This window comes from Stegodyphus dumicola, chromosome 1 (genome assembly GCF_044657685.1).
Source record: "Stegodyphus dumicola isolate Sdum_Otavi_A_Nest chromosome 1, ASM4465768v1".
NCBI classification, from domain to species: domain Eukaryota; kingdom Metazoa; phylum Arthropoda; class Arachnida; order Araneae; family Eresidae; genus Stegodyphus; species Stegodyphus dumicola.
Genome location: NC_140768.1, coordinates 198,482,856 through 198,554,944, shown reverse-complemented (window position 1 = coordinate 198,554,944; position 72,089 = coordinate 198,482,856). Strand labels below are relative to the sequence as shown.

Below are 72,089 nucleotides of genomic sequence, written 5' to 3'. Positions count from 1 at the left end.
AGAATAAACTCTTTTCGTAATACTTACTTTCTTCTTAGATGTATTATCTTCGTCTATTTTTCGTTTGCCATTAGTGTTCCGCGAGATGGGTGTTTCTTTAGACTTCTCATGGTGTGGTTCTGAATTACAATCAGAATCTGCGGCACATCCACGTTGAGAGGCTCGTTCTCGAACTGTTGTTCCAAATCCATCTGAAAAATATAAATTTAAACTATAAAGGTAATGCAACAAATGCAGATTTTCGTACTCAAATTAAATAGTAATATCAAATATACGACCACGAAAAAGATATATGATTAAAAACGTATCTTCAAAATATCAAGACGTCTTGATTCAAACAGGAAGGGCGGGAGCAGGAGCGAAGCATACAGCACGAACAAAAATGATATGAAAGGGTCCAGCGTCTGTCTCTCTTTATAGGTTTTGGTCAGGATCCACGAGATCTAATCAAAAAGCGCTATGGATAAGACTACTGCCCTCTAGCGGTCGTTGCTGAACGAAATAGAATGTTCTAGAAATTCTAACATGCTGCAGTCAGGTTGCGGATTTAGTATGAGCAGCGGGGAGTTCTACGTCAATCAATAGACGTGTAGATGAAACAGGATGAAATATGTGGCTGACGTAGCAATAGCAAGACGGTGACAATGTGTGATGACGTCACGAACAGGATGCAACGCGTCCGTAGTTGATGACGTACTCCTCCGTAAATTCCCTCCTCCCTCAGCGAATCAGGAGGCTCCGCCCTCTGGGATCCTTCGGATCCCTGATCCCTGTGGCTCCAAACTCTCATATCCTATCTACTGGAGTCTATATACTTAAAGGCCATTGTCAAGACATATGTCGAAAATAGCAGCAAGGGAAACTGGCAGTATGATGAAATATATCCTTGCCAATAGTAGCACAGATGTAAAAGTTTTTTAAAAAAATGTATTTGGTGCCGATTCTGTCTGAATACTATTGACTAAGTCGAATTTCATGCAAAAAATGTTTAATTTCGGGAGGGAACAGACTTAAGCGCAGAACCTTTGTAAGAGATTATATTAATAAGTCCAATGAATTCGGAAATTGAAAACAAGTTCTGCGTATTTGGCATTAAAATATGCCGACTCCTCCCCCCTCCAAAAAAAAAAAAAACTGAGATAAAGTTAAAAAAAAAAAAAAGAAAGAAAGAAAGAAAGAAAGAAAAGAAATAAAGAAAATCTGATGCCGGTTATTAAACATATTGAAAGTGCCAAAATGGTTTTGAGCATATGATGAAAAACAAAAGGGATTATTTAAAAATTTTAAAGAGAGAGCAGAGTTTTCAGAAGCTTAGGGTAGCAATGGTTATTTTCCAGTGAACTACCGCTAAATTTGCGAAATTCTAGATGCGATAAAATGTGCTGAGACAATTGCATATATCTCTTTAGTTATTTTTTGGGGGGTTAGTCCCTGAAGGACTGTTGTTTTCGTTTTACGATTTTGCGTTGGTTCACTATTAATGTCCGTTTCCCTTTTCAAACTGTTGCCACCAAATGTTAGAGTCCTGCATTATATTTAAAGAAATTAAATAATGAAGAATTAAAAACGAAATTAAATTAAATTTCAATTAAAAACGAAAATATCCTTAACAACATTACTTAAATTTAGCAATAAAAAAGACACGAATAATAAAAATATACAGCACGCAATCAACGTAATAAGAAGTCTTCGCTTGCAGTGTCCACACAATGCAGTGCGAAGGGTGAAAGACGACTTACTTGACGTCAAATCACGTGATTCTGCAGCTGACCAGGCCATCTAATCTCGAAGGCCACGGGCCAACCCGCGCTAAAAGTGAAGCACTGCTTTGAAGCTTGGGTCACCAGATGGGGTGTTCTTTGTTTACATTCAGAAGCTCGTTTGACAAGATTCTGATAGTATTTCGACACACGACAGTTCCATAGAAATCGAAAAAGGGACACTCTCGCATGAAAGAAACATTCATAGTGTAATGGATAATAGCAATTTGTATAGTTTAGTGACATTTACGCAAAAATCACATCTTGGTTATTTTTCGATAACTAACAACAGCGATTTTGATTATGAATTTGTTTTATAAAATCATAAGCTGTTGCACTACAAAAATATAGATTTTAAGAAAAATGTTATGCTTGAAGAATGAAAAATTCCTTACGGTACATTTAAAATTGTATACGCCTTTCGATACCCTTGATAGAGTATTCGCTACTTTTATTTTATTTTCCAAACGTCAAAATGTTTTAAATAAAACAAATTTTTTTCACATCCATATATTATTGTAACATGTACCTTTTAAAATTTTTTAGAGGAGAGGCTTTACTGCTGCTCATTTTAAACCCATCGCTTTAATTTTATATATCTGAAAAATAATCACTTTGGGCTTACACGTTTTATAAATATAAAATTATGCATGTTAAAATATTTGTAATTAGGCACATAGGTCAGATTAAGGTTTTATTAAATAGAGTAACGCATGCAAGGGCTATCTGCCTAAAGAGAGAGATGCCATCATGGAGGAATTTTGAAGTAAAACTGACCTTTTAGTGTGTATTAAAAATAATACTTATAATTTTCATTAAAATTTTCATTCATATATATTTTTTATGTAAAACTTTCGGGTGTATGCTAAATTAGTGTAAATTACTTTACACGAAAAATATAGTGAATGCACAGAAATTAAAGATTTGCACATGCCGGAAATGAAAAATAGGAAATATGTATGGGTATTTATGCATGTGCTTGCAAAAAGCATGTATTTGCCTTTGACAAAATACTTAAATATTCATTAAATTATTTATAAATGTATTTGAAATGAAGAATTTATTCACTTATAAACAACTGTGAAAGTACTGTGAAGAAATCTAATTATTAAATGTATCTAATTTATAATGATTACAAATGTTATCTAAATATATAATAACCTTAATATTGAATTGTAAACATAAATTGAAATCCTGTTGACAAATACGTTATAAAACTATTTAAGCAAGAATTGTTCGTATTGGAAAGCAATCTGTTAAAAGGTATTGTAAAGCAAATGCGCACTTAAGAACTTAATAAAGAGTTTTGGAATATGTATTGTTGAAATGAAAGGTAAAAAAAATCTGATAAGTATAATTAAAAGAATTATTCCCCTTACATTTTATAGTAACTCAGTTATAAGTTTTAAATAACACTTAAAAAAAAAAACTTATTTTATTCCCTTTCAGAAATGTTCAGAGAAAGTCAAGTAAGTACTATTTAATACCTATTTAATTATTAGAAATTAGCGAAATACTTATTTAAAGTATTTCGCTAATTCCTAATAATTCTCTAATTTAAAATGAACCGAATAGAGCATTAATTATAAATTGACTTACATTTTTCGATTTAAAAGATGCTTCAGAAGCCAAAAAATCATGTCATATTTAAGAAAGTATTTTAGGAAGAAGCTTTATAAATAGAAAAGAAATAATGCATAATTTTAATATTAATAATACAATAAACTTTGATCTTAATTTTTGTACGTTAACCGAATAAAATCGAATTATCTTAATTTTTTTTCTAATGTAATTAACGAAAAATTTTGTGAAAATATTTCATTCAAATTAAACCATTCTGAGAAAACTTTCCTGGGAAAAGTATAGCATTTAATTCCGTTCAGAATGAAATGTTGTTTAAAAATATCTTGTTTTCACATACTTAGGACTCTGAAATGTTGTAGAAAAAATAAATATATACATTTATATGTATATTTACGACGTAATTACAAAATATTTACATCCGAACGCGTCAAATCCCATAGAACTCAATGGTAAATGACCCAATGTTTTGGTCACCAAGTAGGGATCGCCGGTGCTTCAGAGCAGGGTACGGGAGAAACCTGTTTAGGGCGACTCCATCTTACTTCCTACCTCCATGAAAGAATCTCTAAGGAGAAGAATGAAAGCTTCCATAGACGCAATGTAAACCTGTTTCGCCTCTGCTCCGCTGTACCGAAGAGCCACGGCTATGCAGTGAAACACCAGCGCAGGGTGAAATTTAAACAGCGCAGTTCGAAGAGATAGTAAATTTTTTACTTTGAAATAACTCAAGATTCCCTCCTTAGAGATTCTTTGGTATGACGTCGCTAAGGTTTAAGAACAGTCGAATTTTTAGAAGGTAGTGTTTTTTCCCCCCTCTGTCCCGGAATTTATAGTTTGATTATGTATTTATGGGATCTACCAAACTATGGAAGTGATGCAATTCGTTTCTTACGACAGAATAATAGTATATTGTCGAGTAACTGTCAATGTTTCACTTCGCACGAAAGGAAGTTTTATTGGAGTTAATCGAAGAACAGAAGGTAAATGTTCAAAATACATGGAATGGGGGAGGGGTGCTAGTCGGCAACTTGTTTGAAGCAATAGATTGCCATTTGTTACTGCTATCAGATTCATATACTGCTGTGTTTTTTTTGTCATGAAGAACTCAACATGTCCTGCAACAATGTTTTAAGAGAAATATGCGTCTGCGAGACGCAAATTCGTCAAAATGAAAAGTAGGTGGTGAAGGCTTAATCGTACAGATTGATGAAAACCTGTTCTTAAAACGAAAAAATAGAGTTGACCCCCCTGGATGGATTTTCGGCGGTATTTGTCGGGACACGAAAGAAACATATTTTTAGCGTGCCCGAGCAAAAAGCCAGGACATGTTAAATTCAATGAAAGAAAATATCCAAAAAAGAACGATCTTCGTTTCGACTTCCGGGCCGCCTATAAAACAATTCTAAAATGCCATTTTCGAGCTTTTCAAAGCGAATAACATACTCAAATTTGTGAACCCATATTCCGGAGTTCATACGCAAAATATCGAGCAGGTATGGGGTTCTTCAAAATGGCGAAGCAAAAAACATAGGGGTATAGCAAAACACCATTTTAAGTCCTACTTTAGCAGAGTTCATTCGGAAGCAGCTCAAGGTAACAGCCGATTTAATATTGTGAACCCACATACCGGAGTTCATACGCAAAATATTGAGCAGTGTGGAGTTCTTCAAAATGGCGAAACAAATAAACATAGGGACACAGTAAGATACCATCTGAAGTGGTACATAGCGGAGTTCATTTAGAAGTAGCTCAAGATAAAAAAAAACCATCGAAGCTATTTTAGAAGCGATTGTCAAAACATTTTCCGCCCGAAATAAAATTTTTTTTAAAAAAACTAGTACTATCAAATTCCTGCCAAAGTCAGCCAATCTTTCTCCATTTACACCTAAGTACCAGCACATTAGGGCTTCTGCCTAATGGGAACAATGTTTTCGTAGAGGACTTTAAAGAAATTAGCTCATATCCATGTTAAATATGGAAAAATAATGAAAACAATCATGCAGCCAAGCCTGTAGGCAAGGATTTGAATCCGGATCGAAATTCTAGTGTTCTGCTGTCTTACCAATTGGTCACGTGCGGGCCCAAATTTGGTGTAGAATATAAGTCTAACTCTTTTCAAAAAACGTTCGATTTATCGAAATTTAATATTAATCGAGTTAAGGGAACTTATACACCTTAAAACCCATAAGATCTTCGAATATGTGATTGTTGTAAGAATTGGGATAACTTATTTATTTCAACAGTAATTACTTCCAACTTTTTACAGCTGACTACATAATATAGCTTCTTTTTGCAATAGTAATCAGAAAGTTTGTGTTGCCATAAATATTTTTATAATTTAATCTGCTTTGTGACAACATTTTTCGTTATGTTTCCAACTTGCGCGCACAGTTTAAAACATTCTGTTTCACAATTTAATTCCATATTTAATATATAGCTTTTATAACATTTGGAAACTACTGTGAACCTAAAATTCTAAAAATTTCATGTTAAGTTTTTATTTTATTTTGAGTTGAGTTTATAAAATGTATTTTATTAAAAAAATTTGTAATGTTTTCGTCCATAAAATTTTCATTATTAAAATATTCATCAGATTGTTGGTTCAGTTAGAAAATAGTGCCCATATAAAGAATTCCGTCAAATTTCAAAAATGTACTATTAGCCATTTTTAAAATATCATACGCGCAAAGTGAAAACATGACGAAACAGTTTGTCACAAAGCGGATTCAATTACAAAAATATTTGTGGCAACACAAACTTTCTGGTTACTAGTTTCCAAAGCAGCTATATTTTGTAGTCCGCTGTAAAACGTTGGTAGTAATTGCTTTTAAAATAAATAAAATATCCCAATTCTTGCAACAGTCACATATTCGAAGATCATAAGGGGTTTAAGGTGTATGAGCCCCCTTAAAGAAATTATATGATTCAGAGAATTTTATTTTTAAAACATTTGGTCAAAGTGAAACACTTATATCGACTTTTCGAAAATTACGAACTGTCGTTGGAAATTTGAATAACTAAAGTTCTACTATTCCAAGAATGCCCTATTTTTGGATGTCCCAGTTTTCTGTGCAAAATAATTCTGATGACTTGTAGCAAAGGAAACACTTATAGCAAAGAATCATTTGAGAAATATTCCGTATGATTTTACATGATATTAACCATATTGTCATGCATTCAGATCTATTTCTACAAAGAACTCTTTTACAGAATTTTGATTTAATTGAGTTTGGTTTCAAAAAAATTATAGTTTTCTTCTTAGATTATTCATTTTTCTCTCTCGTTATTCAGAAGACGCCATTCTAAGAATACCCACCTGAATTTATTTCTTTAAAAAATATATATATGGAAAACAATTCTTAAAATTCACATTTGCAATAAAGAGAACGTTTATTTTCAAGTGTTGAAAGTAGCTTTGAATTCGGAAACAACATTTTTAAAGCCTAAAAATAAAAATTGCACTAACATATTTTCTATATTTTAATCCGCAAAATGAGCAAGTCTGTTTGAATATGGAAAAGCACATGAAAGCTATCTGCCTAAGAGAAGAGATATCTTTATTGGGACTTTTTTAGACAAAAAGGTAGTTAATAGATACCTAACCAGCTAGATAAGCTGCTGCTTAGCCGCTATCTAGCTCAAGCTAAGTAGATAAGATACAGCTAGATAAGCTGCATGTTGGTTTGTTTTGTTTACTTATGGTAAAGCGTATCTAAGGAAAAACATGCCTTCTTAGAGAACTTTCCGAGGAAAATTGGCTGAATTCCACCTTACACACTAGGAAAAGCACAAAAACCTCCGTGAAACCAGCTCGTTCGCCTGCAGTCAGACTCAAATCGAAATACTCACTGTTCAGCTATTTTACTGTTTTGCTAGTAGGCAACCAGTTGTAGGAAACAAAACTAATTAATGAATGCGAAGTCTTGGAAGCTTTTCATTTCGCAAGGCGTGTTATTTGATTTTTTGTTGATTGTATATTAAATTGCAAACATAAATTATGATGAAATTTTCAAAATTTAAATTCTTCTTTCGAACAAAACCGTACATTTCTGCCTTTAGGGACCTTCGTTTAATTGTGTGTGTGTGATTATAGCAAAGCCTCGAAGGCTATCTGCCTAAGGGAAGGAATGCCTTTGTGGAGGACTTTCTGAAGGAAACTGGCTCGTATACATGTTACACATGGAAAAAACCACGAAAACACTCATGCAGCCAGCCCGTTTGTGGGATTCGAACCTCGGACCGAACTACCAGTGTTCAGCGGCTTTACCGCTCGGCCGCTGGTGGGCACCCTTCGTTTAATTGAAAAATCAATCAGCAAAATTAGCACCTTTTGGGTTGAAAAACTCATACTCTTCCGTTTTTTACTTATTTTGAAACATTATTATTATTTTCTTTTTGCAAGTTATATATTTAGTCTTTAAATGTCGGAACTTTTTTTTAATTCAAACGACAGGTAGGATTACAACTTTTGGCAAGCTTTAGACAATCCTATTTTAATGTGATTTACCTTTTATACACTTTTCAAATGTTAAGAAACAAACGGAAAACTGGCGATAACTCAAAAAGCATGCAGCAACTTGGACGAAACTCTGAGATAATTTTAATTATAACGCTTGTAACTTAAAAATCCAAGAAAATATTACACATATTATTTGCATTTTATATCAAAAGGAGCAAAAAATATCCTAGTCTCAAACATAAATACAAAATTTCTCAGTGATGAGTATGATTCACCTCGAACAGCTATACGGGCCTGACAGCTATGTTTCACGCTGCTTATTATGTCGTCAGAGAGTTGCATGGGTAGCAATACCCATCCAGTAAAGCAGTTTCAAGCCCATCTGGGGTTTGGGGAAGATGTTGAAGGCTCGTAACGTGCTCTCCGAGAGCATCCCACATTGGGTTATGGGATTCAGGTTATCGACAGGTGTGCTGGCCATTTCATATAAACTTGTTCCATATCGTTTCTTCTTCAAGAAATTGGTGCACAAGGCAAGCAGTATGAGAGCGAACATTATCTGCTGCAGCAGCATTGAGAGTTCCATATGGCAGTGCATACAAAAGTCTGTGCTCCCGCCTAAAGATACTTCTCTATACAAGAACACTACTTCTGTTAGGTATCTCTTTCCCATATGTTAGATAGAAGACAGCGAGTATTTGAGTCTCTTTCACATGTAAACTCGCCAAGAAGCACTCTGTAAAGCGGTATTCATCAGTGAACGAAATAGACCTCCATTGATTTTCAGTCCAATTTGTATGTCCCATTCAAACATTCCCTCCGCTGGCAGGAAGTAAGTAGGATACATAGTACCAGTCGCCTAGCATACAAACCTCTTTCATGCATCTTTCTGCATAGCTGCCCTACTTGTAGCACAAACAAACTTGGTTCTAAGATGAAATGGAGATGTAGTCCAGTTGCAAAGTGCACTAAATCGCAAATACCTGTCAACTGCAGAAGTGGTAACTTTTGGCCCGCCTTCGGCAAGTCTTCAAGAGGCTGGACGAGTAATTATCTTGAAACTGGTTCAACAACCAGCTTACCACGAAATGGTCAACATTTAGTAAGCTTGCAACGTCAGACTGTTGTTGATCTGCCTCTAATCAGCTTATGGCTCTATAGTGCTGCCAAATGTCTTTCGAACTTATTTTTACACTTTGACTATCTCGAAACTGTTTAAGATACATTCGTTCATTGAACAGTAATTCCTTCTAACTAGCTGGTTTTAAGCTGTATCATATTTACGTAAAGCGATGGCAGAGCCACCCATTGCTTGATGCATCTTTCTTTTATTTGTAACATATCCAAATTTCAAGACTTTTGAATTACTTCTAGCGATTGATCGTGATTTTTAGATATGCTGCTTAACTTTTGGAAATAAGTATAAAAGTTAAGCTAACGATCAAATTAATAGGAAGCATAATTTGAAATTCAAGAGGATCCTCAATAAAACAACTAACTATAGCTCAAAATAGTTTTAGTTTTTCTGTAGAGGTAGACGTTTTACACAGATCCTGTTTATTTACGTGATCAAAAACACTAGACAGATTTAGAGATCAGTATTTCTGACCGCATAAGTTTGCATGAGCTGATCACCAAGAGAGTGCTGTAGTTTCGAAAGAAGAATAAATGATTCGGTACGTATAGATCTGGATCCCAAACGAATTATTAGAATTCAACGGTCTTATCCACTCGACAGTTGATGGATCCAGAGAATTTTCTTCTTTCATGGAGGTGGTCATCTTAAAAAGGGTACTGCTCAATACTGATGTTGTTTATACTCTTTAAAATGCTGCTTACTTACGGAGGTGGTTGCTTCAAACAAGTGATTGCCACGAGAGGATTCTCTGTAATTTTGTATAGGTTTTTATTTTGTAATATACCAAGTTAGGGCACATATTTTTCAATAGCCCATCAGTAGCCGAATGGAAAGATCGCTGAAATGATAGTTTGTCTCAGAGTCTTTTCCTTTCGAACTGACTCATTGAGTGAAATTTCTGTGCTTAGGATTTGGACTCAAGTCAGATTATCTCAGAGGTCTTATCTACTCGGTGAATGATGAGCCTTCAAAGATCATGGTTACAAAGAGCTGTCAAGCAACAAATTTCACGAAAATTGGTTTGTGATAAAATTTTTGCCGCTCATGATATCACTGTGATGGACAATGAGTCATTAATAGCATTGCAAGACGTCTAATTGGTTAACTAATTTGGGCAAAGCACGTGAGAGTTATCTGCCTCAGAAGGAACTCTTTCATGGAGAATTCTTTAAAAGAAACTGGTTCCTACATGGAGTACAGTTGGGGAGAATAAAGAATAAAGGCAAGTCCTTTTTCGAATTCTACGACCATAATTTGGATATCTATAACCAATAAACTCGAGAGAGTTTCTTTAACGTATTACTCAAAAGATATTCATTGGTTTAGACAATATTTCATACAAAATGTAATTAAGACAGGTTTATTTTCTGAATACTGTATTCCTGGTCTTGACAAGCGACCATACCCTGGACCGTCACAGTTCACTGAACTGGAACTAATGGCTTTACAGAATGTTTTGAAAAATACTGCTGATGTACAACTATGCTTCATGTAAACCCTAGGGGTCATTTATTGCATTGTCTGATATTTGTACTATCACATTCTCAGCTCTGGCGGCATTACATATTTGGCGGCATAACAAACATGTTTTACATCGAATTCCTAATTGTCGTCTCCTTAGGCGGGTAACATGACTGACCAATCTTTCTATGGCCAAGTTCAGATATTTTCATACTCTAAAGAAGCATTCACCCTAGGGTTTATCTGAACTAACATCTGGTACAGACGACACTGTGAAAAAGTGTGTCGGGAAAAGAAAAAAAAAAAAAAAAAGTTTTTCTTCAGTTGAAAAATCTGAACTTCACGTATAAAGGAACAGATAAACTCCAGTGTGAACAGCTGTTAAGAGCTGCGTTAAGACGGCCACCATTAGAGAATCCTTTCATGAAGGGTATTAAAGTTAGATATTTTCCATTCCTTAGTGGTGAATACCCCTTTGAAACACTCTGCTTCTTTTGCTGTATACGAAGAAGCTGCCAGTGGTCCTAGACGTTCGGAACAGGATGAAAAGAAAATATTATTATATACTTCATGCAATAAGACAAGTGGATAGTCAATTCCAATTACTTGGACTTTCGTAGCTACAGAGTTTGAGCTAATCACTTCAGAGGAACTTTAAACGTCCCGACAATAACTCACGCGGGAAAGGCATCGAAGGCACGTCATTTTTCTTTACATTCAATGTCCATAGCTTTAACATGGTATTACCAATAACGATAGCAGTGAACTTTAAAAAAAAAAAAAAAAAAAAAAAAAAAAAAAACATTTTAATAGAATAAAACTTGGTTTAGGGAATATGCTATATATTGGATTTAATTTTTTAAAAAACTTTCCCAACAAGCCAGAAACCTCTGTCAGAAGAAATATTGTCGATGATACATTTTCACAGGGAAATTATGAATACATCAAACAGGAAATGAAGCTTCTAGGCTTTTTTTTTTTCAACCCTAATACTTCCCTCTTGATGAGAGCTCGCTGTTGTACTGAGTAATGGGGGTGGGGACATCTTAATCTATGTCAGCGACATATTTAACGGGAAGATGTCATTTCCGCCCCTCATCTACGAAAACTAAAGCTTGAAATTATTTCGCTATTCGCTGGAAATACTTTTAACTATATTTTGTTTGCGTAGCAGTATTCCGTAATGTTGTTAAATATGTTATTTGCGAAATAGATTATATTCTAGTAAAAAAAAAACTATTTTGTGGTCATTGTAAATGCTCTCTCAGACGACTACCTGCGGTTCCAGATTATTTTGTTTTTCAGCACAGATGTCCATCTTAGAGAATTGTAGCTCAATATCAATGCTTATTTATGTTCTCAGAAATAAAATGCGTGTTCTGTACGATTCACGTGGGTTTTGTATAATCACGGTTCTTTGTAGAGCCGGTCGTATTAGAGAGATCACGTTCATATCGGGGTTTATTTAGAAACGCTAGTTATCTTAGGAAGATGTCTGCCACAACAGGGCTCGATGTATATGTTTCCGGAAAAGTCTTTATTAATTACAACATTAGTGAAAATATCCATTAAATTTATCAGTTGATTATACCAAAAATGTTATCATTAGACGTACGGTAAATTTCCTCTTAAGCGATCATCCATGATTCCACTTTATAGAACTCTTTCATAGAAGCAATAACGTTGCAGGGGGAAACTTATATATTCTTTAGGAAATATTAATCATCTTCAGAGGAGGTCGCCTTAAGGAAGCGACCGCAACAAAAACTTTTACTACATTGTTTAAAATATAAATACATATTGTTGCGTTTTTCTTTCTTCTGACACCAGTTGTTACGTTATTTTCTGCCTTCACGTTTGTACGGGGTTCGAAGATTTGGAGTGAATAACGACGACACTTGATGAAGTATCGACAGACACTTCGTTTACCAGTATTTATCAAGACATCTCCAAAACACTTTTACAGTCGTCGAAGATCTACTATAAACACGCTGGAGCAATCAGAGACACAGCCTTCACACTGTCAGGCAATAACGGTGGAGATAGTTTCACTGCAAAGCATCAGAATACAGCTCCCGACTCTGCTCGGTCGTTCTCGGAACTCCACGTACAGTAAGACCCCGCTTAACGCGGGGGATACGTTCCATCAAAGTAGAGCGTAATGCGAAAAAGCGCTAAACGAGGCTATCTTTACATGTAAATATTGGGGTTAGGGGAAGATGGCTAGGAAATTGGTTAGGTATTAAATTTAAAAAGTATGTTTTTTTAATAAAAATAAAACCAAACATTTATTTCTTAAAGCCCAAATTAATACCACATTATTATTTCTTGCAAAAATAAAAACAAAATATAAATAACAAAACGAATATTCTTAAAAAAAAAACAAATAAAATTCTAAGTCAGTCATATTTAGTTAGCCTTCCGCGTTTTCAGTGTTCTGCCTTTTTGTGACAAAAGCATCTAATGTTGTTTGCCTTTTTCTTTTGCGTTGTTCTCTTAAAAGTTCTTCATAAACGGATAGAGCATCTCTAACACCACGCCTTACTTTCGAGCTCCTGTCGAAATTCGGATCATTTTCAATGAATTGATCCATTATTTCAGTTATGGTAGACAAACTCCTTTTTACAAACGCCATCGAAAGTTCTTTTTGCTCTTCTTCTGAATCACTGCTGTCAACATTTTTGTTTTCTTCTTGTTCAGTTAATTCCTTGAGCTCATCATTAGAAAGACTAGCCGCTGCTTCTTGAATTGAATGTTTCCAATAATAAAAATATGTCTGTACAATACCGCATACCGCACCAAACAAGAAATACAAGTACACTCTTTCGGATTATGTATTTGAAACCTATCGCTGTATAATATTTCGGGGAATCCCCGTATGCTGCGAGCGATTTCGTGGAATCCCCGGGTTGAAATAAAAGAGCGCTAAACCGAAACAGCGCTAAACGAAACAGCGTTAAGTGGGGTCTTACTGTACTCTCGAGACTCTCCAGGCTACAACTCGCGATGCACTCGACGACACACAGATCACAGCTCCCGACTCTTCGGTTCAGTCGTTCCCGGAGCTCAACACTCTCTCTCGACGATGCACTAACCGCGATACACTAAGAGGCACTTCGAGGCACTCGACGACCCACTTGGCACTAGCTGGCCGGCTGTCAGCTCGATCTTCTCCGCACGGACTAACTAGATGAGACACTAATTCGATACTAACTAACTTGCACTCTTGACGAGACACACTCTCTATCAGTTCGCTAGTCAAGACACTCACTAACTGACTGCGGACCAGCAGGATTTGTATAACTTTCGGCTTGTGTTCGAGAACATTCTGGGCTAAACCGGTAAGAATTCGTTCCAGAAGGTTCTCCATCCGTCCATGACATATCGCCAATTTTGTTGCCAAATATCGCCAAATGTGGCAAACCTGCCTTATCTTGCCCTTTTATGGCAACCCTAAAACAGTTTTGCGAGGAAGCTATCTCACCGAGCCTAGACATTTCGTAACAATACAAATTGCAATGAAGCCTGTCATGGTAACTATTTTCCATTCCAATGCCGTTGTCAACCCTGAGCCAGTACCTTAAAATAATGATTTAATCGAATTCTTTCCTTCTTGATTATATGCAGCTGCTGAAGAAGCCTTGTCGATTGTTTGCCTGTTTGGAACCTACGTCGTGTCGAAGTTATGTCTATTTCGACTATGCAACACCGATCTGTGCATTATTCGTTTTACTTACAGTTACACCATTATCAAAATTTCATTTATACTGTATCGATAACGGATGTTGGTAATATCTCATGTCATTTCTGTACCAGAATTCATTCTACGAAATGGCAACACACACGACGCTGTTGATTTTACGCAAAGTCAATCGTATGAATGTACAGGGAATGAAGTACTCAGAATTTAAATGATATTGTAGATTAGTTCGCAGCAATAATTAATCATTTATTTGTAATTCAATTTCATTTAAAATTTAATTAACTTTGAATTTGCTTTTTACGAATAGAGAATGTTTGGTAAATTCAAATCTCATTCCTTGCAGCAATGGCGCAAGAGAATTATTTAAATTTAAGTTTACTATATTTTGAAACAATTTTATCATAACTTTATGCATTCAGAAAATTAATACTTGTCATAAATTTAGTGAAAAAAACTTTAAATGGAAACTTCAGAATTTCAGAATTTAAATGGAAGTTGCAGAAAAAATTAATGTAAGCGAAAAATAAAACTTTTTGATAAACAGCAGATAATACTGAAATAATATAAATAGTAGTACAATTAGTATAAAAAATTTTATATTACTATTTCATCTCTGCTGAACACCAGTATACTACTCAAAGTATCAAAGTACAGTACAACTCAAATTGTCTGAACTCCGACTATCCGATGAAGACAGTCAAACAGCTTACTTTGACCGAGATGTTCAGCAAGCAATAGCTTTCAGCACTTCTAAGTACTGTTACGAAATGCACAGGCGCGGTAAGATGGCTTCCCCGCAAAGCAGTTTTAGGGTTGCCATAAAACGGCAAGGGAAAGCAGGGTTGTCACATTTGGCGAGAAATCACCCATTTAGCGACAAAATTGGCGATGTGTCATGGACGGAGAACTTTCTGGAACGAATTCTTACCGGTTTAGCCCAGAATGTTCTCGAACACAAGCCGAAAGCTATATAAACCCTGCTGGTCAGCAGTCAGTTAGTGTGTGTGCCTCGTCTATCGAGCTGATAGTCAGTCATTGAGCGAGTGTCTCGAAGTCTAGCGCCGAGGTGGTCGTCGAGTGCATCGAGAGATTCTTTTAGTGCATCGTCGAGTTTTGTCTTAGACTGTGCTGAGTCGAGAGCTATACTCTTGTATATCGTCGAGTGCATCGCGTGGAGAGTCTCGAGAGTACGTGGAGTTTCGAGAACGACCAAGCAGATTTGGGAGCTGTACTCGGGTGATTTGCGGTGAAGCTGTCTCCACCGTTATTGCCTGACAGTGTGAAGGCTGTGTCGCTGAACGTGTCAGCTTGTTTATAACAGTTCGACGATTGTAAAAGTGATTTTGGAGCTGTCCTGATTAATATTGGCTAAATAAAGTGTGTTTCGATACTTCATCAAGTCTCGTCGTTATTCACTCCAAATCTACGAACCCCGTACGAACGTAAAGGAAGAAAATAACGTAGCAACTGGTGTCAGAAAAGAAAGAAAAACGTAACAGTACTCTACAGTATGCTACATAACATGTATACGATAAAGTGTTGCCGTTTCATTTTAATTAAGTAAAACCACTTTTTCTTAAAAAATAGCTTTTTGCTCCTATTTTAAACATACAGTACATTCAGTAATTAATTAAAGTGTACCTAGTTCTTTCTTCGGAAAAAATCCAATTAACCGAATTTATGATTATTCGAATGGGGTCCGGTCCCAATTGATTCGGATAACTGGAGTTCTACCGTATTAATACGAAAATTTTGTATTTCATTTTTCTTTCTATTAAAAGAAATAAAGTCAACAGCATTTTTTTAAATATACTTGATTATTTAAATACGATTAAATATGATACGCTTGCTTATTTAAATTTATTATATTTTATGCAATGATATCTGAAAGTTTTTTTTGTGGGGTGGAAAAGCATATTTTGCATTTTTTTTTTTTTTTTTTTTTTTTTTTTTAAAGTTTCCTGAAGCTTTTTTCACTCTAACAGTAGTGACTAGCAACTTTAAAAATATTCTTAACGAAGTTTTCGAGTTCGATTATGATTGAACTAAACTGCATTTCTGAATAATATTTAAAAGATCTTATTTTGCCTTAGCGACCAGTATTACTGAATTAGCGTGGTTCCTATAACTAAATATTTCCGATGTAATATCTGAAACATTTTTGTCATCTGAGCATAAGTTCAAAATTAAATGCCAATCCAATTTTAAAACAATTAAATCCAATTTCAATCATTTTTACCTGTTAGGAACAGAAAAATCAGAAGCTATCTTGTTTAAACTTTTATATCTCCATTTTAGTTAGGAAATTAAAATATCGATGATATATCGTTAGATCTCTTTTCTTTCACTTATATTATGTAAATATATTTTTCTAATAAAATTAGTTCTTTTATTGACAATCTGGTTAACCATTTTTTACTTCCCTTCATATTCTATTGATATATTCATCTTTCAGGATAAATTTTCGCATTTCTTAAGAATATTTTCTCTCATTTTCCGATTTAAAAAACAAAATTCTAATGTGGACACCACATGACTTCTTTGTACGACCTATAAATTATACGTATTTTTTACTGCACTTCATTCAAACGTATTCTAACTTAACGAAGCGATCTCTCAAAGCAAGTTGAAAACGACATCAAAAATTACAAATATTGAAATATCCCGGTCAGTTTTCGCTGTGCGGGAGTCAAACTTCTCATAATTTTACTTTTTTATAACTTTACCATATATAAGTATAGGATCCGGAAAACCACACTGAAAATTAGCTTTCGTTATTTGTCGAAAATATTTTTTTTAGCAGCTGATTGTTTTTTAGAGTTATGCGAGATGTATACGTGCGTGCGTACGTATGTATGTACAGATGCCACGAAAGAAATCTTTTTTGAATCCATTTTAGATCAATTTTACAATCCGTTTCGAAAAAATAGTCTAACGGTCCTCACGCAAAGAAATCGTTCAGATGGATTCGAGAACGGCCGAAATGAATATTTTCCCTGAAATACGGCACCCAAAATTTTTCGCGATTACAATACTTCCTTCACTTCATACAAGGAATTAAAAAGAGATAGTCCTTCTATTATATTTGTTGGTTTTATTTCAATAGGCAAAGCATACGAAAACTATTGCTTAAGGAGAAGGATACCTTTATGGTGAACTTTCTAACAGAAACTAACTGATAATTACGTTGCACATGGGGAAAAAACTATGAAGTCACCCTTGCAGCCAATCCATTCGTCGTGATTCGATATTATAGTAATCCCTCTGTTAAGCGTTCAGGTTTTGTAGCTTTAAAATTTCTTAATTTAAATTCTTAAAGCGATTACTGATTTCAGTCTATTGCAATGACTTATCATTTGGTGTTTTATAAAAATTTGGTATAAATATAAAACGAAGTATAAATATAAATTACAAATAACCGAGCTGAAAATTATGTAAAGTACATGATACTGATTTTTATATCTCATTTTAATTATTTAATTGTTAACAGTTAATTAAATTTCTAATTTGGTTAGGTTAATTGATTACAGAAAAGCATGTGAATGTTGAAGTGCTGAAGAAATAGAGCCCTTTTTATTGATTTAAATGTGCCATTTCAAAACTCTACTTCTCGATCCTTTTCAAAATTGAAAGGCAACAACCATTATTTATTTTTTAAATGTATTTCTAACATTTTCTAATCAATTTTGTGTTTTTCTCAACCCTTCACCTGATGATATATCAATAGAATAGAGTCACTTGCATCCCCCTTCTCCTGATTTGAAGGTAAGGTTGTAGAGACATTAAGTATTTTTTTGGAAGCAGGAAAGATGAAAAATGAGCAACGCCTTCGCCGGGAATCGAACCACGGACCTCTGGAATACGCACCCAGCGTGCAGACTACTACACCACAAAGGCAGGAGAAATACCTTACACGATGCCCTGCATCATAAAGTTAAGCAAATACTTTTCGTCCCCATTGATGTTTTCATGCTGTTTATTGGGTTGGCCACTACTAAAGCCACTTTGAAGCGGCGGTCTCTTTATTATGGAAACACCTAATAGGTGGGCCATAATCGCCTTCTATAAAGGGGGGGGAGAACAAATTACATCCATGAGTTTTCCGGGATTCGAACCATTTTTAGCAGCTTAATGCGAGAAAATACTAGGCATATTTATAATTTTGTTTTTAAAAGAAATTGTTTTGTAATTATATATATATATATATATATATATATAAACATTTATTTTAAGGGCCCAAAATGTCTAGCTAAGCCACTGACACAGGTGCAGATATGATTGGGCGGGACACCAGAATTGCACCTTTGCTTTCCAGGTAGAGGCCCACTGCACTATCGAAGCAGCTCAACCTCGATTTTGAGGAAGAACTCCACACGGGACTGTCTGACGATCTCGCACCTGTCTTCCACTACTAAAAAAAAAAAAAAAAAAAAAAAAAAAAAAAAACTCGAGATGTCTTTCGGCTTGCCATTATTTCAAGTGCTCCTATGCCTTGCAGACTATATACAGTTACAAACATCTATGCAAGACGAAATCGATCTTTGTGTATATTCCCAGAAATACTGGCCATTTTAGGATGTGATCGTTTCAGGACTCGTTTTGGGTAAAAATTATCGTTCTGGGGATTGGCACGAGATTACTTGGCTCCCACAGTTCTTTTTTTCTTTTTAACGAGAAAATGCATTCAAAACTACAGTTTGAATTCCTTACGTGTCTTACTTTTTGTCTCACTGCTATTGTATCTGCAAAATTATTTCCAAAGCGAATTTGAAATAAATATAGAAAAATCTGATCGAAATGACCATCTCGCTTAGAATTATAACCCATATTTTTTAGACTATAAATAAACATCGGTACTGAACTTAACCTCCCTAAGGCAACCTCTTAGATCAAATCGACTGACACCATGGTTGTTTCTCTTAAGGAATATTTACTGCATTAACTACTAATATCTGAAATAATGCGTTCCACGACGTCATTCCAGATATTAAATGAATGTTGAATACATTCGGTGGTCTCCTGTGATGTGGCTGATAGTTTAGTAAAGGAAATTGAGTAAAATAAATACGTTATATTTTGTACGTTAGAGTGTATATCTTTTATTGTTAAAGGTAATGAATAGTATATGTATCTTTATTAGTATACAGATAAGTATACTAATTACAAAACAATTCTTTTGAAAAATGTTCCTCCCCCCCCTTGATGAAGTAGCATTGAAGTTTATTGAATTCCTCTTCTGTTTTTGTTCATTTTTCTTTAAATTTTATAACTTTTTTAAATGGGGTTTTGCTTGTTTAAAGTGTTTTGGTTTTATTGTTGCAATTATTTGAAATTTATTAATTACGAATTTCAATTTTTGCTCTTTGTCAAATATGTTCTTACTTTATGTCTTTAATGATAAGTATACTAATATATAGTATACGGATAAAACCGAAACTTCTAATATTTCAACATAAAAAGTTTATCACTGTTTTGATTTTTTGTTTCTCCAGATAACCGCGATAGGCCTAAGGACATTACCATCCGCAGATGCGGTACCACTCGGACATTAAGAGCGAATGGTGTGTGTTGCCAAAGGATGCGGAATCTCTCCAATCAAAGGACAATGTGTTAATTCAGAGTTTAGGAACTTAGTATTCATTTCTGACAGTTGGTGGTGCGTCCGTTTCTGTTTCTAAATTTGGTCAAAAAATTTCCAAAAGCCAAAAAATAATCTCTTAATTTTCACGTGTTCGAGATCGTGTACGAACACGCGCAAACGATCGACCGCCTGAGCATCGCCGAGATGCAGCCTCTACGTGCTGGGACAACACCACCTTCTGTAAGGAGGTGTTGGCTGGGAGGGCATGGAGCGTCCTTGGCAAAGTTCTGTGGCTTCTTCCCAGGAGGAAATGCCACTCCTCTCACCTCTCTTTTCCCGCGAAGATGCTTCGGAAAGATCGCTTAGATCACGACCCACATATCTGGCCCATCGTTCGGACATCCGGTTCATCTCGGAATCTGAGGAAAGAGAAATTTTTATGAAAGAATTTGATTCCGTTAAAGATGCCTTCTTCCTTAACTACTCTTGCAGAAACTTATCCTTAAAAATATTAAGCTCGTTTTCCTCACATATTGGTTTTCAGACACTGTCTAGTTTTCAATCGAGGTTAGTCGAGTTTGGGAAAGTTAAGCATCCAAAGCAGTTTTTCAAGGTTATCTTTCGCCTCGTTGTTTTTTATTGTGTTTCATTGAAGGTGTTATTCTTTTATTGCACTGCTTTGAGCTGAACCTGTTGTCTTGTTGTGGTGGAAGTCAAGTGGGAAGCTGACTATTTTTTGTATTTCGTCTGTATAATTTCTTATTACTAGAGCGGGCTCAATGTCTTTAGGTGAACTCTTAAGTTTCAGATTATTTTGGTCTTTTCTAGATATGCCGCTTAAAGAGAAGATATATAATATCGTTACTCGTTCATTCTCTCAGAAATACTTTCAGAAAATGGTCCTCATGAGAGATTTTCCCGATTTTAGTGACTAAGACTTTTATTCTATATAGTAAAAAAAAATTATCACGAAGTAATTTTTCGAAAGCATTTTCTGTAATTCTCAGTACAGGTTGATTCATACAAAACCGATCCAAAGATTTGACTTGGATCAGAAAGTGTCAACAGCTTCTAGAAACCTTGATGTGTCTCATGTGAAATACATATGTATCACATCATGTGCTACAACTGATTTTCTTTTCTATGAAGGTTTATAAGGTATTTCTCCCTCCTTCTTAGCATGCTTTCGTAATGTAGTGGTCAGCACGTTCGGTAAAACAACTAAAATGTGCATAATTACAGGCACATGATACGACATAATTTAACACTCGATCAACAGAATCGAGAAATTTTTCAATAACAAGCACACTATCTAAGCATATGTGACACTAATAGTCAAGTCATCTGTCGGGGAGGAGAATGTTTTCATAACAGTCACCTTTCTGTTGTTCCATATCTTGTAACAAGCTATGGATACTCAGAAATTTAAGTGAATATTATCGATAGAACAGAAACCTTGATGCTGCATCAACTAATCAAAACTATGCATTGGTGTGTTAGCATGTACTGACCTGTTGCGGTGAAAGAGACAAATCATTCCCAATACATTATATGATAAATACGTATTCGCGATCACACAATTTAAATTTAAGAAAACAATATTAATAAAGTACATAATACAAAAACCTTCTCTCTCCAGAAGTTATCAGCAATTTCTGACCTTTCACCCCTGATCAATGCGAAAGTCTATCTGTTTATATGCAAATCGCTTATAGCAAAGGTCGCCAAAACATGTATAGTGAGGATTCCTGACAAGATAAAGAAACATCGGTGTTACGTATTAACTCTGTAAGGCGACCACTTCCACACCTGATTAAAAATATTTGCAACGGTAAATGGTCGTCTTAGAAAGAGTTCAATATATGTTGTAATGCTGAGTACCAAAGTATGGGAAATGAGGAAAATATTTTGAGGAGTTCAGCAAATAACTAAACATTAAAAATTTAATAAACTAACTAACTAAATATTTTAAGATAGTTTTATTTCTGAATTTTTAACTTTTCATTTATAGGAAAATTTATGTACTTGTTCATCGTTACATAAAGCAATGTACACTCAAAATTTGGTCCACACGAATGCAAGTCTTCTTAGAGTTGATGATCACGATAGCTGTTGAGGATCTAGATTCTGAATCTATTCGTAAGTCTTTGTTTTAATATGACACCAAAGGAAGGAATCCTTGTGGGTATATCCATTCGTCGTAGAGGCCAAGGAACGGATCCATTCTGTGCAATCACTGTTTTAGAAGCGATCGTACGTAATGATGCAATTAAATTTTTCACTAACTATTCCACTGCACTCTGGTAAAAGATGTAGAAATCAAATTTTCAGTGTGCAATCCACTGTCTTCGAAAATTCGCAGTCCGCTTTTTAAAATATCTCGCGGATCTCTGCAATGAGTCGTAGTGCCCCAGGCTGATGTGCCGTCAATGGACTACAGGTGTGCTGTCAATGGACTAGAGGACCTAGGCTAGTTTCCTAACATTTCAGACATTAACACTTCAAATATATTTTTACTTAAAATTCAAAAACATTACAAAGACTATAATTTCACCTCTTTTGAAACCGCACACCTTTCGAGTGTAATTGGTTTTTCGCGGGAATGCGTTAGCTTGGGTTTCGCTAGTTCTATTCATGGAGGTAGGTTATGTCCTACCTCCATGGTTCTATTCCAGTGTAAGTCTTAAGCTATTTTATCGACCACCACGAAGTTCTGAGGAAAAGAATGACTGCCTCGAAAGTTCCCACGGACAGAGTATTTCTCAACGAATTCTCGGAAAGATGAAGTGACCAGCAGTCACAAAACAATCTCAGGTTTTTGTTCCTCTTATAGTTGTTCGAAGGGAAGCATTGTTTCGTTCCCTTTCATCAGTTTATAGGTTCAGTGTCTCAGACCACCCGGTTTGAGTCCCCAGTTGGATTTGGAAAGTTCTCCCGGACTTTTTCCCAGGCTGTCTTCATCATATACAGTTTTTAATCAAAGTACTTTCGCCAATCAAGAGGCGTTTCTAAAAATTACGGACAAATGAGGATCCTGGAAGTTTTTTCGACACGCCCAGGACAACTTGAACAAAATCATGGAACGCAGTTCCAAAAAGAGAGCGAGTGAGAGTTAGTTGCATGCAGTAAGTAGAGAGAGAAACCTTCTCCCGGTTTTTCCAGCTCGGCCACGAGCAAATTTTTGCTTCGCTCTGCGTAGAGTAATATTAATATCTTTGCTAAGAGATTTACAGCAAGGTAGCCGGGTTCGTCGCTACCTTACGAGGAGCATCCTGCTCAGACACAGCTCAGTCCGGCAACTACCGGCTTAGAGAGTCGATTAATTCTAAATAGCCTAATCTTGAGCTTACCCTCATCTTGAACTATTTCCAAACAAGAACTTTCATCTTGGCTGAGTTCTAAACAGAAACTTTATTCACACCGTCTGGAACTGGTTATATTTCTTTTTCCTTCACCCTACTGTGAGAACAATATTTTATTAGTTTATTTATTTATTTATTTATTTATTTATTTTTTTTGCATATAGCCTAGAAAGAATCTAAATAAATTTATTTACGCTACCTCTTGTCTTTCGAATTCCTCACACCAGGAAGGATTACCTTATTCCTTTAACTTACTCCAAAAATAGAATACTCTATAATTTGGAATTGATTCGTGATATGCGAAATAAGAAGCAATCTGTGTTGTTGGTCTTGTGCTCTTTATAAGATAACATACTTTTAACTAGTTATTTACTTTTATAATATCGATCAGATTAAAATTAATATTTATTTTTTATTGGAAGGTCATTTTGGCTTCCCCTCTTTATCCAGTTTTCATTTAAAGTCTCAGAGAATCTTAACCATTAATGTAGTCTTCAAATTATATCATTATCCTTTGTATAAAAAGAACAATAAATTCTGTCTTGACGGCTACCTCTTTAAGATGATACTTCTGAAAGTGATCAGTATTTCTGCGAATATAAATAAACAATAGTACTGAATTTAACCTATAAGCCAACCGCCATCGAAGTCCGTGTTGAGTCGACTTAGAGAGGTTGTAGAGTCCAGGTGGGTTAACTTCTAGCTGTATACTAGAGTAGCAGGAAACTACACAGGAGAAGGGTTCACGTACCCTTTATCAACTCTTTAAAATTTACAATGCGTCAACTCGACGCTAACAAACTTCGCCTCTACTCGGGCGGTAACTGAAAGTCAAATAAGTTGCAATATTAACAAGTGATAAAACTAAATTTATTTACTAAAAGAACTAAAAGAACGCCCGAACTAAAAGGATGTTGGATGAGGCTTCTCCGCACCCAGGATTGGCGATTGGGTCCCTTAAAACCCGAGTCGCCCTTTAAAATGGGGGAGTATATAAGGTATTTCTCCCGCCTTCTTAGTGTAGTGGTCAGCATGCTGGGCGCGTATTCCAGAAGTCCGTGGTTCGATTTCCGGCGGAGACGTTGCTCATTTTTCATCTTTTCTGCCCCCCCCAAAAAAATAAAATCCTTATGTCTCTACAGGTTATAAGGTATTTCTCCCGCCTTCTTAGTACAAGGGGTGATCAAATGAAAAGGTACGAAACGACGTAAAAACGTAACAGTTAAATATTTGCATATTCTGCCATGGGAGAACGTAGCGAGACATTTTGGGATGCGCTTGGAATCTTTGACTGGGATCGGAGCATGCGCGGGCGAGAGCAGAGCTTTTATCAAAAGCGGCGTCCAAATGATGCGGCAGTCCGTATGAGGCCAGGATGGCGTTCGCGTTGCAAAATTCGACAACTGAGGAGCAGCGAGGTGTTATCCGATTTCTGACAGCGGAAGGTGAGAAACCGGCAGCTATTCATCGCCGGATGGTGACAGTTTACAGGTAGAAATAAGTCTCTGACAAGTCTGTCAGAAAATGGAGTGCCCGTTTTCGTGCAGGCCGTGAGAGTGTGGGTGATGACCCGAGACCAGACCAGGCAAATACTGTCATCACGAGCGATCCCGACAAGGTGGACGACCTAATGAGAAGTGATCGGCGTGTCACATTGCGAATGGTGAAGGTGGATGTCAGCTATGGAACCGTGTGGACAATTGTTCACGACAGGTTACGATATCGGAAGGTGTGTGCCGCTTGGCTTCCGAAACAGCTCACCGACCAGCAAAAAGAAATGCCTATGGGGCTAGCACTGCAACATTTGTTTGGGTATCAGGAAGACCCCGCTTTCATGGAGCGGATCGTCACAGGTGATGAGACCTGGTGGCATCACTACGAGCCAGAGACAAAGCGGGACAGCATGCAGTGGAAGCATGCGTCGTCACTTCCCCCTAAAAAGTTCAAAGCCGTGCCGTCAGCAGGTAAAGTGTACCTCACCGTCTTTTTCGACGTTCAAGGTCCGCTACTTGTGAAATTCCTCGAGTACAGAAAAACCATTAACTCCGATGTGTACTGTGAGACACTTCGATGCCTACGCAGGTCCGTCAAGAACAAAATACCGGGGCTGCTCACGGAAGGTTTGGTTCTGCTCCGTGATAACGCAGGTCCACACGTCTCCAGAGTGGTAGCCAAGTTCAAGTGGAAGACTTTGGACCATCCGCCCTACAGTTCGGACATGTCGCCCTGCGATTTCCATGTGTTTGGTCCACTGAAAAAACACCTGAAAGGGAAATGTTTCAACTCGGACGACGTACTCAACGACGCTGTGAAGGACTGGGTCTCGTCACGGCCAAAGGAAATTTGAGAACAAGGAATTCTGCGGCTTGTTCATCAGTGGGATCGTTGTGCTCAGACCTATGGTGTATATTTTGAATATAGTCCACATTTTTACCCACCGTGTCGTTTCGTACCTTTTCATTTGATCACCCCTTGTATGTCTTGACTGGGGTTTAGTGTAGTGGTCTGCACGCTGAGCGCGTATTCCAGAGGTCCGTGGTTCGATTCCCGTCTAGGGCGTTTCTCATTTTTCATGACTTCTGCTTTCAAAAATTACCTAATGTCTCTACAAAGTTCATAATTTTTCTTCACATCTAAACCCTCTTCGGTAAAAATGACGGCTCGCCACTGTGGTGTGCTTAATAAAGCCATAAAAATTTTTATTTTTATATTAAGCACATAGAATAATAAGCATTTTCTCTCGTAACTTACCATAAAAATGCACACACTGCATTCCAGCTATTTTGCAGGATATGTGTTAAATATTCATTTTCCAAGACACTTGAAAGAAATGGTTCAATTCCTTAATCCCAAGTAACCTAAAACCCTTTTCCAAAGGAGTTCGTCTTTTAAGATCATTTCAAAACATTGTTTTACAGTGAAAAGATTCAGAAGCTTGACCATTGAAAGTAGTGCAGTTTCGGACATTCTTCCTCAAATTTACTCAAAAGCTGTGTTTTTGAATAATGCTGCTCTTTGAAAGCTACTCAGGCGCCATTAATATCCTGCTATTAAAAGGCACTGTAATGCTTCACTGTATAAGGTATTTCTCCCGCCTTCTTAGCATGCTTTCGTGGTGCGGTGGTCTGCACGCTGGGCGCGTATTCCAGAGGTCCATGGCTCGATTCCCGGCGAAGGCGTTGCTCATTTTTCATCTCTCCTGTTCCCAAAAAAATACCTAATGTCTCTACAACTGTAAATACAATAAAAATAATTCAACACATATATTTTGTATAAAGCCTCACCATATTATTTCGAACAGTTGTGTATAACCAACATAATGATAAAAATATAGTCGAGAAATATTTTTGATATTTTCCAACTGATTTCCTAATAAAACACAAACAATTAAATAGATTATGAAATGCACTGCTTATGACAAATATCCCTAGTGGAAAAATTTCTTAGCTTTAAATTTCGTCCTTGTAAATTTTTTATATTTTAAAACTTCTTTTCAAAAGTAGCTGCCGTCTTAAAATTAAAAATAGAGTGGAATCTCACTAAAATAACAATTTACAAATCCAGGCAACTTTTACTTTCTATCAAGCCAGTCGTCTTGAAAAAGTGATGTTCGATACCTGTACTTGTTTAGAGTCTCTGAAATATAGCGAGACTTTTCCTGGTCACCATTTTTGAAAGTGACCAGCATTTATTAAAAGGTAAACTAAACAACAGTACTAAGAATCATTTTTCTAAGCAGAATATATATCTAAAGAATCTAAAGTACGAGTTTTAGAAAGTTACTTTAATTACTTTCAGAGGTGGATTTTCGGAGGCTACACTAAGCGGTTTCACTATGAAACTTTAATTACCTCATTTGCATGATAGTAATGCGATGGATCGTTTCGTAGTGATCACTTTCTTAAAGTAACTGAAAGTGAACAGCATTTCTAAAAACCTATGTAAACAAGGGTAGAAATGTGAGGAGGACCGAAATACCCTCATATGCGGTCAGGTCATAAATTTAGAACCCCTTTTTTCACAGGGGGGCTGAAAAGTAGGGTATAATCTTGCTCGTGGTCTTGGGGGTCGTTTAAACATCTAACTTCTCTACATTCAGTTTTATACAGAGGAAAATACAAATTGAATTCTTCGAATGAATGCAATTTTGTACAATGAAAATGTATTACTTAATGATAAACTGTAAGATAAATAACATCTTTTTTTAAAGCCATAGGTGTAGAAAGACAGATATTTGTTACACGGATGAATTTGTAGTTAATATTGAGTTTTCATTTCAAATGCTATGTTCCATGTATGCGAAATAGCTGAGTATGTGAGATAATAGTCATAACCGAATGGCTTTCAACCTTTTCACGGCTAAGGACTGTTTCTCAATTACATTGTGGTCGCTGCTTTTTCGTCAATTTTCTAATGACATATAAACAATAGTTGTTCAGAAGTAAAACAACAAAAATCAGCGTTATATTCACAAAATTTTCACAGAACTAGTTTCGCTGGTTTTACCGAACCATCATCTTCAGCTGCAAAACCGCAAATGAACCAGATAGGAAATAATGATTAGATAAGATAAGAAAGCCTGGACAAGAATAAGCAAGTGGCGCCATCTGTTGGCGAAACCAGAACTAAAACATAATTTCTCTAAAAGCCGAAGGCAAATTTGGATTGGAATTAGGATCGTTAACTAGAACAGAAAGATTTTTATGAATGTGAAATGCCTCTAGAAAATCCAGTTCTCCAATGGAAGATGTTTTTTGAATAATTTTGGCACCAGAAAAATTGAAAGTGTGATTTTCGAACCAACAATGTTGAGCAATAGAAGACTTCTGTGTTTCCTTTTTTCTAACATGTGCCTCATGTTCTTTGACGCGAAATTTTAAGGCTCTTAGTTTGACCAATGTAAATTAAACCACACTGGCAAGGAATCCTATAAATACCCCAGGAATTCATATCCGGAATGGGGTCCTTGAGTATAGAAGTTAGAATTTTATTGATGGGAGAATAAACAACCCGAAAGTTAAATTTCTGCAAAATATGTGCAACTTTATAGCTAATTGATGGAAAGAAGGGAATGACAACAGAATTTTTATAATCTCCTAAAATAAGAGTGTGGCTTTTAGTGTGTTGAGATGACAATTTTTTAACTGCTTGATTAATAATGTTGGGTGAAAAGCCCCTGTCAATAGCTATTGCTTTTAAATAATTTAGTTCTTCATCAAGGGCTAGTTTGGAGGAGCAAACTTGAAGAGCACGGAAAACATAGGAATAAAATGAAGCTAACTTTTGTTTAGTCGGATGACATGATTTAAAGTGTGGTGGAAGGCAAACCGATGAAGGTTTACGGTAAACTGTAGTACTGAAGTTGGATGTGTTACGTGTGACCAGAATATCGAGAAACGAAAGAGAATTGCAAGTCTCAAGTTCAAAAGTGAACTGAATAGCAGGATCAATAGAATTCATTGTTGAAAGAACTTTATTTAAATCATCTTTATTACCTTCAAACATTCATTGCTCCTCCAAACTAGCCCTTGATGAAGAACGAAATTATTTAAAAGCAATAGCTATTGACAGGGGCTTTTCACCCAACATTATTAATCAAGCAGTTAAAAAATTGTCATCTCAACACACTAAAAGCCACACTCTTATTTTAGGAGATTATAAAAATTCTGTTGTCATTCCCTTCTTTCCATCAATTAGCTATAAAGTTGCACATATTTTGCAGAAATTTAACTTTCGGGTTGTTTATTCTCCCATCAATAAAATTCCAACTTCTATACTCAAGGACCCCATTCCGGATATGAATTCCTGGGGTATTTATAGGATTCCTTGCCAGTGTGGTTTAATTTACATTGGTCAAACTAAGAGAGCCTTAAAATTTCGCGTCAAAGAACATGAGGCATATGTTAGAAAAAAGGAAACACAGAAGTCTTCTGTTGCTCAACATTGTTGGTCCGAAAATCACACTTTCAATTTTTCTGGTGCCAAAATTATTCAAAAAACATCTTCCATTGGAGAACTGGATTTTCTAGAGGCATTTCACATTCATAAAAATCTTTCTGTTCTAGTTAACGATCCTAATTCCAATCCAAATTTGCCTTCGGCTTTTAGAGAAATTATGTTTTAGTTCTGGTTTCGCCAACAGATGGCGCCACTTGCTTATTCTTGTCCAGGCTTTCTTATCTTATCTAATCATTATTTCCTATCTTGTTCATTTGCGGTTTTGCAGCTGAAGATGATGGTTCGGTAAAACCATCGAAACTAGTTCTGTGAAAATTTTGTGAATATAACGCTGATTTTTGTTGTTTGACTTCTGAATTAGTATTTATTCGGCGTGTTATTGTGTCTTAATTAAACAATAGTTGTTTTTATTTGAGACTTATGAAAGAATAACGCAAACTAGACTGCAGAAAATTCTTAAGAATGAAGTTAAATAATACTGAAAAATACATTATTGATGCACTTTTGTGTTTTATATGTAGTAGTATTAACTACTACTATAATCCTTAAATGGAATCCTTAAATTATATATATCTATGTATAGGTATATATAAATGGAACCAAATATAGAACAAGATATAAAATATCTTTATTATACAATGTTCATTACCATACGTATATTTACGTAATATCAATATAAATAGTTAGTTAGGTTTCGTACATATATAATTTATTTTTATATTTTGTATTTTTTGTATTAGATTCAGTATTGTATACGTATCTGAAGTTTAATTTGTTCTCTTTTTGGGTTACCACTTTAAGTGAGAAAGAATTGTTAGGGCCTTCATAGGGATTACATTATATACAATCAGTTAGGAACAGACTTTTTCTTTCTTTTAATCATTATATATATTGAAATACTACTTGATAAGTATACGTAAAATATAGCAGTTTTTTAAGCTACTTATTTATATATCTGTTATTTGGTCTGGTTTGTTTGATTATAGCAAAGCATTATTTGATTAAGGGTAAGGGTTCCTTGTGGAGAACTTTCTAAGCAAAACTGACTCTTATGCACGTTGCACGTTTGGAAAACCTCGAAAACGCCAATACAGCCATCCCCGTCGATCCGGATTCGAACCCCGGATCGACCTGCCAGAGTTCAACGACTTTACAGCTCAGCCGCTAATGAGCCACACACACACACATCCACACATATACATTAAGTAGTATTTACATGTCGTTTATAAAGTATAATTGAGTGCAATTTAATCATAAAGAGTTAGAAAATATTCTACGGAATTACTTCACTTCGTAGACTTTTTGTTAAGCTTTACCATATTTCTTAAAGAGAATCGCAACGCTGATTCTATTTCCTAGCCCTTTATGTATCTTATTTTTTTCTACACTGAATTATATTTAGAAAATTATTTCACTTAATTATAGCTGAAAATGCAGTTTTTTTATTGAAGAATTTAAGGGTAAGAAGAGAATTATGCCCTTTTCTAATTATTTTTGAAGCATTTAATTTTTTTTTTTTAAAGCGCACATTAATACGGATCACTGAACTAAAGTGCTCGATACAGGACAGATTAATTAGCTACTAAATTTTGATTTTTGTTGAGTAAAAATGAATTCATCTGCATTCTATAAAAAAGTAAATATTCAAGAAATGTTTTTTTTTTTTTCCTATTCTCGCAGTCATAATATTTTTCTTAAATATTCAGCTAATTCATATTCAAATATTCCAATCCATTACAATAAGTAATAAATCGATACAGTAAATAAATAATTAAAATCAATTAAATGGAATTTAAATTGATTTTAAATGCCATTTTCCCTCTGATAAACCCCTCTTTAGAGTTCAATAGCAGTCGATCAGCTTTTGTTGGGGGTTCATTTTCTTTATGGCATGCTTACGTTATATATGTATGTATTATGCATTGCTCATACTCGTCAATGGCAGCTTTTAATATTTTTTGGAAAAAAATCAATATGAGAATCCAGAAAATGATTCTTAGCGACGATAAAATTTATTACTAGGCACTCTCATGCCACAGTGTTTAAAAAAAATCCCATTGTTTAAAGGTAGATTCTATGCTCATATTTTAGTCTAAAATTAAAAGCTGAAAGTCAAAATTAAGGGGGTTGCTCTTAGAAAGCCTCAATTAGAAGTAGTTATAGGAAATGTTAATCAATACTTATAATCTTACGGATTAAACACTTATTCCCTGTTTGATCACGTGTATGGCAAACAGATATTTCATTCATAAAGAAAAGAAAGGTGAATCAAAATGAGCTATATTCTTGTTTTTCCAACTGCAAAAACATCTTAAGATACTATCGGATTTAATCTTTAAATTATTCCAGTAATAATCAGAACAATGGGGGCCATTATTCTTAACTATAATTTACTAATGCAAATCCTATTTTGGTTTCAAATAGCTTTCATTAATTACGTTAATGATATACTGATATACTGATACTGAATGAGACCTAAAAACACTTTTTTTTAAATATATCTCCCCTTATGATCCCTGACACAGCCGTTTACTTTCCCCTTCCGTAATTAACGTCAGTCTCCTGCTCTTGACCGCATTTGCCAAGACACGAGGAGGACCCGACCCTCCTGGTTCCTTCGATCTTTTGATCATTTATGGGCCTCCTCATTCAGAAAACAAACGACGGCATCCAGTGTCCCGGCTGCATTTCCATATGCAACGGTGTAAATTAAAAGTTCTTAAGTTCAGAAAAACCAAAGTGCGAGCTCAAGTAACCAAAGAGTTAGTAAAAAGCACTAAAGGACCTTATAAACAAGGGTATTGAAGATCATCTATCTACAAAACTTTCCAAGCAGTCGTTTCAAACAAGATTTACCACACATATATTGAACTTTCCTGAAGATAACCGTTCACGTTTCCAAACTCTTGGCCTCTACAATCGGTGATATTCAGCATAGATATCTGTTTATAGTTTCAGAAATACTGGTACTTTTAGAGGTGGACGTCTCAGGGAAGTGGTTGCTGAGAGATGACACTCAGCGTCTGGCCTGAAAGAAAAGCCATAATCTAATTATACAATTTTTTCGAAAGTCTGGACCGTCCTAGGTAGTCATGGATTTATTCTGTATAGGGATATTCATTTTATACTATTGAAAGTTGATATCCAGTCACATTTACGGTTATAAAATGTATCTTCTTCCTCGATTGCTATAATAACTGCCTTCCGGAACTCTATCTAGAGTATTTATTTATGGTGGTAAAGCTCTTCTTCTCGGAGATAAGTGGAGGTGAGAAGGCATTGAAACTTCATTTTAACCACTTTATCATCCATGTCGTAATGCGAGGATTATCTAGATAAAAGTGTCGTAGGATTACCGAGGAGTAGTGCAAAGATAACAGTAAAAGAAAGCTTCTGTCTTTCTCCCACGCTCCGAAAAAAAACTTCAGCATAATTCACAGACTTGAAAAGAAAAAAAAGAGGAAATTACACTAATCCGGAGATACCAGTATAGAGGAAGCAAACCAACAAAAAAATGCAAGTTGAAAAAAAAAAAAAAAAGAATTCCAAATTCAGACTGCTTATCAGAGGTAAACACAGATTCTTCTGCTTGGATATTTATAAAGAAATTACAATGCTTTATAAGCTTACCATAATTTGCTAGCGATGTGTAGTAATCGGAAAACAAGAATTGAGAAGCTTTTAATACTTTTAAACACGACCTCCCTCTAATGTTGAACCTCAAACAGTATTCAGTAGGAAAATGAATGGCGAACATTAAACACCAGTAAGGTTAACCATGAACAATCAATCGTCTTGATGCAAGACAAACGTTCAACTACCAGTAATGTTCATCACGAACATGAATGTAAACCACAAACAGTAAACATACCTGCCATTGGCAATGCGGCTATCTTGTTAACGGCTTCGGTCTTTAACACCGGGACCTTAGTTTTCAGATTCCTCCTAACCATCTTGTAAACCTGTTTTCGCCAAATAAAAATGAGAAATGTAAATTCTGGAGGCCTGTGAAAGAATCCTGGGTCTAGGCTCCCAAGAAGTGGGCTCTGCTTTCAACATGCCCATGACTCCATCTTGCATCGTAAACGTAAGCATCAGCGGCGAATGTTCGACATGAGTTCCATTTGTGCCCATACAACTAGTTTCCTACCTCAAAATATTTCTAATATCATTAGCGATTACTTTCAAAAGTCGGAAATCTCAACAATTTGTTCGATTATGAATTCTCCAGAATTTTTGTTCTTTAAAACATCGATAAAAAAAAAAAAAAAAAAAAAAAAAAAAAAACCTTTGAAACTACCAAGAAAAATACGGAATTAAATATCCACAATATTTTTTCATTTAAAATTACAGGTTTTTAAATTATGATTTATAATAACTTTTTTTAACATTTCCAAAATTAATCAGGTCAGCATATATAAGGACAAATCAAATGAAAATGGAAACCAGTGTTCAGAAAATGGTTTGAACCATGTTTATTTAAACGTAATCACCATGGTTACAAAGGCACGTGTTCCATTGCTTCACCAAATGTTCAATTCCTTTGAAATGAATTTCAAATGAGAATTTCTTTGTTTGGGACCTGAACCAGCTGTGAACAGTGTCGATGGCCTCTTAGTTTGACTAGAATCGACCTTGCAAGTTTCTCTTTTCTTCCCAGTGGATCCATAACGTAAAGTCGCACGGCGACAAGTCGAGACACTAAAAGCAGATGTTTTAATACTGTCCACCCAAACTGTGCCGACGCGGCCTGGGTCTTAAGTGGTCGTGATGTAAGAGCACAGCCCCAGAAAACAGGAGAGTGAGTCTTTTCAGTCTGATTGCATTTCGTAAACGCTTCAGACTTCTACAGTAACGATGATTGCACCAGGGGCATGGAATCAGTCAGCAGTGGTCCTTGATGATCGAAAGCTTGTCATCCTGTTTTTCTTGGGTGGTGGGGAGTCTTGATGTTTCCATTTTTGCCATCGTCTTTTGCTTTACGGTCGTAAATGATAAGCAGTAAACCATAAATCACAGCAAGATTATCATTTAAGTTGTTAATCTTCACGCGCCCGTTTTTATGGATATCTGGTCAACTCGTTGAATCAGCTCATCTGTGATGACGACGTGCGCTTGTTCAGGTCGCTCTTCATCCTATAGTGATTCCCATTCTTCACGAAAACGTTTGTGCCACTCCTGCACACGGGTCAGTGACACAGCATGCTGTCCATACACTTAGTCATTCATCGATGTACTTCATAAGTACCAACGTTCTCGGACACTTTATGTTTCCAAAGGGTTTCTAGTGTCCGAGAATCACTGATGAGCATGATATTTCATGAAGGATATCGAAACAAGACATTATCAGCCCTACTTCATAACCACACTGAACTTTATACAAGATATATTTCGATGTCTACAACTCCGGCTGTTCTGTTTTCATTTGATTCACCTTATACACGTAAATATCGCAGATACGACCTATCAAAGATATGACTTTTTCACATTTGAAAGACAGTGAATTTTTTTATACTGCATGATTATTTAATCGAGAAAAAAATTATTGCATTAATTTGCGTTTCGAGAGCATTTGGGCTAAAACTATTTAAAAACAGCACATCTTAAGAATTCCGATAGACAGTCTCGCGCGCTGGAGATAAAAATATTTTTTTATTTCGTGCAGTATGTTGCCATTGCTTAGTTTGAATTCGTTGAGTTTCTTAATAAAAATTCATTAAAGTTTTACAAAATATGAAATAAATGATAAAACAAATTTTGAAATCTAAAATCTGGTTTGCAGATACCCATATTCAGGTGGAGGGCTACGTTAATTAAAATTTGTTGGCCTAGGTATCTGTTTTTTCACAGTGCGAGAAACATGCAGATTCTTCATTATTTAATATCTTTAAATGTAATATAAGCCGATAATATTTGGTGGCAACAATTTAAAAAGTAATACAGCTGTTTATAGTGAATCAACGCAAAATGCCGTTTCGACAATAATAGCCCTTCTGCGCTAACGCCCTTTTCGGCCATAAAAAATAATAAATAAATAATAATAATAATAATAATAATAATAATAAATAAATAAAATTAAAAAAAAAAATCTGGAAGGTTTCAGGTTTTAAATTACGTCCAAAGGGGCGTTTTTTTAACATTTTGTGTGTTACATTTCTTTATTAAATATCACGTTCTTCGCACTTAAACAAAAATTCAGTTCAACAGCAATATCGCAAAACAGTTTTAAAATGAACATATCCTTTAGAATTTCCGATACAGACTTTCGCGCGCTGGAGATAAAAATGTTTTCTCTGTACAGCGTTGGCATGGCTCGCTTTGAAATCCTTGAGTTTGTTAATCAAAATTTCGTTAAAGTTTTTCAAAATAGGAAATCGATAATAAAACAAATTCCAAATTTGGGCTTCCACATGCCCATATTCGTAGGGAGATAAAGTCATTCAAAATTCGATGCCTCTATGTACCGTTGTTTTATCACAATGCGAGAAATATACATATATTTATGCAGACTTTTCATAATTTCTTCAAATATAATGCAGGACTCTAACATTGGGTTTCAAAAGTGAAATGGATATTTATAGTGAACCAACGCAAAACGAAAACAATAGTCTTTCAGAAACAAAGCCATTTTAGACTTGGAAAAAAAAAAAAAAAAAAAAAAAAAAAAAATCTGAAATATTTCAGATTTTAAATTACGTCCAAAGGGGCGTTTTTTTAACATTTTGTGTGTTACCTTTCTTTATTAAATATCATGTTCCTCGCACTTAAACCATAAGATCCAGTGCAACAGCAATATCGCAAAATAGTTTTAAAACGAGCATATCTTTAGAATTTCCGATACAGAGACTCACGCGCTGGAGATAAAAATGTTTTTTCTGCACAACGTTGCCATTGCTCGCTTTGAAATCCTTGAGTTTGTTAATCAAAAATTCGTCAAAGTTTTAAAAAATAGGAAATCGATCATAAAACAAATTTCAAATTTGGTCTTCCACATGCTCATATTCGTTGGAGGATTACGTTATTCAAAATTCGATGACTCTATGTACCGTTATTTTATGACAATGTGAGAAATATACATACATTTACGCAGATTTTCATTATTTAATTTCTTCAAATATAATGCAGGACTCTAACATTTTATGGCAACAGTTTGAAAAGTGAACCGACATTTATCCGTCCGACGCAAAATGCCAAAACGAAACTAATAGTCCTTCGGTATTCAAATCTCTTTGGACTAAAAAAGATTTGAAAAGTGTTACAAAGTCATTCGACGCAAAATGCCATTAGACATTATAACGTCTTTGCGTTGCTACGCTACCAACACAATATCAGTGAGAAATGTAAAGAAAGCTCGCGCATAAGATATCCGTGCGCGAAGATGCACGCGATGTTAATGTTAAATGGAATGCTTTGAAATCATTGCGTTTGTTAATCAAAAATTCGTTAAAAATTTACGAAATATAAAATAGATAATAAAATTAACTCCAGATTCCAAATTTGGGCTTTCAGATGCCCATATTCGAATGGAGGACCACGCTATTCAAAATTTGGTGTCTCTAGGTACCGTTGTTTTTTCACAGTGCGAGAAACATACACACATTGCTGCAGATTCTTCATTATTTAATTTCTTTAAATACGATGCAGGGCTCTAATATTTGGTGGCAACAATTTGAAAAGGGAAGCGCCGCTTTATAGTGAAACAACGGAAAATGCCAAAACAAAATTAATAGCCCTTCTAGGCTAACACCCTATGGGCTAAAAAAAATATATTAACTACTTTTGGGTGTAATTTTATGCTTTAAACTTTTAATATCAGCCCAGTGAACTTTCTTACGGCAACCAGTACTAAAAAGTTCCTAGTATTTTGGAGAAAATTAATTCACATTAAACATTATCCTTCTAAGACAACTTCCGCAGAATTTCCATCGGAAACAGTGGGAAAATCTATTGGAAACAATGGCTGGTTGTCTTAGAATGGGGTTCATTGTATATTATTTCAAATTCCTCAACAGGAGAAATTATTTTTCTAAAGCATCATGCGTTGTCTCTTCAAATCGCACTTTTAAAGATACGTCTAGGAAATGAACGTCTACAAATAATTAATTCTATTGCGATAAATTTCGATATTTGTTTTTTTGTATAATATTTTAGATTTCAAATTTAAAAATGAAACTTTTACTCAATTTATACAGCCTGCAGGTAAAGGCTATCTGATATCACAATATTCCATTTTATTGGCAGAGAAGTTAACTTGTTTGTCAATAGATGGCATTGCTCGTCTTTTTCAAGAACCCGCCGAATAGCTGTCATGGACGTAAGATGGCGCTGTAGTTACCTCTTCGATCGTTTGTTGATAAACGTTCTATGAAAATGTGGCTCGGGCAATTTTTTGGAGCGCGAAATTTTAATCTTAGTATCAAATTATTCATATTCATACTATTTTCGCTAATATAATAAATTGAAAAAATGGAATATTTTTTATTATCATATTTATCGGAGCCTGTTTATTTTAAACCTTATACTTAACGATCACATGCTTTTGATTTGTTCTTAAAATAGTTTTCTAATTATGTGGTGTATATCACTTATCTATTGCTTTTATTTGGAGGCAGCGGATGTTATAATTTGAATGTAGTAAAAAAAAATGCTGCACTTAAACAGCATATTTAGGCCTATTAAAAAACAAAACTAAAGAATTAGATATATATACATATAAATGTATGTATGGCAAAAACTGGCATCATTCTATATAAAATCAATACTTATAATATGGCAGAATCTACAAGTTGTTAAGAAACTATACATACATAATTCAGAAAACTAGAAAAATAAATTTAAATCCATGTTTAATAAAGTTAGCACAAACTGCTGCTAAAAAGGATGTACATAAGGAAACAATTATACAAATAAAAAAATTACAAATATAAATGGGAGATGTAAAAAAAAAGAATGATTACATAATTGGGAGTTTTTGTTTTAAATTATTTATTTTCTTCCCTTTCATGATCTACCTATGTTTAATTTTAACAAACTTGATACACTTGCTTTCTTAAATATAAATACTTCTGAAGGCTTCACTTTGCACTTTAAAAAACAGCATTCTTAAATTATTTTGGGTGTTATGATGGCAATCTTAAAACATTTTAGTACAGAAAGATTTCCCAAATGAATTTCATAAAACTTTAGTTTTCATTCAAAGGATAAAATATCTGAGATATCCAAGTTACAATTTCAAAATTTGTGACTTAAGTTTAATATCAGCCATCTGGTATTCCTGTTCTGCTCTTTTGAAAATTTTGATTTTAATCCCTTCTAGTACTTATCTTTACACAAACAATGGCATTTATAGTACCAAAAGAAAAACAAATACACACATACTGTCTTATGTTTATTTTTTTAGTTCAGTTAGAGAGAATTGCTGCGTTTTATACTTAATCTTAAATTAATACCTTATAAAGCTAGAACTTTTAGGAGGGAAAAAAATTTGGAATACTGACACTTATAATTCATATAATTACAACCATTTACGAAGTTATCTATGATTCAAATTCAAAAAACATTATTTCTAGAAAGTCAAACTTTTAATTGAAAAATTTTCACGTCATCTGGAGCAAAGTTTTTTCTTCATAAATGTTTTAAAAATCAGTTCTGGAAATAATCAAGAGATATAATAAATTCATATTATATAAACTGCATACTTTATATTGCTTCCAAAAGGGAGAATTAAGCAAATTAATTAATAAACAAATTGTTAATTAAATATCTTCACATATACTTATTAATATTAACAAAATAATAGCACTGTTTAAATGTGTTTAATTTACTTGTGCAATTTAAGTCCTACCAAATATACTACCTGATGTGAGTAGAATATTGACATATGTTGCTGGCAATGTTTCATGTGAAGCAAAAGAAAACAACAATTATAACAAAAACACAGTTTTATTTTCATATAAAACAATTTTTACTCTTCATCATATCTACATTGGCAAACTGATGTGTAATGCAATAACAGCACACATAGAATGCAATTATTAACCTTAGAACAGAGTACAAAATTACTATTGCATTTTCACACATGTACAGAAACACCCTGCCTTTAGGTACAAAATGCTTATCTGGCTTGTTTTAAAAAATCACATATCCTCTCATTCATAAGGTTTGACTTTAGATGGAATAAATACTGGAAAGAAAAATTATCACATACCAATTCCAGCTAAAAATTAACCTATGCTCAGATTAATTAAAAAACTGATCCAGAATTGTTTTTAATGTACATTTTAAATAGTTAACCCTTTTTATTAAGTATTTTAGAACTAGTTTTAGTCAATGTTTTTATTCAATACCCAGCAACTATAACCAGAAAGAAATAAGATGCAAACACAGATGTATAAAAAATTGCTAAGGTCGAGTATTTAGGACTTTTATCAATATTAACAAATTTTGCTGCATGAAAATATTAAGCTACTACAAATACCTACCTTTAGAGTATAAATCAAAATTATTATGGAAAATGATTAATATGAATTATATTTACATAAAGAACATTTTAAAGGCAATTCTCTTGGTTAAATAATTATCTGAGCATTATCATGCAAGCTTCACACACAAGTATTGAGGTAAAATCGACTATGTGTGCTGCAGTGCAGCACATGGTTCAAAATTAATATATAAAAACTTTCACATGGCCCCTAGTGTTATGTGCAGCACCTTGTGGTGCAATATGGAGTGAAAAAATATACAGTCTAGGTTTCTTTTTGGCTTCGGTGTTTTCTTCATATGCCTTGTTGGACAGAAGGCTGAGAGAACTGTACAAATGAGGTATAAACTATACATATTCCTAACTAATTATATTATTCATGTACATCCACACACTGGAGCAGGATACAGTATGCGCAATAAGTAATATTATTCATACAGTACAGCAGGATATAATATAGACATGCGGAGGACTATACACAAGTAGCAACTTCAGAAAGAAATTAATACACAAATTCAACATATATTTTTGTGCTTACTTTGTACTATGGTAATAACAGCTTACAAATCATTACTTGTACATGCTAACCTGCAGATAATCCTCTTAAGAATCAAATGCAACACTTTATGCAATCAGTGAAGCAATTGGACACATTTTGTCTCACCATTCCTTGGTTCTGTTTTCAGCCTACATTAAAACAACTATTAGTAGTTATTGTAAAGTTGCTTTGTAAACTCTCAAAATGTAGTAATTTCTGAGGCAGTTACACCTTAAAATTCAATTACTATTTTTGGTAACAGCAATACTTTTTAAATAAAATATTCTTTAAAACTTATGGCAAACTTCATAGTAACGCAGCTCAGTTTTACAGCAGGAAGTAATTTAAATAGTACAAAATTTATTAAACAGTTTACAGGTTAAAAACTAGAAAAAATTTAAACTGATAAACAGAACCTGTGCCACACTTCGTATATACACAGTAGCATTATATAAGTAATAATTCTGTAATGATATCTTACATTATGTTATTTCACAACTAGAAGCAAAATATTGATCCATACCACTTTCCTGTGTTTAAAAAAAAGGGGGGGTGAAAAGCTTTTATTCATTAAAAACAACTATTAAGAACTTAAAAAAAAAAAAGAAATTTTCCCTATTTTTGCTAAAATTCCTGTAAATTACAGAATTTACAAAGAAGTAGTTTAGGTTAAACCTTAATCAACAAAAACAGCTGATGGTCTCTTCACAAATTTATAAAATTTCAGCATTAATTAACAACAGAATACGAAGATTTTACTAATTATGGAAAATATAATTATGGAAAATAATATCCATTTCAAATGAAAAATGTAAACAAAATGCCTCATAAAATCAAGGTTTTAAATCTCTAAATCTGATTTTGATACCACTGTACTAGTATAATTTTAAACACTGATTTTTAAACATTATAAAAATTTTCATGGTTAATAAATTTGTTAAAATATTTTTATAAAATTAAAATAAATATTTTCTTTCCTGCATAGAATTCTTTAAGTGTTTACATATATACAATCAGGAAAAGCACAGCAAGACTTCTGGAAATTTACAAAAATACATATTTAGCCAACTTCTTTGCAGCATTAAGAAATTTACAATTTAAGAAGTGGATTTTAATAAACTTGCTCAATAAAAGAAACTAAAAAATAACAATTTTTAATACTACTGACACATACCACTATGACAATCATAAAAACATCACTAAACACTACTTTAAAACTACTAAAAAAAGCTCAAATCTGCAACAAACAACAAAATTACAATGAAAAGTGTTGCAGGCCACAAAAATTAACAACACAGTGAGAAAACTCAAAAGAGACTCACAACTGCACATAGGAACTGAAGAAATATGACTAAATTTTGAGTTCAGTGGTACACAACAATATCTGCAGCAATCACATGCACATACATAATTTAATGTGTTACTATTGTTGAGCTAAAAAATTAAAATTTTAATGAATGAGCAGTTAGTCAATAAGTTTACCACAGCAGAAAACAAAATGCTTCTAACATCACAGAGTGTGCATGTACTTAAGATTTACACTTCACACAATACAAAATTATAGGTAACATATTTTAAGAATATTGACTTCAATAATTAGAAAATACTGGAGATGAGGCAACAATGCCAACAACTAATTAAATATAAGCAGAAGAATTTCAACAATTTTACAGAGTACAGAAAATGCTGATGAAACTACCCACTGTGATTCCATACATCAATGCAAAAACAAATATATTTACAACATTAAAAAAAAAAAATCTTTACTTACTGATTAGATATTTTTTCCGAATAGCTACAGAAATGAAAAACGTATTAACCTTTTCCCACTTGTTAATGATTACGCTGGATTAGCGTTACACATTTACAGCATAAATGAGTACCATAAGTCACAATCACAAAAATTTATACAGATCCGCATTTTACCAGCTGTTTTCAGAAAAGTTTTTCTTAGATATATCCAAGGTAGTCTTATTAAAAGTGCATAAAGTGCGCGCGTAATAACCATGTAATTGTTGGCGGGCTCGGCTGCACTTTAACCACATAAAGCACTTTCAAAAACTCTTCAAACCTTAGTTGGCTTTATATGGCACTTGTAAGCATATTTTTCTATCCCTTTAGGTATTAAAAGTTAAATGTCATTTTTTACTTCTAAGAAACGCAAGCGTAAAAGTTTTTATCCTAAAAACTTACATTTGTTCTTAACTGTCCTACACTAGAACATTAATTTTTTTCTCATTTTGAAAAAGTCCAGTGTTCTTTTAAATGCCCTGAGAATTTTTATATTGTGCAATGAATTTAAAGCTTAAAAACAGAACAAAAGCGAAGTACTTTGAAAAGTGAAATCTTCAATGAAAATAAAACAGCACTTTTACCTTCAATTTCTTTCCTCTTCTCTTCGGCAATTTATTAAAAGTCACAGAAAACAAGATATTCTACTGCTAGTTCAAAAAAATAATTTTTTTTTAACAGTCCAGAATCGAAGTATCACATCCTAGCAAACCGCTACTCCAAATGTCATCAATTCCACCCAGGTCAGAATATTCTACTGGATTCGCATAATCTGGAAAATCGAAAGGTGATGTTGATGATTCAATATCGGTTATAGGCGTAAGATTAAAATTGCCCCAAGTGCTATCCAAAAGGGAAGTCATGTCAGAAAGGTCAGAAATGTCCAAATCAGACAGTTCATTCGTTATTCCAGAACTATTACTCACACTGCTGCTGGCAGAAGACATCGAAGATGATACACACTCATCTGAAGATGGTTCAGTTTTGATGGATATTGGAAAACTGGTTAAAACAGAACTGTTGCTGTTGGTGACAGTGCTTGACGTAATCGTACTGGACGGCTCCTGCTTTATTGTGATCACTGGTTTCTTGCTGTAAAGGCTGTGATGGTCACTATAGTAGTTCGTTACATCCAAATGCGAACCTTCATCAGAAGACGGCGAGCTTGGTGGTGGTGTCAGACGAGCAGTTGGCGTTGGGACGTGTTTGCTGACTCGGTTCTTTAGTTTTTTGACATCCTTCGCTGCCAGCTTAAGTTTCATACGATTCGGGTAAATATTAGAAGCATTTGAATTTGGACCAAGCTGTGCGGACAAGTTGATGCTTGCTCGGGCGTGTTTAGCTCTGGACGAGGACTTGCCAGCGGCAGAGTGCTTATTCTGAAGAACGACGATAGAGTTGGACGCGGTGTTATGGGTTTTCGTCTTATCCACTTTGGGATTTGGCTTGGACTTCTTACGAGGTCGGTATTTGTAATCCGGATATTGCTTGGAGTGCATTTCACGAAGTCGGTCTGCTTCTTCTATATAAAGCTTTTTGTCCTCAGGAGGCAGTTCTTTCCAAGCTTTTCCCAATTTTTTGCTTATTTCAGCATTATGCATATCCGGCTGTTCTTGACAAATCTTTCGCCTTTCCATCTGGCTCCATACCATAAAGGCGTTCATCGGTCGTTTCACATGGTTTGTCTGTTTCTTGCACTGAGTAGCGTCAGTATATGGGGTCCGCGAATTTGCGTTCACTCTAAGAGATCCGAATATTTCAAACTTTTTAGCAAAAGCAGGGCTTCGGCTACTAAACTGTGAAGAAAGAAGGGATGTTCCATCCATGATAGCAGGCGTCATGTTCTAAACGGAGTTACTACCAATCCACGAACCCGTGAAAACACGGGATGTTGACGGTCTCTCACAGCGAGGGTACAGCGCGCTCAAAATTACACGCTCGACGTTTCGCGCCTGGCATCCAAATGCCTGTTAGAAGCAAGTGAGGGCGCTTTCTAGCCGCGAAACAGCCACGACGTCACAGTAGCTGTCGACCAATCCGCGTATCGTTCGCTGTGGTCAAGGTGAACGCCCCCGAAGCGCTTCAAGGCTAAAGCGGACATCGTTCGTACAGCCGGCTGAAAGCAGAAGAGACGTGCGCTCTCTCGACGGTGGATACTTGCAACTATGTGGGGAGGCAATATTTGTTTTTATTCTTAACTGTAGTTTCGTTTTCATTGATACCGTATTTCTCATTGGATATCAAAAAAACGAAAGTTTTTAGAATTAAAGCGAGCAGAGGACTTTTTTAATTTTCATTTTATATTAATTACTTCAGCTGAAGAACAAGAAAATAATATTCTTTAAATTTTTCAAAAGGTTAATTTTTATTTAAAAATAATTTAAAATGTATAATGAATATAAATCTTTTGCCTTTTCCGAACGCTTATGTTAAAGCGAATTTAATTCTAGTTTGAATACTTTTGTATTTTGAAAATTTATTTAACTGATTTTCCTGTTTTCTGGTAATCAGAATTTAAGTAAAAATTTAAAAAGATCTATCATGTGTGTACTGTTAGCGGAGGGAAGGGGGAAGGAAAATGAAAAACTTTTTTAAAAAATATTCTAAGAGTAGTTTGGAACGAATGTACAAGATAGATTTGTCAATTTAACACGTCTGCCAAAACCTGAAAAATGACATTTTTTTTAAAGAATTTAAAAATTCAGTTTCCTAACTTTAAATGAATTATTTTTCAGATTTAGGTATATATTATTATATTTATTTTAATGGTTACGTAAGTAAAAAATATTTCATGTGAAGTAGTTTTTCAAACAGAAATATTATGCAAAATATTTTTCCCTTGTTCAAGATGTATATTTTCCTTGTAACTAGATTAGCATTGATATTGAATATCAATGCAGTAAGAAGACTGCCGTTACAAGATACCAAAATTGTCTGGAGCCAGAGGTTTTAGAAGGAGTTTACTGTACATTTCCCCCTCCCTTAAATCAAATAACCTTTATCAAATTAGCTGGAAGACCGATATTAGACCACTTCAAATGTCAAGCCAACAATGCTGCATAACTCAAAATGTATTTCGGTTTCAAAACTTCAGTATTTCTTCTTGTACTTTTCCTTCTTGAACATGAAATGGATAAATCAAAACATACAGAAATCATTAAAAAATATATTAGTATGAAAGTAAAATTTTAAAAAAAAGTATCAGTTAGTTATAATCTATATTTTTGCTATACAATCCCATTATAAAATAATCTTATGTGCTTATGTAAAATAAAATAATCTTATCTTAATATTAAAATAATCTTAATGCGCAGGTAAGAAAGTTACAGAAAAATTCTATAGTTAGAGAAAAATTAGAAGGACATTAATATACAGCGTTAAAACCCCTTTTTTTTTTTTTTTCCATATATACTAATGACATGAGCATTATTGAAAGACACATTTTCTTTTAAAATCATTCATTTTTTTACACTGATAAGCAATGCATTTGAAAATATGGGAGAGATTAATTTAAAATCTTAAATATTAGCAATAGTTTATTTTAACTGATTTAAAATACATTTAGTATTTACAAATTACATCGCTGCCTTATGTGCAAAAAAAAAAAAAATAGAAGAATGCAAAAAAAAATTTAAAAAAAAAAAAAAAGCAAAATCTGAAATGTTTCAGATTTTAAATTACGTCCAAAGGGGCGTTTTTTAACATTTTGTGTGTTACCTTTCTTTATTAAATATCATGTTCCTCGCACTTAAACCATAAGATCCAGTGCAACAGCAATATCGCAAAATAGTTTTAAAACGAGCATATCTTTAGAATTTCCGATACAGAGACTCACGCGCTGGAGATAAAAATGTTTTTTCTGCACAACGTTGCCATTGCTCGCTTTGAAATCCTTGAGTTTGTTAATCAAAAATTCGTCAAAGTTTTAAAAAATAGGAAATCGATCATAAAACAAATTTCAAATTTCAAATTTGGTCTTCCACATGCTCATATTCGTTGGAGGATTACGTTATTCAAAATTCGATGACTCTATGTACCGTTGTTTTATCACAATACGAGAAATATACATACATTTATGCAGATTTTTCATTATTTAATTTCTTCAAATATAATGCAGGACTCTAACATTTTGTGGCAACAGTTTGAAAAGTGAACCGACATTTATGAGTCCGACGCAAAATGCCAAAACGAAACTAATAGTCCTTCGGGATTCAAATCCCTTTGGACTAATAAAATAAAATAAAATAAAAGAATGCGTTTAATTAATCATAAAGTATGATTTTTTAATAATACTTTATGACGGAGAGGCTGAAAAACTTTTTTAACATGTTTAATTCTTCATATCTGTTTTCTAGCATTCATAGATGCAGTTTCATAATGTATTTGCCACTAGCACAATCAACTAATTATTCCAAAACGCTCGCAAACCAGTTTGTTAATGATTTTAAAACAGAAAAAAGCTAAAAGCAAAAATAAAGACAGCTGGCAAACGCCAGATCCGCAATTTTTTAAAATACAAAAAACTATCATATTTTATTATTATTATTATTATCATTTTGTTTAAATTGCTTTCTTTTCTGCTGAGTTCCGTGACTCTTATATCGCACATATGTTGGGGCGTCACAAACGACAGCTGGTTGAACGAACAGCTGCTCGTCCAGAATACATACGGTATTACTGGTTTCATCAAAGTAGGGGAACAGAAGACCAGAGGAGGGGGCAAGCAATAGAAATCGTCTTTTTTATGGCGTTTTGGGCCGTCTGCTCTTTGCATTCACGTGAAACATTTTACATACGCAACGATGTATTAAAAAAAGTTCTAGCCAAGGACATAAGACAGAAAATGAACTATAATTTGGCGCCTTTTTAATGAAAGGAGCTGTAATCACAATAAGTTACATAATATTTTTAATTAAATGTTGCTTAAAAAATTGTTACCAAATTGAGCAAATACAAAACTATTGCAATTATCTCGTTGCAGTTTCTATTTAACTACGTTCTGTTAATTACGATACCGTACGGATTCTTCGAAAATTCAACTTTCAAATTATTTTTCTCTCGTACGAATCAAATTCATTAATCAATGACTCAAGGATTCTATTGTTGATTTTCATTCTTGCAGAACATTATTTGGCTCATGTTAAATTACATTAGCTGACTTAACATGGCAAAGCATTAAAGGTTGTGTATCTCTGGAATATCTCCATGAAGGACTATCTAAAAATAACTGGCATCTACCCACGTTACGTATGAGGAAAACCACTAAAACATTAAACAGGCAGAACCTGAAGCATCCGTAATTGAACACAAAATTAACTACGCGGTCATAACTATTCTGCTTCTGAAAGGGAATCATTATTAGCAACTCGAGAAAGTATTATTGTTTTCAATATGCAACAAAATTCTCGTCCGTTCCAAATAGAAATCAAAGTCTATGATACATAAGACCTTTTATTTATCCTTGTAAATATTTCGCCCAGATGGGAAAGTGGTTTTATACTCTGATTGCCGTATTGTTGAGATCTGGTTCGTATCCCGGAGAAGGCATGGATGTAAAAATTGGCTGTCCCTTCATAGGAAGCAACGATGGCTTACTTCTTAGTTTCTTCCATAATACAGAGTCTGCAGCTTCTGACCTTAGTAGCAGCCAATGCCTATAAACGGCTACAGCCCGCCATTGGGAGAAAAAAAAAAAATTTGATGATATAAGTGTGTTGTTGATGGACGTAAAAAATTTGAATCATTAATATAATTTTTATCAGTAGTTCTTAATTGTATTTTGCAGCAAGTATTATTTTATACCATTACCACAATAAATAAAATATGTTTGTAATAACCCATGATACACAGAGAGAAAAATTTCTAACTTTACTTCTGTTGTACAATATCGACTGAATCCAAAATAAAATGAAATGATTAAGATGCAATTTTGATATAATTTACAAATTACTAATTTTTTGTGTATTTCTTTTTAAATTCTTTAAACGGTGTGTTCTAATAAATTTTGATCACTCTCTGTTTATTACCATTTTCTGTTTAAAAACACAGTTTGGAAGCTGAAGTGACTATTGGAAGTTCGACCATGGTTCGAGATTAGGCATCTTGTTAGAGATGGTTGTTTTTTGCAAACTTTCCCCGTGTGTAATGCTAGTTTGCTTTCCCCTCCCGTTTGACAAATGTTTGTCATGTGCTTTGCTGTATTCAAATAACCTAAATTAATCGAAGTTTTTCAGAATCGAAATTTTATTTCAATTGACAAAGAACAACTGAACGCTTTATTTCAACAAAAATAAAATATTTGCTTATTTTTATTATTATTAATATTTTTTTTACTAGTAAGCTCTCTCTCTCTAGATATTAAAATGTGATCTAGAATTTGGAATTTGCAGTTTAAAAAAAAAGTTAACCGCGCTTAACACACGTCTGGTAAAATAAGCATTTCGAAATATCGAATTAAAGAAATAGATCTAACAAAAGAAAGCAGACCATATTGATGATTTTTGTATTGTTGAATTTTGCTGTTCCTTTAAATATTCTTTTGACGGAAATTATTCTTCCATGAATTCTATTGAAATAAAATAATAATATATAAAGTAAAATTCAGCATTGATTATTTTTGTTATTATAATTATGTTTCATGCAGGCGCTAAGAATTTTATTGTTTTCCTTTTTATTCTTTTATATTTACTTATACATTTATTTTAAGCAGCGCATTTCTGATAAATTGCCGAAAATAATTGTAGGAAAGAAAAAGATGTTACGAAGCAAAAGGTAATCTACGAGACAAACTAAAGCGAAGACTGGATTTTATTAATGACGAGTGGAAAATTTTCATAAATTAATATAATTCAAGTTTCAAATTTTACTTGACGATATTAAGCAAAATCAGGATTTTGCAAAGCTATGGAGGCATTTTTTTTAACTCTTACTGATTTATATTCAATTTTTAGTTTTTATTATTGCTACATTATTAAACTCTCATAATGCCAAAATAACTTTATTCTATTTTACTTCCTTGTACGAAGTAAAGGAAGTACTGTAATCACGGAAAATTCCGCGTATCATAGTTCAACGAAAATATTCATTTTGACCACTATCGAATGCCATTTAACGATATTTTGCGTGACAGAATAAAGGACTCTTATTCCCGAAACGAATTATAAAACCGATTTCAATGGATTCAGAAGAGATTTTAGTGGTGTCTATACGTATGTATGTATGTATGTATGTATGTATGTATGTATCTCGCATAACTCAAAAATGAGTAGCCTCAGAACGTTCAAATTTTGCATATAGGACTGCTATAACATATAGTTGTGCACCTCTCTTTTTGGTTGCAGTCAGTAGCACAAACGCACTTTCAATACTAACAAATTAATAAATTGGAATTCCAACATATCCAAAAAAAGTAATTAACAATACAATAATAAATCAAATACAACGAATTAAAAATATCTGCACAGATACAATAGATCTACAACGCGAAATTTTGCTCCTTATTAAAATTCTCAAAAATAATCTAATACCCAATCAATTTATTAACCATTGCCTTAAAAGAGCACACATTAAATACTCACTCTAAATCATTTAACTGATAGGGATATGATAATTTGTTCCTAAACCTGAGAAGGCGGTATAAGTTGGATGACTATCAGTTGAAGGATTTGTATATAGTGTAATTACTCAGTTGTATATATTGTAAAAAGCTAATTGTCTTCAGACTTACGCTATTACTAAAAAAACGGGCCTATTTCATAATCTTTAGTCTGTCAAATAGCTCTTTGACAGTGAAAATTCCTTTTTTCCTTTCTTAAATTCTTAATCGTTTCGACACGACAATTAGTCAGAAATTAATTAATTTCCATTCACTAGTATTTTGAAAATAATTTTAACAGACGGTTTCACTCAAATAAGAACTCCACAGAATACATCCCTCAAGAATTCCGAGTCCCACCCACTACCATAAATTACTTCACCCAAGTCTTACCGACTGATATTATTCAAAGCCTCCGCTGCCGCTAAGAATTTTCGGAAACACTACACTTCTGAGTCAGAAGCGAAGAGAACACTTTGCCCACTCACTCCCCACTAGAAAGAACGCAAGTTAATTAATACTTTTTCTGGCCTTTATATCTTCATATACATTCACTGTTCTTATTATATTTTTTATTTTTATATTATTTTTTTTATTTGTTTTTACAAAGTTTGCATTATTTATCTTATATTTCGTAATTTTCTTATGTTTATTTCAACTACTTTGAATTCTATTTCATAATGACAATTTCCAATGTTTAATTTTTACAAATAATACTGAATTCAAATGCATAATCACGAGGGTGTCGGGGGACGGTTACTCGAGTATTTTCGAAATTTACTGCAGAAATTGCTTTTCACTCAAAATTGAATCGGCTAAAATGCTTAATAGGAATAAGTTCTTTGAATATCAGCATTGGTTCATAATCCGTTCTATTCACGGAAATATTTGGCCTGACTTGAATTACCGGTTTGGCTTAGCCTTTATTGCTCGAGTAAAGACGAAACACCTTCGTATTTATTTACTGATTGCTGTTCATTGAACGGGAGTTGGTTTGTTCCCCTTGAAAAGTCAACTAATTTCCAATCAATGACAATGATTACATGCATTTAATTCTTGCCTTTAATTTATTCCTTTTACAATTGAAATTTTGTTGTTCATAATTTAATTCTAGTCCCCGTTAAAACATTTTTAACATTTTACTTTCAAGTTACTTCAAAACATCTTTCAAAATATAACTTACTAGTATGGATTCACTCTTTTAAGATAATCCTACTATAATTAAACTTAGGAGATAATATAATCAATTAATCAATATTATTTAGTAAATAAATTATATATATATATGTATACCCACTCTGTTACTCGGCTCCGTGAGCTCTTTTTTTTTTTTTTTTTTAATTTTTATTTCTTATGTGTTGGTAGATTGCACATTGTTTGCTTTAAAAATTATGGTTTTTTTTATTCCGGTTAAGATTTTTATGCCTTAGCTTATCTGCCTGCAATAGTTATAGAATTATCAACAGTTTAAAGTTAAACTAAAATAACACGCCGAACAAATACTAATTTAGAAGTCAAACTACAAAAATCGCCAGCAGCTTAATTCCTGTCCAACCATTCTTATCTTATCTTATTACTATATCCTATCTCGTTCATTTGCCCTTTGGCAGCTGAGGGCAACCATCGAAACTAGTCCTGTGAAAATTTGCAAATATAACGGTGATTTTTGTTGTTTGACTTCTAAATTAATTTAAAAGTTGTTTAAGAGCGACTAAGCCTAATTTTTCTTACCACAGCAGTAATATTTGTTTACATTTTAAACTTAGCAGAGTAGTGAAAATCTTTCGCCACCTTCCATGTCTTTTTGCCGAGTGGGACCAAAAGGAAACTTTTAGTTTTGTGCACTGAAAAATCTGTCTTCTTGCCTGCTGGCCGAATTACTTGTTTTTGTGCAGGAATTCTAATTTTAATTGTAAATTTTTTTTAAATTGTTTTAACTGTATTTGGTATTTTACGTTTTTCTATATCTTTCAATTTGTAAAGAAGATATTTTGAATTTTATTATTTTTGCCTCGCCGCGAAGTGAGAACTGAATTAATTGAATGAGAAATATATCTCCAATGAAATTCGAGGAAATAAGTGTTTCGTATTAGCAGCAAATATTGTCGCCAGTTTGTCTCGGACAGAGGAGAATGTTTTTTGTAGCGCATGCGCATTAGGTAAGCGGCGCTGAATCGTCTGTGAAAACTTTTTTTTTATTTGTTTAATTTCTTTTGCACATCGTTTTAGATTTAATATAGTATTTGAATAGAACATGTGTCAACGATTAGATAGTTTTTCAGACGATATAATTTTTGTGCATTCTGAGTTATAGATGGTCTAAAACGGTCTAAAACGACCTTGTTGAAAACTTTATAGGTCTAAAACGACCTTGTTGAAAATCTAGAATCTAACGCGAGGCCAATCTTTTACAAACATTTCTCACTAGAAATTATCTAATCTAGAAATTAGAAAGTCGTTTTTACATTATCAACTCCATGGACAAATAATTTTCCTCTGTACTGCATCTATAAACAGGAGCTTCTTACTTGAATCTGGTCTGGAAGGAAAACTAGTTTAATGAAATGTTACACAATCAAATGGCAAGTAACATGAATATTTATATTTCTTTTAAAATTCTTATTTCATTCATGACGTTATTTAATTATCTCCCCGTGCTCTCTGACATGTGTTGTAAAGAAAAACACCAAACACGTGCATGTCTATGTACAAGTGTTCAACACTACCGCCTGCAATCAAAACACTAACGTGCTAAAATTCAACATAACAAGACCTCAGAACACACCTTATATTCATCTCTAAACCCTGGGGTACTATTCTGAAAAGTGGCTAACTCTGAAGTGTAGCGTCAGAGAGCCTAACTACATTCATTCAACTTTTAACACATATTCACAATAATTTGCTCTTTTTACAGTCACACCAATAAGTTAAAATTTTTGGCATTATTCTAATATTTTCACTTTTAACATATCACAGTATTTCTTAACTTTTAAGATAACAGTTCACATTGTATATAAGGACATATTAACATGCCGTTAATTTTACGCATTTTAAAACATACATTAGTAGTACATTGTTAACTTCTATTCTTTTCCAAGCAAGTGCCAATTCTTCTACATTGAAATACTACATTTCAAAAGTCTTTCAGACTAAAACTTCTTTCTTGCCAGAATCTTTTAAATAAAATTTTATACAATATTTTTTACAATTTTCTTAAGGTACCTTTCTCAAAGATTATCAATGCTTTTACAATATTCAAGTATTTACACATTCCTATTATACATTAATTTTAGTTTTACTCGCGAGTAACTGAAAAACAATACCAAAATAGGTAACAACTCATTTCTCGCCTTTTTGGCGATAACGGTAGGCCTCACATGAGGTAAAACTTCTTGAATTCTGCCACTTGCAGTAAAAATGAAAAATTAACTTAAAAGAGTCAAAGTAACATAAAGTTTTACTTATCTCTGTGATATTCAGACATCCTTTTTTCTGCCCAGTCCTGGAAAGTGGCGAAGACTACCGTCTGGTTTATCTTCCTTCTTGTGCGGGTTCGCCCTTCGGTTCCTTCCTCCCTGAGCTTTCTTTTTCTTCCAGTTCGGTCACCCTTGAAGACCTTCTTTTTAGCATCTGCTTGTGGTCTCGGCCGTTTGATGGCAGCTGGTCTTGGCGGAACCGGGACAACTGTCTCTCGTTGTTGCCTGGATCTCGTTGCTGGCTGTTCAAACTTTTCTTGCTTCTTTGCATCTGCAGCTGGTTTTCCTTCATCAATTCGTCGACATTTGCTGCGTAGACTCCTATCCGATGGGTAGATCTTCCGTTTTGGAGCCGTGTTATAGTTGCTGCCATTTCTCCTGGCTCTCTTTGCATTAGTCGAACTTCTCCCTTCTTCATTCTGGGGGTAGTCGTGCCCTCTCTTTTCTGGTCGGTGGAACGGCTTCTTTTTCTTGTTACCTTCAGTTTTCCAACGGGGGAACTTTCTTTTCAGTTGCCCCTGTCTACTCGTGGCTTGCCCTTGTGATTGTCGTTGTTCCACCTCTGGAGATTGTGCCTGCCGTGCCGGATCCTGCAAAAGATCTTGAAATATTGGCATTTTATTACGATTATAAAATGGTTTTATTTGGTCAACGTTTGCGGTGCAGGTTTCACCATTCCTGGCTTTTAACACCACTACAGCCTGAGTTACTTTTTCTATCACATATGGTCCTTCAAATCGTGGATAGAAGTTGGCAGTTTTATCTTCTGGTGCTGAAGAAAGTGAATGCTTAATTTTTAACACTTCATCCCTACTTTATAAGTTACTCCCCGTCGTTTCATATCATAACACAGCTTCTGTTTTCTTTGTGCTACTTCAGTATTCTTTTTTGCTTCTTTAATTAATTTTTCTATATCACCCATTTTAAATTCTGGGGCTCTTTGTTGCACATAAAATAATTTATCTAACGGCGTTATAATCTTTCTGCCTAAAAATAACTCAGCAGGAGTTTTGCCCGTCGTATCATATTTTGCGGTCCTAAGGGCGGAAGCTAATTTATTGACATAGTTATCCCAGCTTTTATGAAAATTTTTAACATAACTACGGATAATTTTCACTATATTTCTATTGACCCGTTCCGCTACATTTGATTGCGGCCGATACGGTACCATTTTTAAATGACGTATGCCCAGTTTTTGGCACATGTCTTCAAATATATTACTCACAAATTGAGGACCATTATCCGATATCACTTTTAGGGGCGCCCCGTATTTTAAAATATATTTATTTAAAATAGAATCAGTAACTAATTTCGCGGAGGCTCGTTTTAAGGGAACAATTTCGGTCCACTTACTAAAATGATCAACCATAACAAGAAGATACCGACTTTTATTTAACTGACTTTTTGGGAAAGGGCCCAATAAATCGATGCCAATTATTTCTTTTGGAAATTCCGATTTAATGCTATTTAGAAACCCGGCCGGGCGGAAATTAATATAATTAACTGCTTGACATGTTGGGCAGGACTGGACATACGCCCTTGTTAACTTTTGCAGCTCAGGAAAATAAACTGCTTCGCGTACGCGTTGGATGGTTTTTCGAATACCAGCATGAGAAGCTAAAGGGGAGTCGTGCAACTCCTGCAGTATATTTAATCTAAGACTAGCTGGGATAACAGGTCGAAATTCGTTGTTGGAATTCGTAGTTTTGTATAAAATAATAGACCATCTATTAGTTCGTAATGGGCCGCCCTATTTCTTATCGCCACAATATCTTGGTGGCTAAAATTTTCAGGATCTTTTAAATAATCATAAATATTTTTAAATTCCGGATCCTTACCCAGTTCGGTTATTACAGTTTCTCGGGAATGTATCGTACATGCTGTGAGCATTGCCACCTTTACAGTATTACCTTCTTCATCTATTTTTATTTTGGATAGGGCATCTGCTACGATATTTTCCTTTCCGGGGGTGTGCTTAGTTACCAAATTATACTCTTGTAACTTGAGTGCCCATCTTATTAACCTTGGGGATAAGTTTTTTCCTGAGTACAATCTAGTTACCGCCGCATGATCAGAATACACTGTTATTGGCGCCCTTCCAAAATATACTCGGAACTTTTGCACTGCTAACAGAACTGCAAGTGCCTCTCTCTCAGTCGCAGAATAATTTCTTTGTGTTTGATTTAAAGTTCTACTAAAAATGCCACGGGCTGCTGATTTTGCGAAAGTACAGCTCCTACCGCATAATCCGAAGCATCTGCTGAAATTTCAAAATTCTCATCGTTCTCAGGAAATTTCAAAACAGGGGCTTGCGTTAATGCTTGCTTTAATTTTTCAAAAGCGCTATTGGCTTCGGCCGTCCACGAGAATCTTGCCTTTTTCCTTTTTAATTTTAACAATGGTTCAGCAATAGCAGCAAAATCTTTTATAAAGGACCTATAATATGAACAAAGTCCTAGAAAAGAAGAGAGCTTCTTCGCCGTATTTGGCGGCGGATACTTTTGCACAGCGATTATTTTTGATTCGTCCGTCTCGATTCAATTTCTGAGATATTTTGTAACCTAAGTATTTTAATTCAGGGGCTGCAAATTAGCACTTTTCGAACTTTTAGACCGGCCTCATTTAATAATGAAAACACCTCTCTTAAATCCTGTACATGTTGATCCAGATTATCACTAGTAATAATGATATCGTCTAAATAGATAAATGTGGTGTTTCCTAGAACAGGCCTTAGCACAATGTCCATACATCGCTGAAATGTTGCATGTGCCCCTGAAAGGCCAAACGGCATACGCAAGAATGCATAAGTGCCAGACTTGGTTATAAAAGCAGTCTTAGGCACATCTTCTGGTTTAACACCTATTTGAAAATAAGTCGTTAAGTCTAACGTAGTCATATATTTCGTAGAAGTTATGTTCCTTAAAATTTCTTCAATAATAGGTAACGGATATACCGGATATTTAGTCATGGAGTTTAATTTACGATAGTCAATTGCAAAACGCCACCTTTTCGGATGTGTTACTGGATAGTCATTATTTTCCTTACATAACACAACCGGGCTAGCATAACTACTTGAGATGGGCGTTATGATCTTTTTACGTAACATATCTCGAATGTGCCACTCTATAATTTTTTCTTTATTCTTATCATATCGGTATGGTTTGTGGCGAACTGGCAGTGAATGTCCGGTATCGATACTATGGTTAGTAACTTGAGTAAATCCGGGAATATCACTAAATAATGAAGCAAATTCACTTACCACTTGTCGAATTTTTTGTTGTTCTTCCTTGGGCAGGTGGTCAAGGTTGGTGGTTCTGTTTTTTCTTCTCGAACTGGTTTCATCGTCAGTTCAAGGGACGCTTCGTTAAAATCCAGCGTTGCTTCTGCCTCTGAAAGAAAATCTATCCCTAAGATGACATGTGCTTGCAAATTCTTTACGATAAAAAACATAATCTTTACTTGCTCGTCCTTGATACGAATGTATAACGGTAATTTACCTATGCACTTGCATCTTTCTCCCTGCGCAGCTAACACTGTAATATTATCCGAATTATATATGCGGTATTTACGGAAATACTTCCTAAAAAAATCTTCTGCCACACAGGAACACTGCGCGCCTGTATCCAGGAGTGCGGTGGCTGGGATGTTATTCACCAACACTTCAATCTTTGGAAGAGTCAAATTTTTCACCATCACTGTATTTAACTTGAAGGAAGAGGGGTTTTCTTGGCCTTCGGATTTCCGCACCATCCCGTCAGCAGAAATCCGTTTTAGTTTAAATTTTCTTTCTTCCTTTCCATGCCTTCCTTCTTTTTCCGCTGGCCTTCAGACTTTTTTCTGGCTTGCTATTGAACTGTCGACGTTCGCCGGTTGTTTTTGGATACTCAGGTTTCCTTGCCCACTGATTCGATTTGCTTCCGTAGCCGTGTTCTTGACTTTGCTGTGGTCTTGGCGCACCAAATTGGCTTCGTTGCTCATACTGGCGTCTTCTTTCAATGTCCGCCGTTCTTCTACTTTCAAACTGGATTGCTAGCTCAAATAACTTTTCCAGTGTAGTCGGATTCCTTAATTCAATAAAGTCTTGTACTTCGGGAAGTAACCTAGGCAAAATTACTTGGATTACCTCAGGATCCGGACGGTTTCCATACAAGAGTTTAAAGACGTGAATGTTTCTTAAAATAAAGGTGGAAAGATTTTCGATTCGTTGCTGGTATATCCTGAAGAGTTCCGCTTCTAATTTTGCACGATTTTTTACGACAGGGAAGGCTTTTACTAAGGCAGTCTTGAAATTATCATAAGTGTAGGTGGGACTTCCCGCTTGACCCAAGAGGTTTCTGCCTATACATTTGAACCAATTAAGCGCTTGGCCCCTCAAAGCGCTGGTAGCTAAGGTGACTTTCTGGAACTCATGGACTGGATACAGCATGAAGTGGTCATCCAATTTTTCCAAAAAACTTGTTACCGGTGAGTTTTCATTAAATGTTGCTTCTGGTTTCATCGATGCGCGCATGGTCTGGACGATGTACCCAAATCCTTCCAGGGCGGCAGCTGGCATTTGTGGATTCTGAGCGGCTTCTGCAGGCACCACAGGTTCTTCTTGAAACTCGGCCATGGTTATTTTTCTTCGTCGGGCGCCACTATCAGGACTTGTGTTCCTCTTGACTTGCTTTGGAAACAGTAACTGTCCTGACTCGGAACAGGGAGCTTACTCAAGCTATGTTCAATAAATTGTGAAGTAGACAATACACACAGGAAGGGTATACGAAACCCTTTATTTTTCTATCTTTACAGAGATTTCCGGAACTTCGGAATACAGAGACCAAGCACTTGTGGTCTGAAAGTAAGAATATAAAACTACTAACTAAAACTCTAACTAAAACTAACTTTGAATTAAATATACAAGTGCCTAGCTTTAAGATTGGCCGTTATTTAACAAAAGTCCGTATGTAGTACAGAGAGCTGCTAAAACTACGATACGTTTGAAATTATCAAGAGGACTAAACTTCTGGCCTTGAAGGCAACCAGCAACCGAGTGAAAACTCGTAACTAAGAAATGGCAAGCGGCTTTCTTCCAATAACTCCTTCCTCTCTCTTGCTTGGCAAAAAGCCACAACTTAAGTACTTGGTGTTAGGAAGACAAATTTGCATAAATAAGTTAAAGCTTTTAATTCTGGCCGGAAGTAGAAAATAAGAAGTGATAGTAAAGATTTAAAATAAAATAAACTTTAGCAAAACTTAGGATCCTTACAAAGTAGCACACTCTGTGCGTATTTGAGAAGTTCAGTTTCGAGTCCCGGCGAGGTCGTTGCTCATTATTCACCTCTCCTACTCCCGCCCCCCCAAAAAACTAATGTCTCTACAGTGGCGCCCGAACTAAAAGGTGGCAAATGATTATTGTTTACACCAGGATTTTGCGATTGGGTCCCCTAATCCCCAGTCAACCTTTAAAAGGGGGAGTATAAGATATTTTCTCCTCCTTTCCGCATGCCTTCGAGGTGTAACGGTAGCACACTCGGCGCATATTCGAGACGTCTAGGTTCGAGTCCCGGTTAGAGCATTACTCATTTTTCATGTCTCCTGTTTCAAAATAATCTATTGACTCTGCAACCTGATGAACATTTCGCATGTGCATTCATTATATAATTATTCACTTAATAAGTATTTCAGGCATTAATATATTAAAACATTTGAGCTGTCATTTGGATTTATATTTTTCTGTGTAATTAAATTTGTAAATATTTTATTGATAGTAGATAAGGCGCAGCTTATGAAGGCTACCTGCCTATGTAAACGGATGCTTACATGGAGAACTTTGTAAGGAAACCTAGCTTACATTCATATTACACAAAGGGAAAACACTAACACAGCTCTTCCATTCACCAGAACTCAAAATCGATTTTCAACGATAATTTTTCAATCGGCCATCAGTTTGTGATCGAGGATAATTTTAAAATTTACATAAATCAAAGCTCCCTTTTTAAGCTTCCGGAGTACAGGCGAGTATTCTAGATATAATGCTATATCTATATTCTTCACAGAAATTTCTGCTTTATATGCACTATTCAGAGCGCGATATATCCGAAAAATGTAACATCTGAAATCTCGTTGTACAAGAGAGCACTGTAAGGAAGAATACTGTATTTAATGTAAACAGCTTAAAACATGAAAAGCAATTCATTAAGGTTTTATTTATAGTTAAATTAATGTAATTCAACTGCATGTAAATTAATGATCTTTCAAGCTGAAATAGGCCTATCAAAGAGTTTTAAAGTTTCTTGTGGTAAGTGTCATGAAAAGATAATAATTATAGCAAGCAGTGAAAAAAATATATATATATAGAAACATGGGACTTTCAAACACATTGATTTCTTAGAAAATCAAAAATGATACATGCCTGTGTCGTGGAAAAACCGTATACTCATTCTTAACGATGTTCTTCGTGATGGAAGTGTGCCAGTAAGATATGAGAAATCTGAGTCAGAAAACTATGCTTAATGTGAAAAGACTTTTTTTTTTCTTTGTCATATGTACGCAAAGAAAAACATCGACTCTAATACAATTTTTAATAATTGAAAACTTCTATTTTACATTCATTAATATTATAAAACTTTACATTAAAGGCATATTTTCATTTAAAAGCATCCCTTCACAAAGGAAAGTAATTTTTCTATTACCCTTCATAAAAAATAATAATAGTAAGGGTACTCTGAAAGTGTTGCTTTAAATTTATTAACGACTTAAAAATTTACTTTTAAAGTTTGCTTCTAAAAGTAAGAAGTTACAATAATTCTAGTGTTAAGACTAATACCAGATAAGTACGAAGGTGATCATGCTTATGGGACTTGCGTAAAAATGTTATCAGACCCGTGGCTGTGCGACTACAGAAACATTTCCGGGAATCTTCACTTCCGGGATATCGGATTGGCTGACTTATGCAGAAACCTACGCAATACTGAACTACAGGCGGAACATTTCTCTCAGCCTATTGTAAAACGTCCAGCCTACAAAACCGGGGCAAAATATCCAGCGAAACTGTTTCGGCTAGGAAAAAAAGCTCCTGTTTAAACTACTGCTGGTAAGAAAACTCGTTTCTCGGAAAACTTTCTTCTAGCGCAGCGCGTAGCTAGATGTGATAACCTCATAAGGAAATGGAGGAAAAAAAGGAGAGAAAAGAATGCAATTTTTTTCAACCTTTGTCGTTAAAAAAAAATAAATAATTAAATGAATCACATTTGTTTGAGTTTTAATAGAGAATTTAATTACGACTCGAATAAGTCTTAGTTGAAAAATCATTCTAAAAAATATAGCTACTAATGAAATTCAGTACATATCATTAACGATCATTCTCATAAACATCTGCCGCTTTCGGGTTACAATAATAATAATAGACATTTCTCCAGTTACGTAATTCAGCTCCAACCATTTTTGCTAAATCAGAGGTGCTAGAGGTCTCGGAACACTCACTGTATCAGTTTTCTGTTCGAATAACTTTTCAAGTTGTTGCCACCAAATGTTATCGCGATGTATTATTTAAAAAAAAATTAAATAGTGAAGAATCTGTATGAATGTATTCACGTTCCTCTCATTATCAAAAAACGTCGGCACCTAAAGCCATCGAATTTTTTATGTACTTAAGTCGTCCCCCATCGCCGAACATGTGCCCCTGGAGACCAGAATTTTGAATTTGTTTTTATTTTTTTCCCATATTTTGTACAAATTATATCTAATCAAAACTATTAAATATTTTTCTGGAATAAAGCTGTATTTATTAACTCGTTATATACTTTTCTTTACTATAACTCTGATAATTGCAAAGAAATAATATAACGAATAAAAAAAATATGGCAACTCTAACACTGTATCAGAAATTCTAAATATAAGCGGTTTTTAAATATCGTGTGATTTTGCTTTTGAATTTTATGTGGCTTAAGTGCGAAGAAAACAATACTTAATAATAAAACTAAAAAGAGAAAAAAAAAATGTGTTAGCAGGCGTGAGTCTAAGAGCAAACCGCTAATCTGCTATGCTCAGGGAGAGCATAAAAAGCCTTAGCAAATCCTCTGGTGTGCCGTTAAAAATCTGACTCCTTTTAAATTTTCCCTCTTTCTTTCTTTCTTTTTTTTTTTTTTTTTTTTTATGTCTAAAAGGGGCTTTGTCCCTGAGGGATATTGTTTTCGTTTTGCGATTTTGCGCCGAATCACTCTGAATGTCCGTTTCACTTTTCAAACTGTTGCCACCAAATATTATCGCCCTGTATGGTATTTGAAGAAATTAAATAATGAAGAATCTGTATGAATGTATGTATGTTTCTCGCATTGTGATAACAACGGTACCTAGAGCCATCCAATTTTGAATGACGTAATCCTACTGCGAATATGGGCATCTAAAAGCCCAAATTTGAAATTTGGAATTTGTTTTATTATCGATTTCATATTTGGTAAAACTTTAACGAGATTTTGAGTAAGAAACTCGATTTAAAAGCGAGCAATGGCAACACTCTACGGGGAATGAACTTTTTGTCCCCAGCGCGTGGAACTGTGTATCGGAAATTCAATTCTAAAGATAGGCTCATTTTAAAATTACTTTGCGACATTGCTATTGAACTGAATTTTATAGTTTAAGTGCAAAGAACGTGATATTTAATAAATAAAGGTAACACACAAAGCGTTAAAAAAAAACTCCTCTTTGAACGTAATTTAAAATCTGAAACCTTTCAGTTTTGTTTTTTTTTTTCATTTGCATAACCTTAAATAGATGTCTTCTTTAGTTTTCTTTAAGTCTCGGATTTTGTATGTAGTCAACATGAATTCCGATGAATGTAAGAGAGCTATTTTTTATGCTTCAGGATATTAGTAGATGGAAAAGTACCCTAATTTCTGCTTCGTTCGTGTGGGGGGGGATTAATTCGCAATTAGGCTCCTGATTGAGCAGCCGGTCATCTTGAAAGACCCCTTTCATTTGATGCGCATTTACCCGACTTCTATTATCCTGCAAGATATTTTTTCTATAAATTTAAATAAAAAAATCAAATTTTAGATTGAAAAATCACTTGCGGATTGCAGACTGTTGTCTAATAACTCACGTATAATTCAGGCTTCTTGGACTACAATTATTTAAGAACTGCTGTACTGAAGCTTTCACGAATATAAAAAAAACTGTAGAGGGTACTGATTAAATGTAAATGATATGGGTGGAATCTAAAATTTATTCGAATTTAAGAGATTAAAGAGACTGTAATAATCTCCTCGAACCAGAACCTACTTTCAACACAAAATGGCCGATGGCTTTGTGAAACTGGTAACTAACTCAATAGTAAGAAAATACCCATCTTTTAGACTAAGGCCTAAACATCAAGTTCTTTTTCTTTTCTAAACACGAATTTCGAAAAGTTGTCATTCTTTCCCAAATGCAAACTTCTGAATTTCAGGAAAAACTTGTCTCATACGACCACAAAAAGAAAAATAACACGAAAAGAGTTCTTTTTCCCTCGGGAACAACATTTTCTTCCCATTCATTGAGCAATCCCAATTCGATTCCTTTGAAACAGACAGACTGGGAACGCCTTCCCTTCCATGATTTCGTGGTAGGTGTTAGATAAAATATCCAGTTTTAGCATTCACGGGGTTGAAAAATGTAAATGTTCGTTAGGTAGGAAGGGTCATTTCTTAATGCGTTTTCTTCGGCTCAGGCAAACTCGATGAGTTTATGGCAAAGTGGGTGCCCGCGTAACAACGCTATCCCGGGATAATATGTGCGATTTTCGATTCCGTTATGCTTCGAACAGTTGGCATTTAGATCCGAATACAATGTTCATAAACGAACCGATGAGAGAGTCCCGAAGAAACGCCCAGTGGTAGGCCTTTTGACGAAGGTAAGTGGCAATGTCATGAAAAGAAATTCCCTTTAGTCCGAACAAGCGTCCGTGTGACCACTCATAATATATAATACAACATAAATACAAAGATACTTAAGTATTACATGGAAAACATATATCAAATATAAAATGGGAGATATGTACATTATTTACAAGGATAAAGTGCCAGGCGGCAGTACAAAACTATTCATAGGATCAAAGAGAAAACAAAAACAAAACTGAAGTAGGGGAGGGTGTTTACATAAATAGGTTATAAAAATGAATTAATTTAGATGTCTTAGAATCGCAAGCGGCCGCTTGCTATTAATATCCAGTGAGTAGTCATAATGGGGTACTATAATTGAGCTATTATTTTCTTCAGCCATCAAAAGTAGTTGAAATCGGTGTGGCACCAAAAAAATCTATGTACATATTTTTTGGTGGCACTACCTGATAGCGCTTGCATCTGCTAATTAACATTAAAATTTAATTATTACGAGGCGCTCAACGAAACGAGGTTCAAAGATTCTACTACAGATCATTTTTAATACAACCTTCTATGGATTTTGATTGACTTCTGAGCAATGGTCGGCTTAGAGAGGTCATGTTCAATTATACCTTTCAGAAGTACCGATTATTTTTTGCAGTGGTCGCTTAAAGAACGGTTTGCCATGAAAAGCTTTCATTGTATGTTCTTATTGATCTGAGATTTGCATTTCCAAGTACATGAAGCATTTTTCAACACAACAGCCTACGACTGCAGACGATTTTGTTCAATGGATGTGATTGCCTTAGAGCATGGATTCTCAACCAGGGGAGAATCCACCGTAGTTTCGGGTGGGGGTGCGGTCAGCTTTTTATTTACTTGTTCATCATTTAGTTATAGTTTATGAATATAAAAAATTGTTTATAAGGTATTTGTCCCGACTTCTTAGCATTCTTTCGTGGTGTGGTGGTCTGCACGCTCGGCGCGTATTCCAGAGGTCGTGGTTCGATTCCCGACGAAGACGTTGTTAATTTTTCATCACTCCTGCTTTGAAAATATAACCTAACGCTTCTACATGTTTTATTCAAGTTTCTATATTAATCACCCTTTTCTAAACTTTTTCTTGTTTAATTTATAAAAAGCGTTAAAAAATAATCTAAATTTAAATAAAAGTATATGTATTTTTCCAGTTTTTGGAAAGGAAAGGCGGTAATGATGGTCTAGCAATGGTCAAAGGGGTGCATGAGGTTGTAAAGTTTAAAAACCACTGCGTTACAGAGATGTTGTCCAATACCGATGTTTATTCATGTTCTCAAAAATACTGGTCTTTTTTAGAGCTGGTCATCATGGAAGGGTGCGTCGTAGAGATAAAAAAGGTAAAGAAAGAGATAAGATAAAGAAGTCCATAAAAGTAATTTCAACACTGGGAGATTAAAAAAGTTTTGTAAAAATAAAATGCATCTATCCGAAGCTACCATCTTCCTGAATTGACCATTTCTGAAAAGTGAAAGTGACTATTATTTCTGAGAACATAAAATGAACACCGATATAAAGCACAATATTTCTAGTCACATGAAAAAGGCCGCCCCAAAAATGTGCTGCCAAGCCGAACCGCCCCCCCCTCCAGCTACGCCACTGTCTAACTGTATTTACAAGAATATAAATAAACACCTTTCTAAGATGTTCACCTCCACAGGTGAGTAAAATCATCTGGAACCATGGTTGATAGCCTTATGGAAATTTCACTGTAATTTATGTGAATTTTGTACTGCAAGTCTGGCTAAAGAGGGAAATAATTTTTGTTGTGTCAGACTACATCCAGACATTCAGTAATCTAATAACACAGATAACTTGAATATAACTATAAAAATATAACTATTTCTAGAAACATTATAACCACAGTCAAAGCGACCTATGCATTTATTTATTCTTTCTAAATATTTATTAGAACTTTAATAAACATCGATATCGAATGTGAGTTCTCTACAAGTTAACCACCTCTGCAGAAGATTAAAACCGTCTGAAACTTTAAGAAAAATGTCTTGTAGAGTCATTAGGTTATTTTGAAGCAAGATACATGAGAAATGTGCAATGTCCTCGCCGGAATTCTAACCTGGAACTTTCAAATAAGCGCCTAATGTGCTACCGTTACACCACAAAGGCATATTGGAAGGAGGGAGAAAATACATTATAGTCTTGGAGATGGTTTCAGAAGATTAAAACCGTCTGGAACTTTAAGACATCATCGTGGAGAGGGTTTTACTGTATAACAAAATGTAAAAGCCATAAGAGAAACACAAACAAAACTACAAAATAATAGCTCGCGAATAAAATTTTTAGCTTTCTGTTCCAACTGCGTTTCAGAATTTCTATATGCTGCATTTCTTTAATCCATTTTCCATTTCGTGACAAGCCGAGAGGTAAAGTCGTTGAACACTAGTAGTTCGGCCCGATGTTCGAATCCCGCAAACGGGCTGGCTGCATTGTCGTTTTCGTGGTTTTCCCCATGTGAATACGACCCACTTTTCCTCATAGAGTCCTCCACGAAGGCATCCATCCTCTTAGGCAGACACCCCTCTGTGCTTTGCTGTAATCTCAATAAACCAAACCAAAACAAACCTTTTTCTGTGCTATTAATCGCAAGAAGTAAGCTTGAGAAAATAACATTTATTTGAAAACTAAATTAAAGCGAGGTCCGAAAGAATTCTTAGAAATTTTTATAGCTTAATAAGTCTATCAGGAGTATTTCTTCATTTTACTTTCCCGAACCCTTAGAACAAAATTCATCTCTGTCGAATACTACGCCGAAACCCATAGTTAACCGTTATTTACATATAGCTAACTTACTCATCATTTTGCTAAACCGTTGCTTTGGGTTCTGCAAAGGAAATGAATACTATTTCTCTAACCATAGACTAAACATTCATCCCCGATCTATATTTGCATACGAGATTGCCAACTATGAGGAGGTTTAATAAATAATATTTGGTCTTTTTTAATGCCTATAAATCAAGCAGACATAACGCATCCGGTGAAAACACGTGGCTCAGCTGATTATCGAAACTCTACTATGAAAAGATAACGACTATCGTTTGGAGCGGAAATTGCGCAATCGGAAGATTATATATCAAAGATGAATTACGAAATCTAGCTCATCGTTTTAAGTCTGGTTTTGCTTATAAATCAGCATTCTATACTGAAGATTTAATAGAGAAATAGAATCAAAATTTCAAACTACGATTGGTAACATAATTATATGATACAAAATTTAATATATTAAAGCAATTTTAATCAACAAAGTGGCTTAACAAAACGTCGCAAACTTTTGACCTAGACGGCGAAACTGTCCAACCTTTGCTTAACTTGCGGGATGACCTGTTCAATATACTCGTAAAATGGTGCATAACCGAAGTTCTGTATGCTCTTTCTGAACCATTTCATTTCTAATAACGAAGAAGTGGAGGTTATTGCAGTCATTTGCAAAGGTACTCCGTAACATAACGCCTTGGTACTTGGTCCGAAGTGACGGAGACCAGATTCCATCCAGTGGCGTAGGGCTATTAATTTCGTTTTGGCATTTTGCTTTCAAAACTATAGAAGGCGAAACAGTTTTCAGATTGTTGCTACCAAATATTAGAGCCCTGTATAATATTTAAAGAAATTAAACAATGAAGAATCTGCATTATTGTATGTATGTTTCTCGCATTGTGATAAAACAACGGTACCTAGAGCCATCAAAATTTGAATAACGTAATTTTCCATAGAATATAGGCACGTGGAAGATGTAATTTGAATTTTAAATTTGTTTTATTATCGATTTCATATTTTGTAACACTTCAAAGAATTTTTGATTAAAAAACTAAACAATTTCAGAGCGATCAATGGCAACACTGTACGAAAAAAAAAATTATTATCTTCAGCGCGCGAGACTCTGTATCAGAAATTCTAAAGATATCCTCATTTTAAAATTATTTTCGGATATTGCTGTTGAACTGAATTTGATGGTTTGAGTACGTAGAATATGATATTTAATATAAATAAAGGTGACACACAAAACGCTAAAAAAAAGCCCCTAATTTAAAATCTGAAACCTTTCAGATTTTATTTTTGCTAGTCATTTTATTTATTTATTTATTTTTGTTATTTTCTGAGATTCTTCCATAAGACTCCACTTCTAATTTTAGAAATTAAGCCCCGGGGAACGGATAGGCGAAAATAAGTTATCCTATTCCAAAGAAATAAATAGATCCTCAAAAAATTGCCGGTGCCTTGATGCCAGAGCATTTTTCTCGAGTTTCTTAAAATTGGCATACATGGGCTTTCGATTTAAGTAAAACACTAATCTTCAGAAAGATGCCAACACACCGTGAAAAGCATTCTTGCATGGCGTATAGTGATAAAGGTGCGTCAATTGCACCCTCGTGAAGTTGTCCTTGGACCCATTGACCACAACCTTTTTCTAAATAAAAGAGAAGAAAATGCAAGAGGTTGTGATTGTATATATCAGATCACACCAGACAGATAATATGCGACCGAAGTCTCATTCAAAGTAATACAATTTATCAATGTTGAAGGGGTTTAGAAATTAAAAATAGAAAAAAAAAGTCAGTAGTTGATTGTCGTCACATTATATAATCATAAGTGTTTATGTAGTCATCTTCATTACATCATCTATTGATTTAGATGTTGGCTGTCTGTATAAGCGGCGGAGTCGGTTATCGATATTATTGACTGGCTGAATAGCTCGAAATAAGGCAGAATTCCGTACTCCGAATCGGCTTGCATTATGTTTGTTTACATGCAGTTCCGGGCATCCTACAACATCTATAAGCACTCAAGTTTCCCAACAGTTATTATTTTCGTAGTAACTTTTGAAGGGTTGTGTTAGTGATATCTCTATAGAAATTTAAATTGTTATAAATTGTTTTAGAAAGGATACGTTATTTATGGTATTCCGATTTTATTACTTTTTAAAATGATTCTAGTGATCAAATGCATGTTTAGGGCAGGTCTGTTGTATTTGCGATTTCCATGTCCAGAGTGAGCTGTTAAGATGAATTTGTGTTGTTTGAATGTGAATTTGTGTTGAATAATGTCTGAATTTGTGTTGATTCTGAATTCTGTTTTGCCCGCCAGTGGCCTAGTCAATAAAGCCGCTGAATTTTCATATTTTAAATGAACAGGTTCAGCACACGGTGAAAGAACTGGCTAAGGAATTTTCATTAATTCTCCCTTTGTAAGGTAAATACGAATAGACTTCTCTTTAAAGTTTCCGCGATGTTATTCCTTCTTTTAAATAAATAGCTTTCTTGTATTCATGTTGTTGCTGTTGTTGACTGATGCTCACTTGTCTGACCTACAGTCAGCACAAGCCCATGAAATTCCTCGTGGCAAGGAGCGCAAGATTACGCCTGTCGTTGGCTACAGCCTTGAGCACCTTACAGGTGCCAGTGCGATTTAACTCACTTCCGCCCCCAATTTTGATGCAGAGTACTTTGGGGGGAGACGGTTCCGAGAGTCTCCCACTCCTCTTCCCCTACCGCCAACCTCTCGAGCGGACTTTCGGCTCGCAGCATATTTAGAGTGCCTCCATGCCTCACGGACGCTTTAAGAGGCTATCACTTCTAGGGACGCGCGCGCTTACCCGGGACAATTCCGAGAAACGAGATTCTAGTAGCACTGCTTTAAGCGGGAGGCTTCTGAGAAATGTTTCGTCTAGCTAGGAGAAACATGTCCCGGCTACGAGCAACATTTTAAAACTTGTCCGAAAATGTTCCGGCTGGAGACGTGTTCCTCGAACGTTCAACCAATCAGACGAAAGTTCTGCTTCTGAAGGATCACGGGTAACTTTCAATATGGCGATGGCTCTCACTGTGAAGTCATGGACGGTGGAAATAGAGGCCGAATTGCCTGAGTTTGCTGTTTTGTTGTAATACAACTGCCTGAGTCATTTTTAAAATGTTTATATATTCATTAAATATATAATCGTGGAAATTTCAGAGTTGACAGTATTTTACGACGTTCTTGCAGTTTGGATTTGTTTACAAATTGTTCGTCGCCAAATGTTTACCAAATTTGTCGTATTTCGTGCTGATCGTGTATTATCACTGTTATATAATAGAATTTTATTTCTTAAATTTAAGTTGAATAATTTTTTTAAATCCGTTTGTATATGCGCGGCTTTTCTCCTAATTACTTATCTCTTAAATTGTTAATTGCATAATCAGTGACACATTTTAAAAAACATAAAAGATGCATAAAAAAAGCATAGCTTATGTAATAATGAGAATAATCATTAAATTTGTCTATTATTTTCATGTTATTAATGAAATAGTTTTTGGATTATAAATACATTAGAAACTGTACTTTTATTGTAAATGCTATATATTGAAACATTGGAAATTTATGGATTTATTATTATGCATCATGGAAAAACATTTGCATATACATTCATTAATATAAATCTTATTCATTACAGTAATACTAATAAATATATATTAACAACTTCTAAACCATCGCATCTCTCTATCTGTATGTAAATATATGACTTATAGATGTGTATGTATGAATACAAAAATGAACATTGCCAAGAAGTTTATTTGAAGTTACTTTTAATTCAGATAACGATCATGTAATTGACAGCAACTATAGTCATCAGCTCTTTGCAAATTATTATGGGTATGTAATAATCAGTTGAAAAATAATTGATGAGTATTTGAGTACTAAAGAGTGTACACATTTTGTTATTGGGTTAATTCATAATTATATCATATGTATGATCTACGTAATAAAACATGACTAATAAATAATAAGAAATGTAACAGCTGTGCATTTATAACATTTGATTACTTAAAACAGTGCACAACTGATTATCACCTTCATGTCTGTTTACATAATGAATTGTACTTTCCAATTAAGTGCACGAGCCTACTAGTGGCCGAAGCGTCGTTGAACACTGGTAGTTCTGTCTCAGGTTAGAATGCCGCGAACGAGCTGGCTACATGACGTTTCCTTAGCTTTTCCCATTGGTACACGAGCCAGTTTTAAAAAATCTTCTACAAAGGGGTCCCTCCTGTTAGGCAGATATCCCTCGAGGCTTTGCCGTTATGTATTTTAGGTTTATTACCGAGTGTTCTATGGGACAGTAAACAACTCGCACATGTTTGATTGCTCATGTATTCATATGCTTTATTTGATCTTCATTTTGCTGAATAGTATCTGCTGGCTGTGAGGATGTAAATATCAGCCATATGTGTGTGTGTGTGTGTGTGTGTCTGTTTGTTTGTTTGAATGGACAGAACAGTAATTATGAGCCATAAAGTTAGTCAAGGTCAGAAGGTGGTCACCAGGTCACAAATTTTTCATGAGCCATCAAATTTTCATTGGAATGCAGACAACAAAAAATACACATAAGTAATGTCTGATAAATAGACTTATCCAGCACACTTTTAAACTATTTTTAGTGTATACAGAATTTGGCTATTACTGATGTAATTGATTACTATAACCAGAAGTGTGTTTATCTGTTACTTGAAGTGACAGAGTGGAGATCAAGTGATTAACTTGATAGCAATCACCTTTCTATTATCTTCCATTACTAACAATAAAGTTTAAAACGAAAAGAGTGTGAGCTATACAAAACAACACGAAGAAGCGAATGTCACTTGAAAGGAAACGTCGCTTTCGCCAATCTGAGCGATAACTGATTCTTTTTTGGCTTTCAGCCTGTTTACCAAGTGAAGATGGTAACCCTATTTCGCCAAAGAGAGTTTCTCAGAACTGTTCCATCAAACGTTTTGTTCCGGCAACAAATATCGTATGCGATAAGGGTGTTACATTTACAAACATCCATGCCTTCTCTGGGATTTGAACCCGGGCCCTTCGGCGCGCAGCCAATGACGCTAACCACTATACCGGTTGAGCGGCAGACTTGTATTCGTATAAAGAAAAAATCCATTCATTCAAAAAGCGTTTGAAAATATTCTAAATTCACCAATCTTATTCTAGCATTAAGCCTGATATCAAAAACTAAATTATTCTTGCCTTTTTCAGAAAAAGATTAGACAGCTTCATTGCACCAACCAGTTACTTATACAGTTCGATTTATTTTACAAGTTGAATTTGTAAAATCGTGTTCCGCAAAGGGGACAAGGTATAAAGAATAATTCTTTTTTAACACTAATGAGAAAGCGTGACATATAGCATTAGTTATGACAATCGGACAAAAATTAAAGATACTTACGGTGTTATTAAAATAAATAGATAATTTTAGTAAAGTAAAATTTAAGTAGTAAAGTTTATTTAAGTAAATTTTTCTCAAAAATAACATAAGCCTGCAAAAATTATTATTCGCTTTTCTTGCAGTATATTGAAATATGGCATAAAGTTTTAGTTTTGAAGAGAAATACTGTGAATTTCTTTTTGAACCTTTACTTTAACTTCTTCTTACCACTAGATGCTAATTATTTCATGATCAATGGACAAAATGTTACTGCTGTATTGTATCGATATGTTCTAAACCAGCGGTTCTCAATTCCCTTCCCCCATTGCAGAAGATATACCCTCCCTTCTTTCCAAATCTGAAAAATACATTTATTTAGATTTAGAATGTTTTCTAACGCGTTTTATAAATTAAACAACAAAAAGTATAGAAAATGTTCATAAATGCAAAAGATTTAATGAAAGAAGTTTTTTATATTCATAAAATAAAATATTTAATAGGTAAATAAAAGGCTGACCACATTCCCCCTCTGCAAGTATGAAACCCCTCTAATTGAGAACCCCTGTTCTAGACAATTTGACCGTATGTTGAACGGAGTAACCGTCCTTTGCTCCGTTTGATTCTGTTGTTAAAACTTCAAAATCTTACAAAATAATCCCTCGTGATCTATGGCTACCTGATACATAGGAGGAGATAAGAGTGATTGGTGGTGAGGTGAGTGGAGTGATTGTGATAGCTAAGGCTTCTAGGGCTAAAAGCTGTGACAATGTATTGTGGTAATGAGCGATGGAACGCTTAATTAGGATAATAAGGCCCCCTCCAGGACATTGACTAGTTCTGTATTGAGCAGTTCCCATCTGTATTGAGCATAGTTAGCAATATTGAAGGTGTAAGTAGGACTAAGTGTTCCTGCAGGAATAAGACATCAGGACTGTACTGATCTATAAAAATTTGAAATTCCTGTAATTTTGGCAACAGACCATTTGCGTTCCATGTCACAATTTTAAGCATACTATACATGATTAGCTGCGTTTTCCTAACCCGTTGACTAAATACAGAATATAAATTTTCTCCATATAAGTACCAGCATTTTTGAGCTGGGGCATATGCTTTTTAAATATTTGAATTATAAGAGAGATATTAG

At 34.6% G+C, this 72,089-nt stretch overlaps 2 protein-coding genes across 2 annotated transcripts; one reads left to right on the top strand and one right to left on the bottom strand.

Moving 5' to 3' along the window:
• The first annotated feature begins 24,423 nt into the window (after window positions 1-24,423).
• LOC146999441 (histone-lysine N-methyltransferase SETMAR-like) lies at window positions 24,424-25,395 on the top strand. The gene is made up of 2 exons (XM_085827360.1): window positions 24,424-24,493; window positions 24,596-25,395. The coding sequence occupies exons 1-2, from the start codon at window positions 24,424-24,426 to the stop codon at window positions 25,393-25,395; spliced, it is 870 nt and encodes a 289-aa protein (XP_085683486.1).
• Window positions 25,396-38,929: 13,534 nt separating this feature from the next.
• On the bottom strand, window positions 38,930-43,794 carry LOC118197402 (uncharacterized). Its single transcript, XM_035368908.2, has one exon. The coding sequence runs from the start codon at window positions 43,654-43,656 to the stop codon at window positions 42,490-42,492; it is 1,167 nt and encodes a 388-aa protein (XP_035224799.2). The 5' UTR covers window positions 43,657-43,794; the 3' UTR covers window positions 38,930-42,489.
• Window positions 43,795-72,089: the final 28,295 nt, after the last annotated feature.

Excerpts from the sequence above, each read along its gene's own strand:
- LOC146999441 (XM_085827360.1), top strand. The coding sequence starts at position 24,424 with ATGGCGTTCGCGTTGCAAAATTCGACAACTGAGGAGCAGCGAGGTGTT. Across the intron at positions 24,494-24,595 it reads CCGATTTCTGACAGCGGAAG|GCCGTGAGAGTGTGGGTGAT; the intron begins GTGAGAAACCGG and ends GTTTTCGTGCAG.
- LOC118197402 (XM_035368908.2), bottom strand. The coding sequence starts at position 43,656 with ATGACGCCTGCTATCATGGATGGAACATCCCTTCTTTCTTCACAGTTT.